The 72089-nt window shown below is 38.1% G+C and overlaps 3 protein-coding genes across 3 annotated transcripts; 1 reads left to right on the top strand and 2 right to left on the bottom strand.

Annotated features, from left to right (window-relative positions):
* Window positions 1–2151: 2151 nt before the first annotated feature.
* On the bottom strand, window positions 2152–5992 carry LOC143618730 (putative E3 ubiquitin-protein ligase XBAT31). Its single transcript, XM_077090826.1, has 8 exons — window positions 5705–5992; window positions 5549–5611; window positions 5018–5089; window positions 4816–4937; window positions 4604–4744; window positions 3744–3851; window positions 3411–3663; window positions 2152–2718 (listed from the first exon to the last, which is right to left on the bottom strand). The coding sequence occupies exons 1-8, from the start codon at window positions 5882–5884 to the stop codon at window positions 2275–2277; spliced, it is 1383 nt and encodes a 460-aa protein (XP_076946941.1). The 5' UTR covers window positions 5885–5992; the 3' UTR covers window positions 2152–2274.
* Window positions 5993–25236: 19244 nt separating this feature from the next.
* Window positions 25237–27365, bottom strand: LOC143618729 (dof zinc finger protein DOF3.6-like). The gene is made up of 2 exons (XM_077090825.1): window positions 26740–27365; window positions 25237–26544 (listed from the first exon to the last, which is right to left on the bottom strand). Exons 1-2 carry the CDS (start codon window positions 26791–26793, stop codon window positions 25615–25617), a joined length of 984 nt encoding a protein of 327 aa, XP_076946940.1. The 5' UTR covers window positions 26794–27365; the 3' UTR covers window positions 25237–25614.
* A 27656-nt stretch (window positions 27366–55021) lies between these two features.
* Window positions 55022–57949, top strand: LOC143618728 (heat shock cognate 70 kDa protein 2). The gene is made up of 2 exons (XM_077090824.1): window positions 55022–55325; window positions 56206–57949. Exons 1-2 carry the CDS (start codon window positions 55112–55114, stop codon window positions 57567–57569), a joined length of 1578 nt encoding a protein of 525 aa, XP_076946939.1. The 5' UTR covers window positions 55022–55111; the 3' UTR covers window positions 57570–57949.
* Window positions 57950–72089: the final 14140 nt, after the last annotated feature.

Raw genomic sequence — 72089 nt, 5'->3', positions numbered from 1 at the left:
AACATATCAGTGTCACAGTTAAAAATAACGAAAATTGAGGGGTGTTAAAAGGCAATCAAAGTAAACCCCACAATATGCCAATTCAGTCCCCAGAAGGCCAGAGCCCAGAAGTCATGAAAGTTACATATTGGTCCCCACAATATGTGATCCAAATATCCACTTTCACTTGTCTTCGATCGTAACAAGCAATGCATACATGATGGTATAACAAATTATTGAAACCAACCAACAGACAGTCATCACATGAACAGCCAGCAACCTCGCACTTGTACAATAAATAAACGATAAAGTTACAATAATAGCGTGTTTTACAAAAACCTTTTAACACGTGTATCAATTTCTATCACTAGATTTACATATTTTTACAGGAAAGAGGGGACAATAGATATATTGACCCTAACTATACAAATAAAAATTTTACTTCAACAACTTATAATAAACAAGCCTAACGTCTTGCAAGTTTGAACATTGAAACGACCTGTCTCATTGGTGGTTGTCTTGCAAACTTGAATACTAAAACAATTTTAACAAATTTCACGGGTATGAGACGGATATAATATTAGGTGATACCGACCTGATTACCCAAATTATACATACATGTTCTTGTGTAGTAAAGACCCTTTATTTATTTTTTTTTATGTATTATGTATTATTTTGTTATTAATATATTTTAGGTAAAGTTATATCACCTAGACACCTACTCGTCCCTAGACATAAAGAAGTAGACATTGGAGCCCATACAAAATAATGATGTGATAACAAACATGCCACGCGGACTCATAACTTTTTCACCCACAACTTTGTACATATTAGTTAAAGGTCATCTCTAAATTAAACACCATGCAATCAACTAATCAAGGCGTGAAATCACAAAAAAAAAAAAAAAAACAAGTAGTACATTATTTAATATAATAAACACCATGAAATGAAAGTTGTGTATTAAATATTTTGTCACCTCTAAAATAGTGAACCTAAAGTCATAAAACTAAAACTAAAGGCAAGATATTTCTTGGCTCGTTTGTAGAACACAATTTTAATACTATATCAACTTGACTATAGGATATATAAATGTGTGTTTTTAAAGATAATATCTCTTTACTTAATAATATTGATCGATAATAGATGACGTACTTGTTATTTGTTTAATATATCACTAAGTAAAAAATTATTGTTCCTACTATATATTTAAATGTTTTTTTTCCTTTGAATGGCATATTGTTAATTTATCAGTTTTTTAAGTTTGGAGAAGCATGAATCATCAAACTCACTAGAGATGTCACAAGATATTTTTCTCTCTTCACGTTGTTTCATTAAATACTATATTTTTGTTCACAAAAAAAAAAAATAAATACAAGTGAGGTCATATACAAGTTGAACTAAGTTCCATAAATATCATACATAGACTGTATTTAAATTGTACCAAAATTAAACAACTCCCGTTTAAAACTAGAATAGTCTATTAAACAAAATATACCAATTTATAAATGTGGGAAAGTTAACGTTCTAAACGTGATAATTACTATACTTGTATATATAATTACTATACTTGATTCTTACGTTTAGAACGTTAATTTCATTTGTATTTGATTCAAACCCTTATAAATTTAACCCAACATCCCGTGACGAGCTATTTAACATATTCCAAATCCATCAACATGCTTACGCCTTTTTGAATCCATTTTAACTCACGTGACGTGTTTAAATAACTCAGTTACACAGTTATAACTGTTTAAAACTAGAATAATCTATTTAATAAATATATAACTTGTGAATTTAACTACCAACCCATTTACGTTATTTTTAACATATTCTAAACTCGTCAATATGCTTACCACACCTTTAACCCATTTCTACTCGTTTGACATGTTTGAATAACTGAGTTGCACCGCTACAATTGCCTAGATTATAACTCATGTCTTTGATACAAATAAATATGTCACTCATGTTCGAGTTTATCATGTTTTAATTGCCGCCCTATAAACATCACATTTTTTTCATTTTCTTATATTCCATGAATACAAAATGTTAGTTAAAAAGTCCACAAAAACAAACTCACATTTATTTTATAAACCATGACAATCCATAACCATGAACATGTGGGATACAATCTACCACTCACCATTTTCTCATTAAATCATTACACAGATGAATATTAAATTTTCTAGCCTCTTGTACAAAAAAAATTAAAAGGATAAAACTAAACAAGTAACTAAGCAAAGACTCACATGGAAACCTTTACTTCAAGTTGAAGTAAACACAACAAACCCACCCAATTCAAGAACACATTTGAAGACATGTTTCTATACATACACATAACTTGATCTCACAGTCATGGTCAACATGGTCAAACGAGACCCGACCCGAGCTACGGCCCACCAATCTCCCAAACGAGGGTACGGCTGATAATGTCCTAAAGCTACTGCTTCCCTCGCTCAAATTTCTCGATTTTCTTGATTTGTGGTGTTTGGAAGAGGAATAAAGGTTGAGTTCTTGGTCAACAGGGTTGACTTTGGCTTTGATTTTGACCACTGTTAATCGTGCAATGTTGCTTCTGCAAAACGGGCAGATGGGTTCGGGTAATGTTGCGGTTGTTGGGTCAGGTTTGTTGTGGCAGCATAACGCGAGTGTGCATTGAGCACACATTTGGTGACCACAATCTTGAACCTCGATCGCGCATAGTTGGTCAAAACATATGCAACATAATTGTGAATCACTGGCCTGCAAATTGCACAAAAAAATCAACAATTAAAAAAATAAATAATAGTAATGATAATAATATTTAAAGTTAGTTGTGAATATTAAATGTCATTTGACTAGTTCAAACCAAATGTAATTTGTATGTTACTGTGAAGTGAACAAAAATATCTTCTTATCAAAGTGAAAAGTCAACTATGACCAATTCAAATTATAATAATCCAAAAAATTTGTGGATTAGTTAAAACTTGCCATCTTTTGAAGGACTATTCCAAATTATAATATTTAATTACAACATTTATACAACCTTTAAAGAAAAAAAAAAGTGAAAAAAAATGCAAATTAATATATATGAAATTTTCATTTCTTTCCATTTTATAGAGCATTATTTTAAAGATTATAACATTAAAAAATGATCGTAAATATTTAAGTTTAAACCATCTTTAAAGCAAAAAAAAAAAAATGAAAAAAAGATGCAAATTTTTAAATGATTTTTTTAAAACTATCCATTCTAGAGGAGCATTTCAGATAATAACATTAAAAAAATGATTATTACAACTTTTAAACAACCTTCAAAGCTAAAAATAGTACAAGCTAATATATGAATTTTTATAACTTTCCATTTTCTAAAGAGGATTATTTCAAATTATAACATTAAAAAATGGTTATTACAACATTTAAATAACCTTTAAAGCAAAACACGATATACGAATTACCTCTGAGACGTTATCATCGATATCGGTAACATCCGAACGGGCTGGAGATGAAACCGAACCCTCTAAAACGTGTCTCTCCCTTTCCTTATTAATCTCCATTAAAGCTTGCTCTAACAAAGTTTTAGCATCTTGATTAAGCTCACTAATGAACTTTAATGGAGATGGCCACACTAGTGGCTCTGCGGATGATGGGTTTAGTAGTGCGGCACATGCTCGGTTTTTATGTTTTAAAGCAACAGAGTATGGAATTCTCCTGTATTTATATGAAGATATTATTATAATTAACATTTGATTATTTGATGACGATGATAAAAAAACAAAAACAAAACTTACCCTGATGCGTCTCTATTGAGTCGGTCAGCGCCCCATGCTAATAATTCACGGATGCAATCCATTGAACCGCCTCTTGCAGCCAAATGAAGTGGAGTGCTACCAGGAAAGCTGCAAAAGGAGCTTAATTTAGAAATAAGGAAAGTAAAAAAGGATAATATATATGTGTGCATCAAGCTTGGTTTTAAAAAACACGAGCGCTCTGAGGAATTTAGCTCCCAAAAGCCAAGGTGAGAGGCGAACAAACGATCGAACACATGAACAATTAAACGAATGAGTTTTTCTTGTTCGTGTTCGTTTACTAAGAAAATGAAGATGTTCATGTTTGTTTATGTTTGTTAACTGTATAAACAAACGGTTCACGAATGTGAACGAACGAATACAACTGAACATAGATGAATGAACATAACTGACCTTAAACTAGTTAAAAGTATTGTGAAGAACAATGTGTTGACCTAAATTTTTTTTTTAAATGAATATAATAACAAGTGTAAACATACGAACGAACTTAAAACAAAAGTAAACTTAAAGGACATAAATGAACGTTCACGACCATAAATGAACAAACAAGACGTGTTTGTGTTTGTTCATTTATCTAAATAAACAATAAATATTGTTCATGCTCGTTTGTTTATTAAATAAATAGCATAAACAAACTTCTTGCCAAACGTTTCACGCACTGTTCACTGAACGTTGGGTTCGTTTACAGGCCTAGTTGCTCTAGTAAAACCAACTAAACAATATGTAAACTACTTGTATCTTCTACATCCATTTGGTTGTTTTTACAGACCCTAACTTTGACCAAGTTTGGCCCACACGCTCTTATTAAAACCAAGATATCAATATGTCGAAATGATACGTACCCGTATCCACCGGTGGAGGCACAAACAAGGGCCCCATTGTCAAGGAGTATATGAACACACTGGGGGCGTCTTTGATGGGCAGCCAAGTGCAAAGGTGTTGCCCCTTTACCGTCTCGAATGTTCACAAATCGGGAAAAACCCCTGAAATTTTAAAAAATCCCAATTCAATTTGGAGGGAAATGATCAAATTAAAAAGAATGAATAATACCCACCATGAAACCGACACGTGGGAGGTCCGGGCAGCTGAAAGAATAGTCTGAACACAATCAGAGTGGCCATAATAAGCAGCATAGTGCAAACACGTTCTTCCGTTTAACGAATCAAACATCAAAATCTGTCAATTTGGAACAATATCATCATCAATTTCTACTTTAAACAACAGTTAATATTTCAAAATGTAAGAAATTCACGTACATTAGCTCCAGCTTCAATCAGCTTTTCAACACAAGCGATCTTCCCGTGCATTGCAGCCAAAATCAATGGAGTCTGAAATTGTAATTTAAAAATGTATATTACGGTTAATTTTTGGCTTCTTCAATTGACCACCAAACTTTGCTATTTTTCATTTCACCACAGTTTCATAAGCCACAATTGTTTTATATCAACTAATATAATTAATTTTGGGTATATTTTTTAAAACTTTCAAGATATATACAATGTTTTATTAAATTTAGAGTGTGCCGTTGCGACATGTCTATTTTTATCCACTTCCCGATATAAATTCTTTTAGAAACTGAGTCGTGACTAGTAATGTACAATTAATCGAAGTATCTTTGCGACGTGCTTATTACTACCTACGTAACCCGTTTAAAAATTTAATTGATTAACATCAACAACAACAAACAAAAAAAAGAAACTCTTTTTACTGAAGCCCAAATTTTTTAACGATTCTTGGGACCGGCTAGACATCGAAAGGAATTGATGAGTTTTGAATAAGTAACAGACCTGTTTACGACGATTCAAACAATCAGGATTGACCGATCGACTATCCAAAAGCATAGAAACAATCTGGATACAATCACAGTTCAAATTAAGCCAAACCAAACAAATAATATTGAAAAAAATACTAATCACTTAAACACATAATAATCATGAATTAACCTCGATTTTTCCATTGGCAGCAGCTACGTGAAGAGCAGAATGACGATCAAAAGCAGTAGTTTGTCTTATTAGGTTTGGATCTTTGTCCAAAAGCGCGTTTACAGTTTCTAAATCCCCAAACTGAACGGCTGAGAACAAACCATGTTCGTCTTGTATTCTGCAGTTAAGACCTTGACCCATGTTGGTAGTGGTGGTGGTGGTGGTTGTTGCGGCGGAGGTTGGCCGGAAACAACCACACCAAGATAAAGATTGGTGGTGGTGGTGAAGGTGAAATGAGAAAGTGTGAATGGCGTTTTGTTTAAGTAGTGTTGAGATTCCACATGGTGTATCCACTTCACTTAGAATAATGTTTTTATGGTTTTTTAATTTATTAATTAATATCTCAATAAAATCATGAATATTTTTAACGGGACTGCTACGAAGGATGTTCGTGTTTGTTTAACTTTAACTGAAAAGGCGATTTAAAATGAATAAGATTTTCTTATTCTTGTATGTTCGTTAAGAAAATGACTGTGTTCATGTTTTACGTTCGTTCACGTTCATTAACAACATAAACTAACTGTGTGCACTAAACTGAAAAACCAAACCAAAAATAAGAAAAACCAAAGAAAAAAAAAACAAACCGAATTAGAATTGGGCGGTTCAATTTTGAACATTAGTAAAAACTGATAGATTTCGGTTTGGTTTGGTTTTTTGTGAAGAACCTGAAAAAACCTAACCAAATTACCAAAAAAAGTGAGGAAATTATAGGTATATTTTATTAGTTGTTAATATTTTAGCTCATATGTTCAATATATGTAACCATTAATTTAAAAAAAATCGACTCAATATCTATATCTTAGGTCAATTTTTTTGCTCGTTAGCGAACTGAAAAAATTGACGCATAACCGAATTGAACCCGAAACACCAATAAAACTGAAACCGAACAGTTTTGAAAAAAAAAACAAAAAACCATAAATTTTGTTGGTTCAATTTTAGCCTAAATTCGCACTGAACCGTATTGCACACCCCCCCTAAATTATCAAAGTATGTTTCACGGAAGTAATGAATGAACATAAGTGAATTAAGATGAACGCGCATGACTAAGTTAAAACTAATTTTTTTTAACGACCAACTAAGTAACGCCGGGTACTCCGTACGCGGCCCCCATTGGCTAAAGGTAGCCCAAGCCGGCCACTAGTCCGGACGGATGGAGCCCCTAGCGGTCCACCTATTGAGGGATTCACCGGATAAAACCCGACCCCCACGCCCGCCAAATGGCACGACAGCGATAAGCCGGTAAAATCGGGTGAGATCAAGACTCGAACCCTGGCAAGTCAGGGTCATCCCTCATATCTTCCATATAAATTGGTGATAGTGATGTATACAACAAGGTATTAGATCTAAAAATTATTAAAATTAAACTAAATTATAACGAGCCTACAAATTAAATGAATATTGTAACAAACATAAACAAATGAATATAAACAAACTAAACTAACAAACATAATTGAGCGTAAATGACCAACATTAACGAATTTAAATAAACGAACGGGAGTTGTGTTTATATTTGGCCGACATGAAGAATGGTCATTACTCCCGTCTCCAGCGTTGAAAGGTCTAAAGGTCTGGTATAAACTATCTTATTTTTATTTTTATTTAAATTAGTAAGAATAAAAAACAATTTAAAGATGGATGGTGGATAGACATGGATACATAATAAATTGTTATACAAAAAAGCTATAAATATTTAATTAAAGTAATGGGCGATGATGGTAGCATTATTCCTCTTGTGCTTTGATTTTTTTACGTTTCAATTGCATTTTTATGTTTTTCAAATAAACCAATTTGCTTAATTTGTCTTATAATATATTCAAAACAGGTTCCTTTTATTTTCCTTCCATATGATCGAACGGCCATACCCAAAACATTCCCTTTTATTTTCTTTTATTAATATAAGTATTTTATTTGAAATAAATATGCAATGAGTTTTTAGCCTTATCCAAGATTTATTATGCACAATCGGGCAGCACTTGGCGTATGATTGTGTTCTATGGTTAATATTTAATATCTAGCATGATCACCTAGCTCGGTAGTTTACTTGCCAATACTTTGGACACATCTGGCTCGCTTAACACCATCTTGTGACTTGTATTCACTGCTAGCTAAGTAGCTAGTATCGCTATGAGTAGCGACTCAACTTTTGTGTTGCGTCAGCGGACATTTTTTTGTCTTCAATTATGCTCTTCATGACCAAATCCACATATGCTTCTATGTTCCTTTTGATTTTAATTTTCAAAATGTTGTTGGTTAAATGTTGATGCATAGTACCCCGTGATTTAATCCAAATGGCATTTCTCGATTGCATATGCTTACATGTTAGAGGTCCATGGTTGAATACTCTTAATCCCATCTCTCCTACATATAGTTTTGTTTTTTTTATGAAAGTATAATTCGTACCAAAAGATCCCTTGGCCCCTTCTAAACTTGCTGGCCATTCTATAAATTGCAAGTGTCCCTTTCTCAAAATATAGCTCCCTCAATCCCATATGAAACTATCTTATTTTAATTTTTTACATATTTCTTCTATTTACGTCGAAAGTTATTTCTTTTACTTGTTATTTAATTTAAATTTATTCAGTTTATTGTTTTATTCTTTAATTTTGTTCGCTATGTTTAATTTAATTTGTTTGTTTAAATTAAACAGTTACTGAAATAAAGAAGTGTTTGAGATAATTCAACACTGTAAGAAATGTTAAGAATGAATATAGTGGTACAACAAATAATTTTTTTTTTTGATGGATGAAGAAACGTGGATCTACTCACTGGTAGCAGATCTACTTTCCTCGGGTGTGATTATACTATTTCACCGATGGTTCTTCTGGATCAGTGTTCTTCCACCTACAAAATGAACAGCGCCGTTACTTACCCCTCAGAAAGGGACAGAGAGGTCCTCTTTGGGGTAACCCTCCGACTTGAGAATAAGTATGGTGTAGGAGAAGATAATAATGTGAGAGTAAGGGAATTGGGAGAGTATTGCTTAATAGCTGAATACTGTATATTACTCTGTATGATTATGTGATTGTCTCTCTGTGTATGAGAAAATAACTGACTAGGGCTGCCTGTCAGTGAATGTAATTGAATATGCTTCAATGTGAATCAATGTGTCTGTAACTGTGTACGTTATGATGTATTTATAGTGCTAGGGTTCTCACTGATTGAGCTGAGATCAAATTAGGGTTTTGTTGGCCTCCTCCAATCGATTCGCGCCACGTGTCCCTGGAGACACCTGGTGCTTTTTCATTGGTTATGATCACGTGGTAACCCATGAGTCATGCTGAGCTGTCCACCTTTCATTTAGCAGCTGTCAACATCAGCATATCCTTATTCCTTAAAAAGATGCCTTCTGGAAAGTTGTCTGACGTGCACAATCAAGGTTGCCCTAATCCTGATTTGGATAAGGACGAGGTTGATTATGTGCACGTGTGATATGCGCCCATCCTGAGGATGCGCGAGGTCTTCTCTTTATTCTCACGCGCAGATATTTCATGCGCAGACGTGATACGCACAAGCATGTAATACGCGTCACGCGCGGTTGCCCCACGCGCATGGGTGGGCATGTATAATGCGCGAGCATGTGATATGCGCCGCGCGCGGATGCGCCACGCACGATGTGATATGCATAAGCATATATGATGCGTGAGCATGTGATACGCGCGAGCATATGTGATGCGTGAGCATATGTGATGCTTGAGCATATGTGATATGTGCAAGCATGTGATGCTTGAGCATAAGTTTTGGCTTTGTGCCTTGATAATATCTTTGACTTCTAATGTCTTGTATATATCTTGTGGGTTGACCCGCCCCGCTCGATGTTAAGGCGGGTACATACCTCTTCAAGCCCCCCTCAGTCTAATGTGTGTCTTATCTCGCGCGAGCGCGGTAAGATAGATATTAGACTTACTGATTTGGTCTTTTAAAGGGGTTTTGTCGTTTTTTTGGTTGTTTCCATCATTGCGCGAAGTTCTATCCATTTGGTTGAAAACGAATCGTCTGTGTACGTGACGGTTGCTGACGTGGGTCAGTGATGGAGACGTGTCAGACATTTCGTGTTCTCGAGGTGCTACAGTTGCCTTTCGTGTCCCCTCACATGCTGTCAGGGACACGTGTCGCGCTCGCATTGGTCCGTTCCTGCGAGTGGGGGCGCGTGAACTCTGGCAGCAGGCGTATAGTTTCCTTTCATGTCTCCTCACACAGTGTCAGGGACACGTGTGACGCTCGCATTGGCCAAGACCTGCGAGTGGGGGCGCGTGAAGTCCGTTCAGCATCAAAATTTCTCTCTCCTGGGCCTATAAAAGCCAGCCCTTAGAGTTTTTATCCTTCACCTTCTTGCTTATTCTTCTAAGCTTTTCTTTCTTTGTCTTCTGATTATCCTTTTTTCTGCTTCCCAAATATCTGTTCCTCAGAAGTTTCCGTTTGATTTTCAGTTGTATGTCTGATAGTTCGGACTCCTCAAACCCGTCGATCACCTCAATCGTTTCTCGAAAACGCCGCGTGAAATCCGTAGTGATGTCGACGTTGAAGAAGAAAGGCAAGGGGAAGAAGGTTGCTGAGGGCTCATCGGAGGAGGTAAGGAAGACCAAGGTGGTGAGGAGGTGGAATGAAATCCCCTGCAAATTGAGGCAGGCTGATCTTGACAGCCTTATCGCCTCTCAGGGCTTTCCCACCCTGTTTGGCTGCATGTTGCCTGGGGCCGGGCAAACGGCGGCGGACCCGCCTGCCGGCTATATATCCCTATATAGCCACTTTTTCACCCACTGCAACCTTCGTCTCCCGATAACAAGGTTTGTGGGTGCACTGCTGAAGTTCTATGGGATTCATATATCCCAAGTCCATCCGTTTGGACTCGTGCGCGTGACTCACTTTGAGTTCATGTGCAAATCCCAGCGCGAGGAGCCCACTCCTCGGCGCTTTCAGTATTTTTACAAGCCCAAGATCCAAGACAATTGGTTCTCTTTTATTCCTCGCAGTCAGAAGGTGAAGTGCTCCACTGTTTCATTCAAGAGCCTTCATGACTGGTCTGAGAGGTTCTTTTACATAAGGGCTGGTGTGATCCCCATCCGTATGACTATGCGCTCTATCTCTTCTGCGCCTGCGGATGAGGGTGTCCTCAAGAACCCAACTGGCGCCTGGGTTAATAAGCTGACCACTGAACCATCCCCTGCCAAGAGCATTCGCGAGGGGGCGCTGGTGGGGGTCGGCATGAGTAAGCTGTGGGCTGACAGCGCGCTTGAGCCCGTAATCCAAGTCGACGGGTTGTGTAAGTTTATTTTATTGCTTTATTTCTTTTTCTGCGCGAACATAATTCTTTTTGCTGATATCACTTGACTTCTTTTTGTGCAGTCACCAAAGATTATATCCACGCCGCTTATGATGATCAAGTGGAGGGTGGTTCCGTCGCGCTTGGCGCTGGGGAGGTTGGTTTCCCAGATCGCTTCGATGACATGTTCATCCCTGTGGATCTGGAATTTAATTTTGATAGCGACGCGCCTGGTAAGCCTTCGCACTTATGCTTATTCCTTTAGAATACCAAAATTTATTAACAGTTCTGTTGCTTGTATTTGCAGATGCGCTCGAAAACTATGAGCTGGAGCTCGCGGAAGAGGAGGAGGAGGAAGAGGAGGCGCCCCTACTAAAGCGCAAAGCTAAGGGGAAATCTGGCGCAGGGGGCAGTAAGAGACAAAAGAAAGATGACACCCCTGTCGCTCATCCCCATGCTCAAACGAAGGGACCTAAGGAAACCCAGGTGTTTACCACCAAGGGTTCTTTAGCTTCCCTGCCTGTGAAAGTGGGCAGACCTCCTGTCCACTTGAGGTATGGTGGCGTCACCTCCTCCGTTCGCGCGGCTGAAGAGAGAAGCAGTGCCGCGCCTGCGACAGGTATACTTTGCTTATCTTCATCTGATTGAATTATTATTAAACCTTTGCTCCTTTGAATGTTTGCAGGACCGGCGACGGTTGCAGATCAGTCGCAGGCGCCACAAGGTGCTGAGGCTGCGCCGGGGTCTGCTTCGAAGTCCCCCGTTCTACCCTCTGAGAAGGGTAGAATGAACTTTATGGCGATGTTCGCCGCGCGAACAGAATTGCGCCAAGGTATGTTTTGCACATTTGTCTTCTGAATTTTTTCTTTTGGATCCAGTCATAAACCAATTTTCCTTGTTGATTTGTTCATAGGAGTTGTAGCTGGCGTACAAGTTGCTGGTGACACTCCTGGCGCCGTTGGCGGCTCCGCTGGTTCTGGTCCTGCTCCTGCTAGTGCTGATTCTCCCCTTATTGGGATTACAAAGGAGCAGGAAGCCGTATTGCGCACCGAACTGGCGGCGTCGAGACCTCCCTCGCCTCCTCCTACGCGCAGCCCTCTCCGCGAGGCTGGTTTGGAGCCCTCCAGGTCGCAGGAGAAGAGGCCTATTGAAGAAGATGAGGAGGATGAGGGGGCTCAAGCTGAAGACTCCTTGGGAGACCGCGCCAGCCCTGCGATGCCACAAGAGTTCGCAGCGCAGACTTCTGGTGGGGCTGGCGCTGACTTTTCTGCTTCATCCCCGCAGGTATGTTTTAATTTGTTGCTCCGCTGCGCGTACCTCCATATAAGTATGTTTTATGACTTAGAACATTTCTTGTGTTTTGCAGGAAGGTGACCACGTTTACCGCCCGAGATGGAATATTAATGAAGACAGTTCCTTCCAATCCATGGGCGTATGCGAGGACTTCTGGGCTCATGCCGTGCCTCCTACTGAAAGGAGGTATCAGGAGGAGCGCACCCGCGCGGACTTGCTGAACGACCATATTTTCGCTGGGTCGGCTTTCTTTGCTGCTTCCCAAGAGCTTCGTCGTGATTATATTAAAGTACGCGATGCTCTTGTGGAAGCCCAGCGAGAGGCTAAGGTGGCTGCCTGGAACCTTTCTGATGCTCGCGCGCGAGCTGAGAAACTCCAGGCCGAGCTCAGCGAAAATCGAGCAAGTGCCAACACCGCCTTTATTAAGCGCGGGCATGAGCTCCAAGCTGCGCGGGAGAAGCAGCAGGTGGCGGAGGCCGAAGTTGCCAAGTACGCGCGGAGAGTGCGTGTCTTGGAACAGCAGGCTGAGGCGCGTGACCAAGCTATCGTCCAGAGTATCACTGAGAAATCATCACTGGAGAGCGAGGTTGCGCGCCTGAAGAAGGAGTTGGCGGCCGCGCAGGCCGATAGAGATGAGGCCTTGGCGACGGCAGCGTCCAGCCAGGAAGCACTTGATGCTGCGCAGGCGGAGAAAGAAAAAATTTTGGCGGCAGCAGCGTCTGATAAAGAGGAGCTAAAAAAGACCAAGGAAACTGTTGAGTTATTAAACTCCCAGGTTCCTGCCCTCGAGACGTCTGTTGCTGGCCTCGCGCAGGATCGCCAATGGCTGGTGTCACAGGGCATGACTCGTTGCGCTTTGGCGATGAAATATTCTGCCGAGTTTCAGGCCCTTGTGATGGACTGCAATGCTGCCGCGCGCTTGGTGGGTCGAGCTGAAGGGTTTACGGATGGGTATGAATATGGCATGTTGAAGAAGAACCCATCCGAGTACCCTTACAAGAGCGACGCGGCCTGCGCGGACATGGCCGCGGTGGGGGAGAAGTATATGAATACTCTCATCCCCATCCTTATGCAGGTACCTTGACCTTAATGAGTTTTACTTGATTAATTTTCCAAGTGTTTTGTACTCAATACTTTTCTATTGATTTGCAGATTGCTGCGCTTGCTGACCAGCCCGACCTCGGCGCGCTAAAGAAGTTGCTCGATGAATGCGAGGGGGCTGGTGGCGATGATGGTGGCGCGGGGGATGTTGCCCCTGCCAGCGGTTCTGGCGCGGCGAAAGAATCTGCTCCTGACACCGTCGTGATAGAAGACTCCAATGAGGAGGAAGAACTTGACTATGGTCAGTTTGGAGATGAAGAGGAGCAGGCTGCGCCAGATGCCGAGGGCGATGATTAGGATGATGAAGAGGCTAATGTCAACGTGGAGACTTGAGAAGCCCTTCATGTTTTTATTTTTATTTGTAATTTGTAACTCATCATACTTGTAAATTTCAACGCTATGGAATGAAATTTGTTTTCCCTTTTTCACATCTTGCGTATTTCCATTCATCTCTTCATGTTTGCTTGTATAGATATAAGATATGCTTGCACGTTAAAATAAGAACAAGGTTGTAAGGAAATTATTCACTTAACCATAGTCCTATTTTGTAAGTGGTTTCGCAGTATCTTGTTTATGCTGACACGCGCGATGACTTTTCACTTTTCCTTTTTTGCGCCTCGTTGTCGCGCGTTTTTTATATGGAATTATGAGTTTTAGCCATTACATTTCAGCATGTGTTACTCAGATATCCACTCTTATTCCGTGCGCGACCTCGACCTGAGACCTCAACAACTATGATTTGGCATGTACTTTGCCTTAGTTGTGTTTAGGGATTTTTATGATCAGGCTGCGCGGGATGTAAGATGGATGTTTGTGAGTGTTTTGAGCTAAGGCTCTTTGTTTTGGGCTAAGGCCCTGACGTTTTTAGAGTTAAGACTCGTTAACGTGTTTGAGCTAAGGCTCGCGCATGTATGTTTTACTTCGTTTTATTTTGGTTTGAAGTCAATATAGTGTTGTCATATTGCTCCAAATTAATAAAGGAAGTGTGAAACATGTATGCAAAGGTAATAGAACAAATATTGAAAGATAGCGCGAATCATCATTCATGATGGCTTAAAAGCCTTGATTACATATTTGAATTTTTACATGAAGCATTTTCTAAGCTGTGCTGCATTCCATGCGCGCGGTATCTTTTTTCCATTCAAATCTTTTAAAGCATACGCGCCTTTCCCAATTCTTCTGAGATTTGATAAGGTCCCTCCCAATTGGGGGACATTTTTCCTGGGGGTATAGCGCGGCTAGCTTCATTGTTTCGAAAGACAAAATCATTTTTCTTGAAGTGACATTCTTTAACGCGCTGATTATAATATTTTTCCAGCTTTTTCTTGTATTTGGCTTCATTGATGATAGCCGCTTCTCTGCGTCCTTCAAGCAAGTTGAGGTCCAATCTTCTTTCGCGCTTGTTATCAGTCTTGCTCATCATGAGTACCCTATGGGATGGGCATCCAATTTCTGCTGGAATCATAGCCTCTGTCCCATAGGTTAGGCTGAACGGGGATTCGCCATTGCTAGTTTTGCTTAATGTCCTGTGCGCCCACAGGACATTAGGTAACTCTTCGACCCAAGAATGGGATTCTCCCTCCAACCTTTTCTTCAGCCCATTTAACAAACTTTGATTCGCGCGCTCCACTTGGCCATTCCCTTGAGGGTGGTAGACCGAAGTGAAGATTTGGTTGATGTGCAATTCTTTGAGCCAGCTGGATATCTTCCTGTCAGTGAATTGTTTGCCATTGTCGCTCACAATTTCCATAGGAAGGCCAAAACGGCAAATGATGTGGCTCCAGATAAATTGCTTCATCGCCTCAGCTGTGATTTTTGCTAGTGGCTTGGCCTCAACCCATTTTGTGAAATAGTCTATCGCCACTACCAAAAATTTCACTCGCCCTTGCGCTTGCGGCAGGGGCCCCACAATATCAATGGCCCATTTGTGGAAAGGCCATGCAGAGGTTACCGGAATCAAGTTGTTCTTTGGCCGCATGGTGTTTGGCGCGTAGCTCTGACATGCCTTGCATTTTTGGATTTCTTTCAGCGCATCCAAGTACATGCCTGGCCAATAGTAGCCTGAGCTCATTGCCTTGGCAACCACCATGCGCGGGCCAGCGTGTATTCCGCAGATTCCTTCGTGAATCTCCATAATCACATAGCTTGCTTCTTCAGCATCCAGGCATTTCATGAGCGGTCCCAGGTAAGAGCGTCGATATAATGTACCATCAAGTAGTTCATAGTTCTGCGCCTTGTGTCTTATCTTTCTCGCCTGTGCGCGATCGTCCGGTAACTTCCCCTCCTTCAGGAATTCCATTATTGGAGTTATCCAGGATGAAGGGGTTGTATGAATTACAAGGACAGATTGCGTTCGCACTGACGGGTTGCTCATCACTTCCACCCTGACATCTTTGCCAAAGTGATCAAAATTAGTTGAAGCCATCTTACTCAACGCGTCAGCAGACTTATTTTCGCTGCGCGAGATGTGTATGATTCTGAAGAAGTCAAACTGTTCAACGAGCTTTTTTGCCTGCTCTAGATATAGAGGCATTGTGTTCTCCTTGGCGTCATAAAGGCTGTTGACCTGAGCAGCTACCAAGTAAGAATCAACATGGGCCTCTAGCCTTTTAACTCCAAACTTGCGCGCAATGCGCAGACCAGCCAGCAAGGCTTCATACTCAGCCTCATTGTTGGTACTCTTGAAGTCCAATCTAATAGCATAAGTATATTTATGATTATCAGGGTCCACCAGTTTGAGGCCTGCGCCGGACCCTTCGCTATTGGAGGCTCCATCAGTGAATAGCCTCCAAACATCTTCTTCATCATTTGCTCGCGGAGGGTCTACCTCGCGCTGAGCTTCTTCAATCTTTCCCTCTGGGATTTCCGTGATGAAATCCGCTAAAACTTGACCCTTTATTGCTGGACGGGGCTTATAGGTGATCGTGTGTTCACCTAATTCCAGCGCCCACTTTGTCAGCCTTCCGGAGAGCGCGGGGCGTCGCAAGACTTGCTGGATGTTGTAACCAGTCAGAACTTCAATAGGATGACCATTGAAGTATCTATGGAGCTTGCGCGACGCGTGTGTTAGTGACAAAACTAACTTTTCCATGATGGAATAGCGCGTCTCAGGGTCTGTCAGCACCCGACTCACATAGTATATTGGCGTTTGGATCCCCTTGCGATCCACCAATAATACTGCGCCGATGGCGCGGTCTCCAGCTGACAGGTACAATGTAAGGGTTTCGCCAGGAAGTGGAGCTGTTAGCGCGGGCAGCTTTATGAGACATTCTTTTATCTCACTGAAAGCTTGCTCAGCCTCAGGCGTCCACTTGAATTGGCTCTTCTTCAAGCAGTTCCTCAAAGTGTTAACGAATGGAGTAGATTTGCTGGCGTGGTTCGCTAGGAACCTGTTGATTGACACCAATCTACCATTCAGCTTCTGAACCTCTTTCATGGTGGATGGTGAAGGCATGTCAAGGATGGCTTCCACCTTTTCAGGGTTCACCTTGAAACCATCCTTAGTGACCAATACACCAAGAAATTTCCCCTCTTCCGCGCCGAAAGTACATTTGCTCGGGTTGAGCTTCATGTTAACTTCCGTTAGGCGCTGAAGAGTTTCCTCGATGTCTTTGAGCATTTGTCTCTCCTCCCTGCTCTTGATCACCAAATCATCAACGTAGACTTCTAGATTTCTTCCGATTTGTTCACTGAAAACCGAATCCATAAGTCTCTGATAGGTGGCGCCCGCATTCTTTAAACCAAAGGGCATTTTTGTGTAACAAAAAACACCCTTGTCGGTTCTGAAGGCAGTCTTGTCTTCGTCCTGTGGTGCCATTTGAATCTGGTGATAGCCTTTGTAGGCATCCAGGAAACATTTGAGCTTGAATGGCGCCACGGAGTCCACCTTTGCGTCGATGTTTGGGAGAGGGTAACAGTCTTTCGGACATGCTTTGTTGAGGTCCTTGAAGTCAATACACATCCTCCATGACCCGTTGCTTTTCTTTACCATCACAGGATTGGCTACCCACGTCTGGTATCGGATCGGGCGGATGATGTTTGCGCGCAACAGGTCCTCCACTTGCTCATTCATGGCCTTCGCCTTTTCATCCCCCATGATTCTCTTTTTCTGAGCAATTGGCTCCACCGACTTGAACGTGTTAAGAGAATGTTGCGCCAAGTCTCGCGGGACCCCCGTCATATCGGAGTGTTGCCACGCGAAAACCGACGTGTATTTTGTGAGCAACCTTTTCATTCTCAATCTCGTTTCGTCTGAAATGGTAGCGCCAATTGTGACCGTTTGCTCTGGGAATTTTGGGTTTAAAATCCACTTCTCTGGCGCATTGTCCGCCATTGGAAGTTTCATTCTCCCTTCCCGCGGCGTACTTGTCACTGCGCACAAATGATCGCGGTAAACAAATGTTACGCCTGTTGGTGTAGGGAACCCCAATGCGCCATGCGCTGGCGACGGTACAGCATTAAATTGGGCAATCGTTCCCCTACCCAGGATCATATTGTGGCATGACGTGGTGGGCAAGACCAAGAAGTTGACAACTTCGGCTCGCTTGTGCTCATCATCCCCCATAGTTAGTTCAAACTGAATCTGGCCTAGGGGATGGATGATTTCATTTGAAACACCACAGATTGGTGCGTTCACAATTTCGAGCCGCGCTTGGTCTGCCGGGTCTAACTTTCTGAAACATTGCTCATACATAATGTCAGATCTCTAGGTTTCCCGTGTTGTAAAAACCTTGCAAGAAATCGTCTGGATCTGTCGTGCCGTCATATTTACCCAAACCACTTGGCATCTTGGTCTTGTGTTGGATGGGAGCCTGCGCGATGCGCGCAGTGAACTTTGAGTGTTTCACCAAGATGGCTGGTCTGTAGGGTGTGGTTACGTCCACTTGCCCTCTGACTGGTGGGCTGTACGGCATGTGCAGATCCAGATCGGCTCTGGCTCCAGGCGCCATGTTCACAGGCGCGCGGAGCTGTGAGCCTCCTGCATGAGTATCCCGCGTCTTCCTCATGCTATGCACTTCTTCATCACTGAACTCAGTGTGTGCAGTGTGAACAGAATGTCCTTCTTCCGGCGCGCGCGGCCTTTTTGTAGTCTGCTTATCAAACGCTTGCCTTTGTGTTTGGTCGGCTAGCTTTTTCTGTTTGACCATTTCATTGTACTTTTCCAGTAGACGCCGCTGCTCGTTTATGAGCCATTCATTCGGATCATTTGTTTCTTCTTCTGGACCCATTGGTCCTTTCAGTTTCGCGCCGGCAAGATTTTGTAACGTGAGATCGTCTGGAGGAGTTTCAGTCTGGCCGTGAGGGGTTGTGATGAAGGGACGGTTACTGGTGGTGCGCGTAGAATCACGCGGCACCCTCAGAATTTGCTGTCCCTCATTGACACCCTCACGTTCAATATCCTCCAGAGCTTGATCAGCGTTACGAATGCCAGAAACCATGGTGATTGATTTTTTTTTATGTAGATCTGATGAGATCTGATTGCCGTTTGTAACAGTGGATGGCGCCAATGAAGAAACGTGGATCTACTCACTGGTAGCAGATCTACTTTCCTCGGGTGTGATTATACTATTTCACCGATGGTTCTTCTGGATCAGTGTTCTTCCACCTACAAAATGAACAGCGCCGTTACTTACCCCTCAGAAAGGGACAGAGGGGTCCTCTTTGGGGTAACCCTCTGGCGTGAGAATAAGTATGGTGTAGGAGAAGATAATAATGTGAGAGTAAGGGAATTGGGAGAGTATTGCTTAATAGCTGAATACTGTATGTTACTCTGTATGATTATGTGATTGTCTCTCTGTGTATGAGAAAATAACTGACTAGGGCTGCCTGTCAGTGAATGTAATTGAATATGCTTCAATATGAATCAATGTGTCTGTAACTGTGTACGTTATGATGTATTTATAGTGCTAGGGTTCTCACTGATTGAGCTGAGATCAAATTAGGGTTTTGTTGGCCTCCTCCAATCGATTCGCGCCACGTGTCCCTGGAGACACCTGGTGCTTTTTCATTGGTTATGATCACGTGGTAACCCATGAGTCATGCTGAGCTGTCCACCTTTCATTTAGCAGCTGTCAACATCAGCATATCCTTATTCCTTAAAAAGATGCCTTCTGGAAAGTTGTCTGACGTGCACAATCAAGGTTGCCCTAATCCTGATTTGGATAAGGACGAGGTTGATTCTGTGCACGTGTGATATGCGCCCATCCTGAGGATGCGCGAGGTCTTCTCTTTATTCTCACGCGCAGATATTTCATGCGCAGACGTGATACGCACAAGCATGTAATACGCGTCACGCGCGGTTGCCCCACGCGCATGGGTGGGCATGTATAATGCGCGAGCATGTGATATGCGCCGCGCGCGGATGCGCCACGCACGATGTGATATGCATAAGCATATATGATGCGTGAGCATGTGATACGCGCGAGCATATGTGATGCGTGAGCATATGTGATGCTTGAGCATATGTGATATGTGCAAGCATGTGATGCTTGAGCATAAGTTTTGGCTTTTTGGCTTGATAATATCTTTGACTTCTAATGTCTTATATATATCTTGTGGGTTGACCCGCCCCGCTCGATGTTAAGGCGGGTACATACCTCTTCAATGGATATGCCATGTTACACATAAATTACTTATTTATTTGATTGGAAAATATATATAGATTAAAAAGCGTATACCATAATCAAAATAATAAAAACTATACAGTGTTGCTACCGATAAAGCTAGTTAATGCCAAAGATGAAGATGCTAAAACTTAAAAGTACAATTTAAGATTTTAATCTTGATCTTATGTTAGGCTATTTGGATCTGCACCAAGTCTTCTCCAGCCCATTAGGGCATTAGGCTGCTTCTTCCTCACACCGTGGACTTTTCCTTCTTACCTTTCACGCGGGTTTCCTGTCTTTCGGCACCAACATATTCCCGAGTTTCATTTAACGAGAGAAAAAATGAAAGAGGAATTAAGAGAGAAAAGAGATGGTGTAATTTTATTCCGTGCTCCCTAATTTAATAGAAATTAATGGAAAAGAAAGTAAATCAAACATTTTATATATTTTCAAGTTGAAAGGGAAAAAGAAAAGAAAATTATAGTTTTACCATTATTCCCTTTAAGTTATATTAGAATAAAATAAAAGCACATGCTAACATTCTATGCATACCAATTTTCAATCACGGTCCATGTACTAAAAAATGTTCCTAACCAATATTTTAACTCAAGTTTAACTATCAAAAAGTCATCATATCTCTTATGGTCACAAAATTGATCATCTTCACCAAATGTTCAAGACATACTTTTTGATTAATCGGTTCTTGTCTCTTATTCATCTCTATGTATTTGATCACCAGGTTAGTTCTATATAAAAGATTAAGGTTTTGTTTATCTTCATCTATGTATTATCCATGAATGCATCATTTATTTGAATATATAGTTAAGAAATTATAATGATTCGTTCGTTAAATAACATAGGAAATTCTAAATATAACTCAGAATTTCTGACTTTTTGAGAAACCTTATATAAGAGTGATGTAGAACTTTGTAGCAACTTTAAATAGATTCCGCATGTCTTAATTCACTTAGAAAATAAGCATTACCTGTTACAAGCTAAGCAGAAGAACTCAACCCAAAAGATCGACTAATCCAATGGATAAGAGAACCCATTTGGCTTATAAACTCCACATCAAATGCCTATACAATCATTGTAGGACAAGCATCATATTTTGCAATTGTTTCGGTCTTTAACACAACCCATTGAAAAACTAATCAACCTCAATTAACTTTGTTCAGTAGATGATATTTGAACTGAAAATAGCTTAAATTTTGAAAATTTCATTGGGCGTCACTGTCATAATATACCGAAATAGTCAAATAGAGCACCAATTTCCTACTCAATACATAACGTTATAAGCTTTTGAAAATTTGCTAGCCGTCATTTTCAGTTAATACCACTTGCTTACTATAAGTTCAAGTTGTCAACCTGTTCGATAATCATTTAACACATGTATAACGTTACTACTCATATTAAAAAAAAAGGTTGTATCACCTCTTACATTGTATCTTTTAGTTGTATGTCTTTCAGTCTTTGTTCTAATTCTTTGGGCTTTTGTTTTAATGAGAGTTGGTCTAGTAGCTGATGGGCTTGGATGACAACTAATGGATTTGGACAAGTGATGAGCTTGGAGTTGGTTTAGAAGTTAGGCTTAAAGTTAGAGGTTATTTGTTGTTGTACTTGCTATTGCGCGTTTTATATGACTTGACGATGTTGCTCTAACAATCCAATCTATCGAGTTTTTTCATCTCGTTAATTCTTATTCTCATACTTGTTGAGTCTAGGGTTCGTTGTGTTGATGATCCCATAGAGTTTCTTTGCATGTGTGTATCGATTCATCATGTTGATGATCTGATTTATTATTCATATTTTTTTTCCTTGACATGCTTAGATGATCAGCACTTTGGTTTGAGATAAAGATTACAATTTAACATTCTTAACATCATCATTTAGTGTATGACAGAAAGGAAAGAATCCTGTTTTTTGCTTGAAGGACAAAAGAACCCTAACACTACTTATCCAAGGTGTGTCTTGAATACTTAAATATAAGAGGCTAACCAAATACCAAGTTAGCGGACAAAATATATATTTTTTATTACTTTTTTCAACGGCCAACAAATCCTTCAAATAATCAAGCTACCGGGTAAATTCACAATATTCGCATTTCAAACCACGGAAAACCTTCGCCTAAGGCTAATGCTTGTGAACACTCTCCCGAAGACATGACAGTGTGGTGAGATAAAACCCGTTCAGTTCAAGAATCCAACTAGTCAACGCTACTTACTCGTCTAGTTTCCCATTATCACCAGGTACTGCCGAAACTAAATGATGAGGAATGAACTGAACCTGGGTCACATGGAACCAAGTCTCTTCCTTACCACTCTGTTACCAACTCATTGTCCAAAAGAAACTTAACAAGCTAATTGGTAATATAATCAGGTTAGTTATGCCTATAAATTAAACTTTGATTAGTTTAGTGTTAAAAGTGTTGTCGTTGAGTCCATTTACATCTAAAATTGCTTAAACCAAGATTGATTACTTGAAGTCCTTTACTGATGAAAAGCTTGCAGGACCACTCACACAATTAACATAATTTAAGTATTTAATTACAATGTGTAGCATAAAGAAGGGGAAATGATAAAGCGATTTGAATCTTTGTCGCTAATAAACAAAAGCAAGAGATCGAGTTATATATAGAACAATAAGGATCAAGCTTTCACGTGAGTCGATAAATGCTTACCTGATCTAAACGTACTTAATAACATGCTGAACCATTCACAGTTATACCAAATAAACCAAACCACTTCATAGTTTTCCGAGCCACACCCAACCAGCTCAACTTCAAATCAGCCACCTTTTCTTTTCATCTCTCTCCACTTTCCCTTTCTCTCTCTAGGTTGTCAAGATAAATCTTAGGTTTTATTTAGTAATAGATTAATGTCTAACAATTGTTATTTTTTTTCAAGAACCAATCTGGAAAGCTTCAGGGGGGTTTGATGTTGTTAGGCCTAATCCACATAATGTCATTTCACTCAGGTTTAACCCGGGAATATGACATATGAGTGGGATTTGAACCCGTGACGTCAAACAGAAGAAACCCTTAGTCGAACTCAAGGTAAAACTCATGACCACCCCCACCAAAGTGGGAATATATGGCACGCTTTAGGCTTTCTTGAGTAGACAGTTGTGTAGACTAATTTATGACAATTGATAATATTATTTGTATTATAAGTAGTCTAATGAATGAAACCAAGCCAACTCTCATGACCGTTAATGCTCGAGAACCAACAAGATTAAGTAAATTGTAGGATGTGCTAGGTAGGTGTCTTTAAAGAGGTTATATAGAAAATTAAAGTGGAAGCTTAATTCGAACATGAGAACTCTGCTAGAGGATATCAGATGATTACGATAATACGATTACATCACCTTTGGGGCCAACGATCATTTTAGTTTCTCCCTCGACGGGTTAAAGGGTGGTAGAGTTGTTAGTTGGGTGCATAACACTTTATTGGGGAAGGGTAAGTGTTGTGTGGCTTGCTGGTCCTTTCTATAAAGCAAAAATCTATGTTTGCCAGATTCCTTTCTTTTTAGACTGCAAAAATCACTCTTTCATAATACATGTTCTTTTCTTTTCCCTGTCTATTTTGAAACATGACCCTTCATTTTACTTTTGGTAATTATGAGTGTAGAAGATTTGCTATCAAATTACACACTCTTTTACTTTTTCAACACACGGATGAGATGAGAAAGAAGGCACTCAAGATGCAACAAAACCATGTGTGTTGTTTTAACCTAATTATCATTCATCATCAATAATCTCTTTATCTCCATTTTTGCTGTGGAAATAGGTTGTTTTTATCATTCATCATTAATTTCTTTATATCCCTTTTTTAGGACTTGACTGACTTTAGTTGTTTTTGCGAGCTTCTGGTTCTTCTTGACAGTTAACTACGTTCCCAGGGAAGTGAACTCCACAAGTTCGCTCGTATGTCGAGCGAACTGAATATATACCCTATGCCACCCAAAAGAACTTGCTAGTTAAGTTAGGATAACGAACATACTAAGAAAGACAAGGAAAAGAAAGTTTTCTCTTCTTATATTTTCTTTTGGTATCTCCTCTTTCTCTTCAACTTATTTTCCTTTCAAATCTTTTCAATTTGGAAAGATACAAATTCTTTTATTTTACTCATCATTTTCTCTTCTCTCCCCTCCTTTCCTTTCTTTTAATGAAGCTCGGGAACACCTCTTTTAACTTTTCCTTCCTTTTCCTTTCTTAAATGAAACTCGTGAACACAACATATTTTTTCCATCCCACATTTTTCTCCCTTTCCTCAGTTAAATGAAACTCGAGAACACAGTGTAAGAGTCACATCCCAAACACCTACAAATTAATTAATATACAAAATTTACCTGTAAACATATCCAGACCGACTTCATAAAGATTGAAATATTTGAATCTTTTGGGGCTTTAATTGTTTTCTACAATAATTATTACTAAAATCAACACTAGACATAGCCTATTATTTATCAGTCTTATTATTGCAAAATTATTACCAACTTACACATTTCTTGACGATGACAAATCCTCATAAAAATGGATTTAAAGGACCAGTCCTATTATCAATGATGTTCTTCAACTTTGTAAGTGTTTTTGGGATAAACCCTTATGTATGCATGTTGTTTTTCGATTGCATATTCAAAGTGACATTCGTTTGAACTCAAACCAATATTTTAATTTCAATGTTTTTCCGATGATCGTCGGTGAAAGAGGAATAAGCCACACAAACCATAATAATAAGTTATATGAAAAGGAAAAGTATTGAAGATATTAGACAAATAATATACTGAAATTATTGAGCTGATTAAAAACAGCTTAATTAAGCCTACTTCTTTCTTGTTGTATATAGAAAGCTAGAAGATGCACTTCCTTTAACACCAAATTAGTCCTTGGAGAATTATAATCAAAATCACATATTCGCAGAGCATTCACATCTGATTCCCGATATTAACCTGATCCCTATATAACTTGAGAAACAATTTATCGCTTTCATAAAAATTGACAATTCAACTCATTTAATTTACTTACAAATTTAGATTAAATGTAGTAACTCACTTCTCGTTCTTCATATTTAGGGATTCATTGTCATAACTGTGAGCGTTTAAATGAAAAAAAGAGACCGATAGAGGAGTGAGATGTATGAGGTTTTAGTAGAATGATTTTTAATAAAATTATACATATTAAGATGAAGACCTCAATGTAAATGCTCTAGGTGTACAAATAGTGCCTGTTTATAACCAACTTAGCATTCACCTACATTGACTAAACATGAATCAAGCAAACTAGTACAAATGAATAATCAGTTTCTAATCGTCAGTAATTAATATAGCATAATCAACATACTAGCACACAGTTACACACACAATGGTAGAACACTTCCAAAGTATAAGGAAACTCTCATACACATTAATAAAATAAACCAACACCATTTAATTCTATGACACTAAAAAGTACATAAGGTATACCTACCATTGATTCTCCTGAAATTCTTCAGCACATGATCAAAAGTTGAACCATCAACGATACGACATTCAAGCTAGGAATCAGCTAGGGATTGAAGATCCAAGTTAAATCACCTTTGATAACAAGCATCATTCAACTGAATCATGCTTAATTATAGGAAATGTGTAATTGAAGTTGAAGTGCTGACACCAGGAAATTCTGCCCATGAATTTCCAGCCCATGGTTGTGGGTTAGTATTTTCCATCATACCCAAAAACTGCCTTGATAAGTTTAAGCCTCTATTGTCTTCAGCCTTCACTTGGGGATCAATCGGAGGGTTTTCGATACCGGAATTGTTGTTTAAACTTATGATATTTTGTGATTCAACGCCTTCAGTTGGGTAGCTAAACTGCAGGTTATTATTGTTGTTTGGTACTTCAAATCCTGGCAAGAAAGGGAGTCTCCAATTCTCTTGACCTCCAATTGATAAAATGTTGTTGAAATTGCTACTATTTCCTATTTGAGGCTGAAATCCAGAAATGTTTGAGCTAAGATTGCCACCAACATGACCACCATAATGGCTAAGAGAACTCAAGAGGGGTAAGTGAAGTGAAGATGGATGTGGGATTTGAGTACTTGTCATGTTCTCCGAGCTACTTCTTGGTGGACTAGCACTAAACGATTTCGGACCCGACTGGCTCGGAGATTTTGAGCTTCTAGTTTTGCTACTTCTTTTGTTTCTCCTACAACCTCCACCAACCGGAACACTTCTTAAAGCTCCTCCTCTTGTCCAGTAACGCCTACACGTCTTGCAAAAGTGTCTAGGCTGTGTGAGGCTATAGTTGTTGAAATAGCAAAACTTTGTGTTGGTTGAATCACACCGTGGACAGTTTAGACCAGGCTCGGGTAAGGGTAGCTTGGCTAACCTTGCTTGATCCACCATAGATCCTGGTTTGATGGATCCTTCTCCATCTCCTACCCCGCCTCCTCCAGCACCAGCACCAGCACCTGCTGGAGGAGGCGGGATAGGAGGTGGAAGATTAGGGTTTTCTCCATCTCTGGCACCGACACCTCCAACTCCTTGATGGTTTGATTGAGAGAGCTGAAAACAACATAAGATAGAAAGAAGCAAAACAAAGAAAGGAGATGAGTTTAAAAGATCATGGTATATTCAAGAAGAGATTTGTAGAGGAATATGAATTAGCATATATCATCTTTTTTGAATAAAGCTTTTTCTTTTACTTTGATTGGATGAAGAAACAACTAATATCAAAGAAAGATGTGTTAAAGATCAAACCTGATGATGCCAATTGTGGTGATCAAGATAGGGTGGAACAGATGAGAAAACCATGATTTAAATTTGAGGCTTCTTTTTCTCTTTTAGAAAGGTTTCAAAGTTTTTTTGGAAATATATGGGAGTGGGGAATCAAAAACAAGAGAATAAAACACAGAGAAAAGAGAAACTAATAGGAAGGAGGGGAAGTGAGTGATAAATGGAAGAAAACTTTAAGGGTTGTATAGTTTAGTGCTAAGCATCAGATTCTTCTTTGGTAGTGGTTTCGGGTTCAAATTATACCGGTTTCTTATCATAACCTTTTTGGTTGAAATTATACGGGTCGGGTTCAAATTACATGATTTTGTTGGTTTGCAGGGTATTGACAGATCTCATAAATTTTCCAATAATAGTTTTTTTTCAGATAAATATATAAAGAAAAAGAAGTGGCTTAATTTTGTTTTGCTTAATTTTACAGTACATGTTTTTATTCTCATTTTTGAATCTTCCTTTTTGTATTTATTATTAAAATTAGGGTTTTCTGGAGTGAGTGGAAGAAGTTTCTTAGCCTTTAAGCTTTCTCAGAGTGACACTCTGTGACACACACCACCTTAGTGCTCGGGTAAAAAAGAGACCTCTGACCCCTCCATGCATATACACACATAATATGTATCTATATGTGCATGCATGAAAAAGAGAAAATTATATAAATATAAAGAAAGTGACTGTGAGATAGATGCATATATATATATATGCATATGCATGTAAAAGTGATGCATATATGCATATGCATGTAAAACTGTAAAAGTGATGTAATGTTGGTGGTGGAATCAAATCTGTTAAGTAATTATTCGTAAACTGCAAAATCTAAAGAATGCCACTGCAATATTTCGTCAATGCCACGTAGATTACAACTTCTTCACAAATAAATATATAGCAATTGATATTTAAATTATTTGCTAATTTCGTAAAATAAGTTAATTTTCATATCTTCCCGGTTACTAGTAGTAGTTGCAATCTTTGATTCTCTCTTTGGGTAAAAAAAATGAGTTTACTGCAAGTCAAAGTACATGTTTTACTCATTGGAGTTGCAATAACATATAAAAGTTACAAGGGTTGTAGCAACTAATAATCCGAAAATGTTCAATTAAAGTACTTTATTATTTTATTTTTCTTTTTGAGATATTAGATTTTAATAATTCAAACTTGGTTTCATTTGCCTACACTAATCCAAACTTAAAAAATGTATCATAATAGTCTCAAATTTTGATCTATTGACCATCAACAAGTTTCTCACTAACAATGTTAGATTGCGTTAGTTGTTGATAACATGGATGATGATGTGTATGATGATGTAGCAAATTAGTGACGTGCATTGTTTATGTGGTTAAAAAAATTAAAATTAAAATTAAAGTTATAACCAAAATAAACGAACCTTGCCGCTCTTCTAAACAAAAATAAGCGATCTGAACTACTGTACTTTCTAACCAAAATAAACAAAACAAATCACGTTTGTTAGCAAAAATAAACAAACTACTTTTCTAAAAAGAAATAAATGAATTGAACCACTTTTTTATAACAAAATAAACGAACTGCTTTTTTAACGAAAATAAATGAACGAACCGTTTTTTTAAACAAAAAACAACGAAACGAAACACTTTTTTTTAACAAAATAACACGAACCGAACTACTTTTTTGAACAAAAATAAACGACCCAAACTACTTAGTTTAACAAAAATAAACTAACTAAACCACTTTTTTAAACAAAAATAAACGAACCGAACATCACCATCGCCACCGTTCTGACACCTAGATAGTGTGACATTTTCCATTCAGGTGTGTAGTGCTAAGGCCTGTAAACAAACCGAACGTTCAGTGAACTGTTCGTTAATCGTTCGGCGAAAAGTTCGTTTATGTTCGTTTATTTAGTAAATGAACAAATATGAACAACATAGTTGTGTTCGTTTAATTAAACGAACGAACATGAACACATGTTCAATTCGTTCATTTATGTTCATGAACGTTCGTTTATTTATGTTCGTTTATGTATTGACATAATTTTAAAATATTTGAATAGGTCATCTGTTTAAAGGTTTTATATTTGTTAATTTGTGTTCATTTAAATGTTTTCATTTAAGTTCGTTTATGTTTGTTTGTGTTCATTTACATTTGTTCATATATGTTCATTTATCTTTATTCAATTTTGTTCGTTTAACTTTTAAACAAACGAACATAAATGAACACAAATGTCCATTTTTAAATAAACGAATTGAACATAAATATTTGTTCAATTAAGTGTATGTGTTTAATGAACGAACACAAACATGCCCTTGTTTGTATTCATTCAATTCGTTTACAGGTTTCATCATTCACGATTAATCTCAACTTAAGAAATTCTTTAGGTTAATCCCAACTTTCACCTTACTGGCCTTCACCAGCCTTTTTCCTAACGGAGAGTAACCCGATTAGTTTTAAGGGGGAAATGGCATTTCTCTAAGTTTGGGGACAAATGAAAACGGCAATTAAACTTCAAAACCATTCGCAGTCTCTGCCGCCGACACCGCCATCGCCGCCACCACTATGTAGATTATAGGTTTAAGAAGGGAGAGTTTGAAAATTTATATTATTATTAATTAATACTCTCTCCGTCCCATAACAAGTGTCATGATTTGAAAAACACAAATTTTAAGAAACTTTGAATTATTACACTTTTTGCTTAACAAATAACTATAATGCCCCTTACATATATAAAAAGACAAAATTTAAAAAGTTTCAATGATTGTATTTGTATAAGGGTAAACTAGGAAATTAGTTAATAAATTTTAAAAGTGGACATTTGCAATGATATAAACTAAAATGGAAATATAGACACTTTCAAATGGACGGAGGGAGTATATAATAATGGTGGTGGCGACGGTGGCTGGACGATGGTGGCGGCGATGGCGGTGGTGACGGCGGTGGCGGTGGCGACAATGAGTTTTGAAGTTTAATTGCGTTTTTATACGTCTTCCAAACTTGGAGAAATGACGTTTTTTGCCCTAAAACTAACCGGGTTAGTTTCCGTTAGGTAAATGCTCGATGAAGACCAATAGAGTGAAAGTTAGGATTAACTTAGAGAATTTCTTAAGTTGAGATTAATATCGGCTAATAGGTCAAAGTTCGGATTATTAAAATCCAAAAAACGTCCATAAAATTGTGATCGGTGTCTTTTGGTAGAGAAATTGGAACACCGCCATCACAAAAACGTCCATAAGGCAAAAAGGAGAAAACACCCCATGCCATAGCGGTGTCGTAGCAATTTTGGTGAGAACCTAGTTGGGCGACACCCATTTAACTAATTATAGGTAACCTTATAAAAATGTAAAGCTAATTAATTAGCTTAACTAGAATCTTAGCTATGTATAACTTATTATCTTGGCCTTTGCATATAGTTTTGTTTAGCATATTTTGGAGCATTTACATATATCTCTTTATTAAAAGGGTTTATTACATATTTACCAAGCATCTTAAAGTCAATGACATATTTCCCCTTCTTAAACCATATATATTACATATTTATCATTTTCCTTAAAAATTACTAACTTAATTACCGTTTTACCCATAAAGAACTAATTAAAGGTCTATTTGTATATATCCCCTTTTTAAACATATTAATTTACATAACTCTCAATTTCAACCCAAGCCGGGTAGGCGTTAAGATTAACACATCGAACGCTAATAAATCCAATTTGAGACGAACTTTTAAGTCGTTAACATATATAGAAAAGTATACATCAGTTAACATATACTAAGATAACATATATATATAAATCTGATATTTCATTTATCAAAGTTACAAAATATATGTTAATTCAGTCAGACATTTCATCAAACACCTTGACATTCCATGTTAATATTGTTTGTTTGGAGTTTTGTTATGGATTCTGAACGTGGAGCATGAAAGATTGTTCATACGTTTGACTTTCTTGACTCCTTGTATTTAATTTTAGTGGATATTGGTTTTTAATAATTCAAACTTTCACTCGTTGGTAGATAACACTCCCAACTAACGATTTGTCTCCCATCACTCCCAAGTTGTAACTTCTTTTCTTTTGTCACTTCCGAACTTAACAGACCCTAACCCCGTTAGTTTTTTTTGTTGACGTGGCATTTTTTGCTTATGTGGCATGCCATGTAGAAAATAACTTATTAAAATAAAGAAAAACCTAACAAAACAATAAATAATATATATATATATAATATACAAACACACACACATACGTACAGACACGACACCACCACCACCACCCCTTTCTATTCCACCGCCACTTCCGGCCTCTACACTAGATTCACTTCCTTCACCACCACCAGTAGCCTCCACTGCCTCCTTCACTGCCGCCACACCGCGTTTTTCCGGCGAGCCCGCCGTTAATGATAAAACAGCGATTCGAGGTAATAAACATTACACTCTACTCAATTCTTTATTCAGATCAAAAGCCCTGTGATAATGTATTCAGATTGTATACAAGAAAATTGAATTTTAGCAAAGTATATTGGGTTGGTCTAGGGTTTGGTTGTTGATGTGGCTGCTTACGATAGTGGTGGTGGTGAAGGCTGATGGTGAGGGTGAAGGCACTAGAGGCTAGCAATTGTGATGAAGGTTTTGGCAGAACCCGACGGTTGTGGAGGACGACGTGAATGTTGGTGGTTTTTGTAGCGGGATGTGTGTATGTATTATTTGTTGTTTTGTTAGTTTTTTTAATAAGTTATTTTCCACATGGCATGCCACATAAGCAAAAAAATGCCACGTCAGCAAAAAAACTAACGAGGTTAGGGTCCGTTAAGTTACATAACTCTCAATTTCAACCCAAGCCGGGTAGGCGTTAAGATTAACACATCGAACGCTAATAAATCCAATTTGAGACGAACTTTTAAGTCGTTAACATATATAGAAAAGTATACATCAGTTAACATATACTAAGATAACATATATATATATAAATCTGATATTTCATTTATCAAAGTTACAAAATATATGTTAATTCAGTCAGACATTTCATCAAACACCTTGACATTCCATGTTAATATTGTTTGTTTGGAGTTTTGTTATGGATTCTGAACGTGGAGCATGAAAGATTGTTCATACGTTTGACTTTCTTGACTCCTTGTATTTAATTTTAGTGGATATTGGTTTTTAATAATTCAAACTTTCACTCGTTGGTAGATAACACTCCCAACTAACGATTTGTCTCCCATCACTCCCAAGTTGTAACTTCTTTTCTTTTGTCACTTCCGAACTTAACAGACCCTAACCCCGTTAGTTTTTTTTGTTGACGTGGCATTTTTTGCTTATGTGGCATGCCATGTAGAAAATAACTTATTAAAATAAAGAAAAACCTAACAAAACAATAAATAATATATATATATATATATATAATATACAAACACACACACATACGTACAGACACGACACCACCACCACCACTTTCTATTCCACCGCCACTTCCGGCCTCTACACTAGATTCACTTCCTTCACCACCACCAGTAGCCTCCACTGCCTCCTTCACTGCCGCCACCGCGTTTTTCCGGCGAGCCCGCCGTTAATGATAAAACAGCGATTCGAGGTAATAAACATTACACTCTACTCAATTCTTTATTCAGATCAAAAGCCCTGTGATAATGTATTCAGATTGTATACAAGAAAATTGAATTTTAGCAAAGTATATTGGGTTGGTCTAGGGTTTGGTTGTTGATGTGGCTGCTTACGATAGTGGTGGTGGTGAAGGCTGATGGTGAGGGTGAAGGTACTAGAGGCTAGCAATTGTGATGAAGGTTTTGGCAGAACCCGACGGTTGTGGAGGACGACGTGAATGTTGGTGGTTTTTGTAGCGGGATGTGTGTATGTATTATTTGTTGTTTTGTTAGTTTTTTTAATAAGTTATTTTCCACATGGCATGCCACATAAGCAAAAAAAATGCCACGTCAGCAAAAAAACTAACGAGGTTAGGGTCCGTTAAGTTACATAACTCTCAATTTCAACCCAAGCCGGGTAGGTGTTAAGATTAACACATCGAACGCTAATAAATCCAATTTGAGACGAACTTTTAAGTCGTTAACATATATAGAAAAGTATACATCAGTTAACATATACTAAGATAACATATATATATATAAATCTGATATTTCATTTATCAAAGTTACAAAATATATGTTAATTCAGTCAGACATTTCATCAAACACCTTGACATTCCATGTTAATATTGTTTGTTTGGAGTTTTGTTATGGATTCTGAACGTGGAGCATGAAAGATTGTTCATACGTTTGACTTTCTTGACTCCTTGTATTTAATTTTAGTGGATATTGGTTTTTAATAATTCAAACTTTCACTCGTTGGTAGATAACACTCCCAACTAACGATTTGTCTCCCATCACTCCCAAGTTGTAACTTCTTTTCTTTTGTCACTTCCGAACTTAACAGACCCTAACCCCGTTAGTTTTTTTTGTTGACGTGGCATTTTTTGCTTATGTGGCATGCCATGTAGAAAATAACTTATTAAAATAAAGAAAAACCTAACAAAACAATAAATAATATATATATATATATAATATACAAACACACACACATACGTACAGACACGACACCACCACCACCACCCCTTTCTATTCCACCGCCACTTCCGGCCTCTACACTAGATTCACTTCCTTCACCACCACCAGTAGCCTCCACTGCCTCCTTCACTGCCGCCACCCGCGTTTTTCCGGCGAGCCCGCCGTTAATGATAAAACAGCGATTCGAGGTAATAAACATTACACTCTACTCAATTCTTTATTCAGATCAAAAGCCCTGTGATAATGTATTCAGATTGTATACAAGAAAATTGAATTTTAGCAAAGTATATTGGGTTGGTCTAGGGTTTGGTTGTTGATGTGGCTGCTTACGATAGTGGTGGTGGTGAAGGCTGATGGTGAGGGTGAAGGCACTAGAGGCTAGCAATTGTGATGAAGGTTTTGGCAGAACCCGACGGTTGTGGAGGACGACGTGAATGTTGGTGGTTTTTGTAGCGGGATGTGTGTATGTATTATTTGTTGTTTTGTTAGTTTTTTTAATAAGTTATTTTCCACATGGCATGCCACATAAGCAAAAAAATGCCACGTCAGCAAAAAAACTAACGAGGTTAGGGTCCGTTAAGTTCGGGAGTGACAAAAGAAAAAAAGTTACAAGTTGGGAGTGGTGGGAGACAAATCGTTAGTTGAGAGTGTTATCTATCAATGAGTGAAAGTTAGGAGTATTAAAAACCAATATCCCTAATTTTAATCAAGAAAATCAAGCAAAATCCAATATATATTAACACTGACACCACCGTCAATCCAAAGAAAAAACAAAGAAACCAATCAGATATGAAAATCTATTCGTTCTCATGAGTGAAAGGAGAGCAGCGCGCAGATGATGAATGGAAGCTGACCTTTGATTTTTTACATGGGTATTGTACAATGAAAAGGGTAAAAAAGTAATTGACCACTAAACGAGGAAATATGTAATTAAACTTTTGATCATTAGGGAAATATATAATTTAAAGGTTTAAGAAGGGGATATATATAAAAATCATGTATATTTAATACTACAACCTCTAATGAATCATAATCCTTTATTTATTTTAGAAAAATCGGCAAATTACATTTTGAAAGACAACATATGTGTAACAAAATTGGGCTAACTTATAAAATTTTCATGAATCAATCATAATCATAACTCATAAGTTGACACATTTAGACTACTCTCATTGGCAATCTCACCATCTCAATCTTACATTATAAAATTAATTTCTCTTTCTATAATCTACATAATTTAACTCATCTCAATCTTTTATACACATTCACAACTCATCCCAACTTAAAAAAAAATGTTTTTTTAACGAAGTCCGTTTTAATAAAATTTATATCGGAATGTTCATAATTTTTTTTTAAGAAATATATCGTGTATTTAATTATTTTTTTTAGTTAGAATATTAAAAGTTAATTAAATAATTAAGTTATCGGGAGTTAGTTTGAATTACAATCTAGGTTTGCTCCACCAACCTAGATTGCCAATCTAGATTGCATTATTTTCTTTTTTCAATTTCTTTTTTAACTTTGGACACACCAATCTCATTATGAAATTGCCAATGGGATAGCGATTCATGATTTTGTACAAGGCCCACCAATCACAAAATTATAATCTCAAGCTAAAATCGCCATCTCTAAGAGAATATGGCGCAAGAACGTTTCGGTGCAAAATTATGTCATATGAATATGAAAGCTTTTGGTTGACTTAAAAGAATTTCTTAATAAAAAAAAGTCAAATGATTTTTGTAAAACAAAATAAAGAACTGTCTTTTTGTGAAACTTATTGCAAGCACGCCATTTTGTTTTTTCATTAGAAAAATAATTAATGAGTATTTATTAATTAGAAGAACGTTTCTTTAAGAAACATAAAGGGTGTAGTGGTTCTATAAAACAAAAAAATGAAAAATGTTCCGTCATACCACGTAAATTATCAAAAACGTATGACTAGAAAGACGCGTATTGGTTTCACCTAACTTATATAGATAAAATAATATTTAATTATTTAAATCTAAACACTAAATAAAAAAGTGAAAGTGATTGGTTGAAAAGGATTGAGGTCCACCCACTTTGTTAGAAAAAGGGTACTAGCTCCCAGCGACGGCATTTTCCCTCTTGGCGTAGTGGTATGTAGGCGTGTGCGTCACATAGATGAGCAATGCCCTGCTACAGACGCCCTTATATTTGGTAATTACAAAATCCCCTCTGACCCAGTACTTGGTGATCCTATGGGTTGGTGTGCTACCAAATCTTTACGAGGTTTGCCACCAAACTCCACTTAAGTAGGTAACTGAGTCGACTGGTAACGAACTTATAAGCTGAGTCGAGTTGCTAATTAGCTTTCCAGTTTGTGGGTTGAAGTTGCATTAAATTAGGGAAACTTCTTATTTGTCATATTATAGTTTCAGATGAGATATATTTACAATGAAAAAATCGTGTGTAATTGGAGTTTGAAATACTTCGTTATGAAGAATATATGGCACAAACCTCATTATAAAGAAATGAGAAAATGCAAAATATATTCAAATACTAAATTAAGTAAAGAATTTGCAAATCTATTATTCTTCGGTGCTCTCATATAGAAGTTTTAATACAATTAGAGTGTTTATGTGACCACACTTCAACATGGAAAATTTTTCATAAATAGTGCTTTTGCAAAAGTTGTTTAAAAAATGGTATGTTTTAGAGATATATTACAAAAATGGTGTAACCGTGGTTTGAAACCACGGTTTGGGTATTTTCTAATGAATGTGTCAGATAAAAGTTTCATAAAATAATAATTTTGATTAAAATAAGGCAAGCCGTGGTTTCAAACCACGGATTGTACAAAAGTGGTAATCTAATACCGCTTATCTAGTTAGTGTGGTGGTTTTGTAAGTCAAGCCGTGGTTTGAAACCACGGTTTGATCTTTTAAATTATTCTTTTAAATGCCGAGTAATATAAGCAACATTCAAAGTTTTTTTTATAGTATGAGGTGCATGACGTTCTTTTATATAGGTTTACGTCTAATGTATTCCTAGAATCTCTAATCGCCACACCGAACTATTAGGGGTTCTTGACTAAAATTGTTATTATGGAACAAATGACAGGCTCTATAATTTTCACCTAAAAATAACAAATCAAAATTACTTGACCAGGAAATACTCATTTTCTAATTCACAACACTGGTATATACGAAGCTCCTAAGAATTACTTTAGCAAATGATAGGTTGGTAATTATTATGAAGGGTTTAATGAATATACCAAACTTAACATTCACAAACACACACACATGACTATATTGGATGTATAGTATGCAAAATATGAGTATATAATATAAGTGACTGAAACGGTTTGAAAAAAATACAAGTGACTAATAGTAATTGCCATCTTAAAGAAGAAAAACAAAATAAGCTTGAACATTCAAAATAAATTGAAGAAGAAAAAAACAAAGAAAAGAAAGCAAAACCTAGGTTGAAATCACTGGTTGACTAAAAAACCAAAACTATATATACATATCAAAATTAAAAAAAAAAGTAAAAGATCAAACCATGGTTTCAAACCACGGCTTGATAGCAAAACCACCACAAAACTGGAAGTGGTACTAGGCTTTATTTCTTTATGCAATCCGTGGTTTGAAACCACAACTTGCCTTATTTTAATCAAAATTATTACTTTTTTAAACTCTCATCTGACACATTCATATAAAATTACACAAACCGTGGTTTCAAACCACGGTTACACCATTTTTGTAACTATCTATTAAAGTTATACCATTTTCGAAACAACTATTACAAAAGAAGCCATTTTTGAAAAAATTTCCTTCAACATGTGGTTAATATAATCCAGGTAAAAATAGATAGCATGTACCCAAATAGTTAGGAGTTCGTCTCTCTTTAAAATTATGAAGGCTAGTTACTTGCTAGTCTTCATTGAATTTTAATAATATTGGTGTTCATAAAAAAAGTTTGGGTCTGACTTGAACATATAATATGATCGTGTTGAGCAATAGGGTTTCTATCAAACAATCGGATACCACTATAAAAATAAATAAGTATAACTGATAATTATATTCGGGAGTAAATGACCTTCGAAATTTGGGCGCCAACCCCTGGCCAAAGGCGGAGACGCCAGGGCACTTCAAGATTGAAATCATGGCACAAGGTATAAATGCAAGATTACTTTCATTCACAAAACTTGTTCAAACAAAACATAACATTGCATTCGAATAAACATAACATCGAAATTTATTTATTGATCTTCTAACTAGGCCATATTTTTCTCTATGTGATCATGTAAGCTTCATCATTTAGTTTCCATTTCATAAAAAACATGCGAGAGTTTTAACTATAAAAATAGTTGATAAGAAAATAGGTCTTACTATAAATATTAGAATGGTGACTTAATTAGTAAAATTTATATCATGCAAGTAATTCAAATTGTATACATGTTTATGACTTTCAGAACCAACACTATTAACTTGAATAATGAGGCGTCTTATAATGTCTAATCCCTTGACACATGAAACAGCCCGACAGGGTGTAATAAAAATTGGTGATAAATATGCATTAGTTCTTAAATATTGAATTGGCATAACGCAACGGAAAATAAAACTTACAAACTTGTTTTCAATTATCAATAACAAATTAAGAATACTCAAAATCATATCAAAATGTACAATGGGTGCCATTTGCTTCTCGGATAATCTATAAGTGCCCTTACAATCCTTATTCCATACTTCCTGATCATGCTGACCTGATGTGCATAAGTCAGCTACACGTTGAGTGATATCTAGCTTTACACTACATGGCATCTATTATATAAATACAATATCTGACGTACCAAAGCACAAAACCTAACTTTACTTTACCGTCTCTAAATCAAATCAATTCATTGTAGTCAATATATCAAACATTCCTGACATGAACATGACCGAAGTCATCTACACATGTAATTGCAATTACCGACACACGTCACAAATGTGCTCCCTAAGATACACTCATATAAAGGCTTGGACTCTTCCCGTAAATATGACATGAACTCTTCCCATAAATAGGGCTAAGAGTGACTCTTAGAACAATTGCTTTAACACATAACTTTCTACCTTTAACTTACATAACACATTCACGTATGCACACCAACCCCAAAACATTTAAGGGGTGTAGAACTCACCTTAACTGCTTGACACTATTCTAACTGACTGAACTAGGTAAACTTCTCATGGGTAGAACAATTGAACGGGTGTACAAGGTTCATATAACAAAACTACCATAATAACTTTTCTTAGCATTTCGCAAAACCATATTATTCCACATAACAATACATCTCGCAAAACCCTAATCTCTCTTAGAATGAAAACATACTTGTAGAAAACTAGAAGGGTGAATAGTTTTTCTTTATTGTGATATGATTTTAATGGGCTAATGACTTTGTTAAACTCTTTCCACAACTTATAAAAATAAACACAAATAAGTAAAGAGTTTAAGGGTTAGAAATGACTCAACCGGATTTATAGAGTTTCAAATGAATGTTAACTAATTCACTCTACCACTTCTCCCTAATCCACCGATCCAGGGTTTTTTTCACTGGTTTTCTCCCTAAAATGGTGGGGGATCACTAATACAATCATCTCACTCTTCAAAGGAAGTGATTACCTTCTTCACCAAGCACACGAAATACTTAACTTTATAATTCTTTTAATCTTATTATGTCAAAATAATAAGTCTTCACCTAACAACTAAATAACTCTATATCAAAATAAAGTTCACAACCCTTTTAAGACTCATTAAAAGGGCAATGGGTATATATCCAAATGACCCCCCCCCCCCCCCCCCCCCCCCCACACACACACACACATTATTGCTAAGCCCATAATTGCCCTTTTAAGACTTAATTAAATTTAAAACTTTTATAAGATGACCAAATGTTAGAACAAAGGAGATCAAACACTTCTTCTTTTTTCTTTATAATAAGGTTAAAATAAGAAGTATAGGAAACAAGAAGGTTAAAATACATCACATCTTAAAACACACTATTTTCTTTAATTTTTAGCATGCCACATCTTATAACACGATATGTGTTTTCAACGAGATTTAATCTCAACCATTAACATGCTAGATTTAGGTGGTGTTCGTTTTTTGAAAAAAATTCGCGGATGCTCTTTTGTATACACCACAGACCACGAGCAGACATGAGTTTTTGCAGAGTGCTTGTTTTCTTGAAGACGTTTAATTGAAAAACATCTGTGCGGGCTCTTCTTGTTGCAAACTTGGTCCAACATGTTTTTACTCCTTTTAACCTCTTCTAACCTCATAAAATAAATCATCGTTCTTTTTCCTTCACAAGACTCTCAATCGTAGCCATCACTCATCCTCCTCAACCGTCGCCGCAGCTCTCCGCCACTGTCGTCGCTTTTCTCCTCCACCTTTGCCGCCAACATTATTTAATCTTTCATCCGATATATAATCTTTCATCTACATATGAATTATGGGTATTTGGATGTGGCTTTTCAAATTAATTATTTCTAATTGAAAATCATAATCTCCAATTAGAAGAGACTCCACAAACAATTCGCCAATATTAAAGCTAGTAGATTCAGGCTCGACAATAAATCCACAAAAATCCTGAACACATAAAATTGGTATTAGTTAATGAATTTTATTTCAGTGTTGTAAAACTTATTTAAATTTCAATGTTGGAAATTCTTTTAAGTTTAAAAAACCAATTTGTTTAAATTTCAGTTTATTTTAACAGTCTGCATAGGTTAAAAAACAATATTCTTATTACAAACTGCAAACCTGTGGTTCACCTTTTCTTAGGGATGACAAAAATGCTCGAGCCTAACGGGTATACCCGACCCTGAAACAAATGGGACAGGTATACCCGAAACCCGATGGGTATGGGCCGCGTATGTGATTAGGATTTAAAATTTCCCGCGGGTACGGGCCGGTATTAGATGACACCCGACCCAATTACCTGAAAACACATACCTGTTTACCCGAACCATATACCCAAAAAATTCTTTGTATTTCATAAGTTGTGAAACATATATATATATATATATATATATATATATATATATATATATATATATATATATATATATATATATAAAAGGGTTCAAATAAGAATAAAAAGTTTCCTAAGAATGGTAAAAACCAACAAAATTTTGACATTTGGCATTACAAATGATGGTGAAAGAACAATATAGGAAACTATGTCGGTTATTGGTAATTTTAAATCTCGACAATTGATTAACATGATTCAATGGCTTAGATTTATTCTTACTCTTCCTAGAAAACTATTTCTTTTTATTATAACCCACCCCTATATATATATATATATATATAATTATAATGATATTATTTATTATTGTCACACTTATATATATATGAAGTGTATTATATTTAAATTTGTAATAACTGTTGTATGAATAAAAGGTATAAAATAATTATAATGATAAAAAAATATACTTGAAAGTCCCAACGGGTATACCCGATATCCGCGAGTATGCCAGATACCCGACAAGTAATTACCTGACAAATACCCGACGGGTAATGGGCCGGGTATGGGATACGATTTTACAGTCAAGTATGGGCATTAAATTACCAAAACCCGACCCGAACTCGGCCCATTGTCATCCCTACATCTTATTCTACAGGGGGGTTGTTCCACATCAAAATCACCTTAAAAAAACCTCTTTTTGTCGCCAACTACACACAACTTTAACAAACAAATTTTACCTTAATGGCTCCCGTCTTTAAAAAATAATCTCTTTTTATTCTAGCTCCAAGTCTCCAACCTAGGGGTGTACACGGACCGGACCGAACTGGACGAGAGCATGTCCGTGTCCGTCCGTTAAGCTTTTGACGGACAAACGAACGGTTCACGAACACTCTACCGAACGAAAATTCATGTCCGTGTCCGTCCATTAAGAAATTGAGTTTGTCCGTGTCCGTCCATGTCCGTCCGTTAATATTTTAAACGGACGTTAACGGACAATAATGGGCAAACGGACACTAATGGACATTAATTGACAAACAAACATGTGAACATTAATGGACAACGAACACTAATGGACAAATATAAACGGTTACATATTAACACCAAGGATATAACTAAACAACTTCACATACAAATTAGGAGTTACACCATATAACATTCAAATATACTTAACACTTGATATATTAACATAAAGTGTATCACTATAATATAAGAGACATCAAATATGTGTAGTAATATAAAGGTGTTATTAATAACACTAGAAATTCCGCAGTTAAATTACAATGCTGGATAGATATAAACACTAACGATACCTGTCGGATATTACCAGACGTAATCGGACGAACGTTACCGGACGTTCACGAACACTATCGAACGGACTTGGCCCTTGTCCGTGTTCGTCCGTTAAGCTTACCGAACAAAATTTTTGTGTCCATGTCCGATTCGTTTATTAAACGGACAAACATAAACGAACTTCTTGCCGAACGGACGCCCGACGTCCGATTCGCTTACAGCCCTACTCCAACCTCTATATAGGTATCTTTTTCTTTAATACAATAATTATCATCATTGATTGTATCAATGTTATTTCGATTGATGTAATAGATACTAAAAATAACAAAACAAAAAAAAGGATAAAGAACATTATAATTGATACAAGTATATCTTAAAATATATGTACTTATAAAACATATTGAAAAACCATCAAAATCAAAATAGAAGCAAGGGGTCCATCGTAAAGCTAAATGGAGGTAGTGCATGTAAATTAATTATTAGTACATTATTGTTTTCCGTAGTGCATGCAAGCCATCATGACATCGACTATGTTTATTTTTAAGGCTACACGACACTCAAAAAACACCAAATTATATTAACACTTATCTTCCTCGTGGTCCATTATAATGCATTGTCGTTTGTGACAGATTCTTTATACAAATTGACCACGTTAAGTTCAACATAAGTCCATAACCAACGAATTTTCAAATCATCTAAACCATGCATTTTTATTGGTGCGTATATGTGATTGTTAGTTACAAGCAAAATAAAAAAGAAATTGAATTTTAATGTTACACACGTGTCTTACACGTAAAGCAAATATTAAATATTCTTGTAATGTGTATTTCTTTTTTGTCCTTTTTAACGCATAAGTACTCAGTCACCTCTTATTCTATATACATAAGAAAGCATTATCCAATTATAGCAACAAATGCAACGAAAGTCTTGAAAGAAAAACAAAACTAAATGAACAAAATGTCTTAAGGAAACATAGCCAGTCCATTTCAAAGCTCATAAATCATCATATGCCAAACGTTAAAGCTGATCAAATGTCAATCGTCACGTATGACCCTTGCCCTTGCTAGTTGAGGCCTCATACGTCCTTGAAATATAAGCTTAAACAAGTCGCCTACCTACACTAGTGAGTTGTAAGCTACTAACTCAAATCATGCATTCAAACCCAACTTTCAAGACGCATGTTGTAGGGGTATGGTACTAAAACCCGGTTCTACGACCCTAAATCTATTATGTTTGGCTTATTTCATTACATGGACTAATACAATGTTATTGGGCTGAGGGGGTTTTGTGGAGGTAACCCTAACTGGGCTAGGCCCATTAGGGTACCATGATGGTGGCCATGAGACTCTATATAAGGAGGTCTCCACCTCCTTATCAAGGGGTCATGCTCAATAAGAGCCACCACCACCTTTTTGTGTCTGTGAACAAGAAATCCTCAGGATATCTTAGCAGTCACCTCCACACCCCCGAAACCATTGCAGGTCTCAACATTGCAGGTCACAGGCGCAGCCGCGGAAGAAGAAGATCAAGACGTGGTTCGTTCATCTCGAAAATCCGTGGAAACATCGTCATGGATCAGGTAAGATTCATTTCGTGCTTCGACATTGGCGCCATCCGTGGGACGGCAACGAACTGCCCTTCGATCTTCATCTCGGCCGTCAGATCTCTCCCAAGAAAAACACAGATCTGGAAGTTTACAGAAAATGGCTTCAAAGCTTGTTCTATTAAAGCTCAAAAAGATCCATAAGATCTAAAAAGAGGCTTCCAGATCTGGGCAAGAAGAAACGGCCTGATTCGAATGATCAGATCTCCGAATCTGTGATGGTTTTAAATCTGCTCCGGGCTTCAGATCTGTCCAGATCTGATTCACAGATCTAGGTCTAGATTACAGACCTGGATTTTAGGTCTAAAGTTGCAGATCTGACTCTAAAATTGCAGATCCAGAAATTACCAGACTTCCGCCGCCATGTACGCACGCCCGTGGGTTCTCACTCCGCAGCCGTGCATGTGCCGCCGCGGAAACCACCATCTGGGTTTTGCGCAAGAGACCTCCGCCATGCACGCGCACTCACGAGTCACCACTCTATCGCCGTGTATGCGCGCATCAGGCTACGCGCCAAACTTCAATGTTGGGAATCCTCCTAATATCCCATATGGCTACGCGCCAAGGTTGGGAATCCTCCTAATATCCCATATGGCTACGCGCCAAACTTCAAGGTTGGGAATCCTCATAATATCCCATATGGCTACGCGCCAAGGTTGGGAATCCTCATAATATCCCAAATGGCTACGCGCCAAACTTCAAGGTTGGGAATCCTCATAATATCCCATATGGCTACGCGCCAAACTTAAAGGTTTTGAATCCTCATAATATCCCATATGGCTACGCGCCAAACTTAAGGGTTGGGAATCATCATATCATATGCTCACGCATGACATATGCTCACGCCTATTACACATGCTTACGCATCACATGCTCACACATGTCACAGTCTACACGCACGCGCACGCAACATCTGCGCGTGGCGCATAATACAAAACAAAAGTCTACGCGCACGCGCATGCAACATCTGCACGTGGCGCGGGACATAAAGTAGCTCGTAAGTCGCCTCACGCGCAGGCTTTTATATTCACACAGCTCATAAGACGCCTCGCACGCAAGCTGTTGTTATTCTTACAGCCCGTAAGTCGCCTCACGCGCAGGCTTTTATTATTCACACAGCTCATAAGACGCCTCGCGCGCAAGCTGTTATTATTCTTACAGCCCGTAAGTCGCCTCATGCGCAGGCTTTATTATTCACACAGCTCATAAGACGCCTCGCGCGCAAGCTGTTATTATTCTTACAGCCCGTAAGTCGCCTCACGCGCAGGCTTTTATTATTCACACAGCTCATAAGACGCCTCGCGCGCAAGCTGTTATTATTCTTACAGCCCGTAAGACGCCTCACGCGCAGCCTTTATTGTGCTACAGCTCGTAAGACGCCTCTCGCGCGCAGGCTTTATTATTCTTAGCTCGTAAGACGCCTCACGCGCAGGCTTTATTATGCTACAGCTCGTAAGACGCCTCTCGCGCGCAGGCTTTATTATTCTCAGCTCGTAAGCCGCCCCGCGCGCCAGCTTAATTATTATTCTTAAAGCTCAATTATTATTCTCAAAGCTCATAAGACGCCTCTCGCGCGCAAGCTTTATTACTTTCACAGCTCGTAAGTCGCTTCACGCGCCAGCTCAATTATTATTCTCAAAACTCATAAGACGCCTCTCGCGCGCAAGCTTTATTACTTTCACAGCTCGTAAGTCGCCTCACGCGCCAGCTCAATTATTATTCTCAAAGCTCATAAGACGCCTCTCGCGCGCAAGCTTTATTACTTTCACAGCTCGTAAGTCGCCTCACGCGCCAGCTCAATTATTATTCTCAAAGCTCATAAGACGCCTCTCGCGCGCAAGCTTTATTACTTTCACAGCTCGTAAGTCGCCTCACGCGCCAGCTCAATTATTATTCTCAAAGCTCATAAGACGCCTCTCGCGCGCAAGCTTTATTACTTTCACAGCTCATAAGTCGCCTCACGCGCCAGCTCAATTATTATTCTCAAAGCTCATAAGACGCCTCTCGCGCGCAAGCTTTATTACTTTCACAGCTCGTAAGTCGCCTCACGCGCCAGCTCAATTATTATTCTCAAAGCTCATAAGACGCCTCTCGCGCGCAAGCTTTATTACTTTCACAGCTCGTAAGTCGCCTCACGCGCCAGCTCAATTATTATTCTCAAAGCTCATAAGACGCCTCTCGCGCGCAAGCTTTATTACTTTCACAGCTCGTAAGTCGCCTCACGCGCCAGCTCAATTATTATTCTCAAAGCTCATAAGACGCCTCTCGCGCGCAAGCTTTATTACTTTCACAGCTCATAAGTCGCCTCACGCGCCAGCTCAATTATTATTCTCAAAGCTCATAAGACGCCTCTCGCGCGCAGGCTTTATTATTCTTAGCTCGTAAGACGCCTCACGCGCAGGCTTTATTGTGCTACAGCTCGTAAGACGCCTCTCGCGCGCAGGCTTTATTATTCTTAGCTCGTAAGACGCCTCACGCGTAGGCTTTATTGTGCTACAGCTCGTAAGACGCCTCTCGCGCGCAGGCTTTATTATTCTTAGCTCGTAAGACGCCTCACGCGCAGGCTTTATTATGCTACAGCTCGTAAGACGCCCCTCGCGCGCAGGCTTTATTATTCTCAGCTCGTAAGTCGCCCCGCGCGCCAGCTTAATTATTATTCTCAAAGCTCATAAGACGCCTCTCGCGCGCGGGCTTTACTATTCTCATAGCTCGTAAGGCGCCTCACGCGCAGGCTATATCATTCTCAGCTCGTAAGACGCCTCTCGCGCGCAGGCTTTATTATTCTTAGCTCGTAAGTCGCCTCTCGCGCGCATGCATTATTATTCTCATAGCTCGCAAGTCGCCTCTCGCGCAGGCTCTATTATTATAGCTCGTAAGCCGCCCCACGCGCAGGCTTCATTATTTTTACAGCTTGTCACCATCATGGGGAAAACCTCCCAAAAACTCAGACAATAAAGACAAGGCCAAAGAAAAGGGAAAAAACCGCCTCACACCTTATAAAGTCCAGCGCTCCACCTAGACGCTTGCGCGCCCAGGAGCAACACTGGACTTGGGGGCTTGTAGGGGTATGGTACTAAAACCCGGTTCTACGACCCTAAATCTATTATGTTTGGCTTATTTCATTACATGGACTAATACAATGTTATTGGGCTGAGGGGGTTTTGTGGAGGTAACCCTAACTGGGCTAGGCCCATTAGGGTACCATGATGGTGGCCATGAGACTCTATATAAGGAGGTCTCCACCTCCTTATCAAGGGGTCATGCTCAATAAGAGCCACCACCTTTTTGTGTCTGTGAACAAGAAATCCTCAGGATATCTTAGCAGTCACCTCCACACCCCCGAAACCATTGCAGGTCTCAACATTGCAGGTCACAGGCGCAGCCGCGGAAGAAGAAGATCAAGACGTGGTTCGTTCATCTCGAAAATCCGTGGAAACATCGTCATGGATTAGGTAAGATTCATTTCGTGCTTCGACAATTCCCTAACTAACAATTCAAGATATAGAAAGCTAAAGAAGTTGTGGAGAGAAAGAATCGAATGGGAATGAATGTAGTCACGCCCAAAAACAATTAGGGGACTATTAAATATGGGTGCCTCAAGCTTCAAGTTTTTTGTGTATAGTTGAGTTGCCCCCTCGTTAGAGGTGGTTCGGAAAGTTAATCTAAGGGTATCTTGAGACCGTTAGAGATGGCCCATGTTGATAACTTGTTGACTAGGGGCTAGTGATAGAATAAAGGATGCGGAGACTTACTCACTAATATAGTGGCATTACTAACAACGACAAGATGCAATCATCGATACAAATAGTGATGTAACCATGACCTCCCAAAACTCACAAGAACAGAAAAGTGATGCCAATAAATTGTTAAGCAACTACAATATAATTGCGTCATTCATGGCTTTCCTAAACATAGACGTAAATAAAGACACAAGTAGTGATGTAGACACGTAGTGATAAAACTGTAATGTATTGTAAAAATGTGTGTATAAACTTGGCTTATATATTTTCTGACCTTGCAATATTAAATATATGTTATTATTGGCGTCCTTGTGTTTGCATACAGGGGCGGACCTACCCATATGGTGCGGGGGTCGGCCGTCCCCGGTGAAAAAACTAAAATTAGTGTTAGTATAGTGTCAAAATCTTAACCGACCCCTGTGAGATTTTGACACCGACCCCTGTGAAATTTTGAAATCCAAAGAGCAATGAAAAAAAAATTAGAAAGAAAGAATGTAACATGATCAGAAAATCTCAATATGGTGTGGCAGTGATTGTTTAAAGAAGGAGATGAAGAAAGAGAACCCTGCTAAGTGTTTATGCCCTAGTTTTTTCTAACTTTCATGGGCTTTTTAAAATTTACTTTATGGCCCAGGTAAAAAAACTAAGATTCAATTTGTGGCCTAGTTAAAAAAAACTAACAACAGAACTATAAAAAATTCACAGTAGCAATAGATGGTTTATTTGGGTCTTCATCTTCCTTTCTTTTCCTTTGTGCAAACTTAACAATATATATATATATATATATATATATATATATATATATAAAAGAACTCTTTAACTATAACTTATTTACTTATTTTGTTGTTTGATCTAGTATTAAAACTTATAAATTCCATTGGTTCTTTGTTGTTTACATTTTATTTAACTTTCATTTATCATCTTTTCTATTTGTTAGATGATATATCTTTTATATACCTTACTTCCATTAAAAGAACCTTATAATAAATATTGATCGGTATAAATATCTAGCTTAGAGTTAGCAGGTTAAAATCGGTCAAATGGTTGCATATCAACGGAAAAAATAAATGTTATATATACATTTATCAAAGTAGGAATTATATTTTACATATATATTTTGTAGCGTCGAGGGCTCAGTCTTGGAAGCTACATAATCACATCTTAAGGAATCGCGGGGTTGTCGACCAGGACTCAGACTACGTGCAGGCCCTGGAACGCCTAAATGACGCTCTCCCAGACTTTAACATTGGCGGTTTCTCTAATAAGGACACCGCCCCACCAAAGCCTCAAAAAACTTTGGCGAATGTCCTTTCTGGCAAAATCGCTCAGAGCCTGGGAGAAGTTTTTGGATTGTCCCCCCGACAAAAGGCGGTTATTGAATGCTTACAAGGTCCTCATGCCCAAGATTTTCTGACTGTTATCCCGATTGATGGTTTGGGCCAAAGCATGTCTGCGGTCGAGTATAGGGCCATTCTTAAGTACCGTTTGATGGTCCCAATGTACCCAGAAGACGAAACATGTCCGATCTGCCGTAAGGCTTGCCTGGATAAATTCGGAGAGCATGCGGTTCATTGAAAGGAGATGCATGGGTTCAAATACCGACATGATTGGGTGCGGGACGTTCTTTGGGACATCTTAAGGCGAGCTGAGATATCAGCTAAAAATGAAGCCCCCGTAAACTTCCTTACAGACCCCACGGAAGGGAGATCCACTCTACGACCGGCAGATTTGCTCGTCTTTGGTTGGGCCGGGGGAAAACACGCTTGCGTTGACCTCACAGGGGTATCTCCCTTAGCTGGTTTGAGGGATAATGGGTTTGTAGCTGGGCAAGCAATGAAAAGGGCTTAAACGAAGAAGGTGGAGAAACATGCTAAAGCCTGCGAAGAGAACCAACATGTTTTTGTCCCTCTGGCTTTTGATGTCTTTGGCTCCTTGGCACCGGAAGCTATCCGTTTCCTAACCAGGGTCCAACGGGTTGTGCATAGCAATGTGTCGACTCCAAAGGGGCAGGGGTATGTCTTTAGCAGGTTAGGGTTTGCAATTCAGAAAGGGGTAGCGGCGCAGCTTGTTGCCCGCCCACCTGCTATGTTGATGTAATATCTATGTTTCTATTTAATGAAAGAAGATCCTGCAATAAAAAATATATATATTTGTATACCGAGTCAAACGAAACGGCTGAAACGGACAAAAAAAATTGTATATCGATTTGACCCGACCCGAATGGTCGAGCCAAAATATATAACTTAGTACTGACCCAAAAATTTCCGACCCTTGTGAAAAAAATTTCTGAATCCACCACTATTTGCATATATATACGTCATGCTAACATAAAATGTGTCTAAAATCAATAATAAAAGCTATTTATTTGTAACGTATACATCATGCTTCTGAGACCTGTAAAACCACACTCATAAAGAATTAGAAATGGACATTGTAGATCCTAAATGATTTATCAACAAAATAAATGGAGCCTTTGACATTGATAAGGACTAAATATGTTAAATCCAAAAGAAGAAGGGAGTAAATGAAGTATTTATAGATCTGTAATCATGTAGATGCATGCTGAACATTTTAAAATTTGGGAGAAGGTTCGTGCGCTGTTAGAATCTAATTCTCACTTCTCATCTGACATTTTACATATGACTACCTTTTGCTTTTCACTTTTCTTAACAACTTTTTTTCACTTTTCTTAATCATGATATGTAAGAGTATTACTATATATGATTTAGTTTTGGAAGAAAAAATCAAGTCACTGAATTGTCATAAAACTATTTGGTTAAAATATGCAGCGGATCAACAAGTTACGTCGTAGTTTTGCCCCTTTTTGAATACCGAAGCTAAGCCGTTTGAAAATAACATTAATAGATCGTGGAGTCATAACATTACAATTCATGACCCGGTGGGCACAATAAGTAGATCTATAGCCTCGGACACTAGGAAACCAAAAGTATTAGAGCTGAAGGGCATAAACACGTGGTGGTTGTCAAGACACGATTTCTCATGCCTTGTACCTTACATGAAACAGTTTTTAATGCAGCCTGACCACCAAAAAAACACTACTACCCCGGCCCACAACGTATCAAGAAAAGTTTTACCGGTATCACCATGTTTTAGTTTTAAGATGTCTAATGATCACTTTTCTTTTATCTTGCCAAGCAATTAAATTTGAACAAAAAAATGATCAAAGTTCATGTGCACATAGATTTCAATATTTCTATCAATTTTGAGCTAAAAATGGCATTTGTGGTGCAATTAATTAAAAGTTGGAAGAGAAAATATGTTATAAATAGGTGAAGGAGGAAGGGAGGGAGAGAGGGGAGGGTCGAAGTCAAGATTAGTGGCGGATTCAGGAACTTTCACTAGTGGGGGGTGGGGGGGATATGTTCGATAAACACTGGTTATAACATGTCAAAACAGGTCGAGTATAATGGGTCAAAACATGTTGCTTGTGCAAGTTTTGGTTTTAAAAGCTACATTGCATAAATTAATTCAACTTAAAGAAAAAAACATGTACAATGAATACCACTATGCCCGGACTCAGGAGCCTTGTAGTTGTATAGACTTGTGTACTCCATCGTCAGTTACCTACTTACTCGTGCATCTAAAATATATATGCAGAAAAGTAATAATTAGTGCATACTATTGCTTTAAGGGTTGATATTATAGCTAGTTCATTAAAAAAACAAGAAATTGGTTTGATGTTTTCCGTTTCCAGTTTGTTAGACTAAACTAAACACACGAGCTAGATAAATTAGAGCTTCTCATTTGGGCTTTCTAAATGCCAATGTGCATTCTTAATTTTATCTTTAGGGGCATGTGGATTTTTTTTTCTTGGATTTCACTAGCATATTAAGCTTGATGGGCGAATTTCAGTGGGGGTATATCCTCCCCTGAAACATGAATGAATCCGCCTATAGTCAAGACCCACTAAAACTATTTAACTATCACAAGATGGGCTAACTATGAAATCACCCGAGATGATGTCAAGTCTATGTTTGAAAGATCTATAAGGCGTCATTACATGAAATTATACAGTGTCATTCAACTCTCAAATACAAAAGCACCGACATTTTACTTGAGTCACGTAACACTGGTAGTCAGAGCATAAACCCCCCTAGTTAAACATAAACTAAACAACTTATTCTTTACTCAAAATTTCACCACCATAAAAGAATAAAATATATCAATTTTGTTTTTATTCTATTTAGGATGAGCCAAATTATTAATAGTCGGTGACACATAACATCATTAAAAAAACTATGCATTATTTACTATTCGACATTCATTTTCTTGTGTTATTTATCAAGTACTTTTAAAGTGACTCAATTCACAAACGGTTTAAACACCTTTAGCCGAACTCTGATCCCCATATATGGGTTCTTGAAACCATGGTGAAACAAGTTAATGCAATCTGGTTTCAAGTAGAGGTGCACAACCAAACCTGATCCAAATCTGAAACAAGATCTGAACCAAAAACCGGTTCAGGTCTGATGCATTCGTTGGTTTAAAATCGGTTTGAATATATATACTTTCAACCCACTTTTGAAACCATATTGGGAGAAATACTAGTTATATAGAGGTTGTTGAATATGGTTCTAATCATATCCGATCTCGCATTTTTTTCATAAACCAATTTTTAAAAAGATCTAGTTAATTTAGGCTAAACCGATTTTGTCTTTGTTTGACTTGATCTAACTTCATGGTGTTAATCAAGTTTGGATTAGTGGACAAAAACTGCCAACAAGTATTGTAATAATAAGGCAATGGGGGCCCGATGGACCAAACTGTTTGAACTTTGAAGAAGCAAAAATTTGGGCCAATTAACGACATGTCACCCAATTTAGGGACATTGCTTTACAGGGGTGGAAAGGGCTAGTGGTGACACTGTCGCTAGTATAACCCGCCCGGGGGGGGGGGGTTTGTAACGTGGGCGTTTGAGGACTACACACAGTCTAACTGAAACTTAAATGATAACACAAAACATTGACAAAGCTTCATTGAGGCCCGGGGTGGCCCCGATCCCCCTGTTTTTGTGCGTATTAGTACAAATTTACCCGTTTTCGATCGAAATTTTTTTTATACGTAGTGTAAGTTTAACCTTTTTCGGCCGAAAGTTTGAGCCCCCCCTCGTTTGTGATTTTTTGTATACATTTTGAGCCCCCCCCCCCCCCCCCCATAAATGCCTCAGTCAAAGCTTCGCCACTGACATAAAACATATTATATTATCTACTGAAAGTACGATTTAAAATCCGTGCTAGTGCCTATTTACGTATGGTATTCCATAACTTTCATTTGGTTACACAAATACTGGCACAACTTTTTAATATGGTAACCCTCAAGTTTCTCTAGTTACACAATAAACCCCAACTATTTAATGTAGTAACCATCATGCCAATTAAGTTATACAAACAACCCGACTAATTTTTAAAGGGGCAACCCAAGTTTTTAATATGGTACCGAAGCCATATCGACCGAATTCCCGCCGCTAAGCGCGTGTTTTCTTTCACTCTATATGTATAGCTTCCCCTGCTACAACACAAGTGAAGTAGAAACTGCTTAACTATGAAAGCATTTTTAGAAAAAAAAAATCTAAAACTTTAGAACAACACATTTTCACAAATTAGCACATCTAACATCACATCAGATTCTAATTTATAAACATTATAAACACTAATTTTCTTTTTAAAACAACAAACCTTCAAAAACTTCAGCATGCATGATTAGGGTGAAGAAGGGCACAATAAACAACAAAATGCCTCGAAGACTTGAAAATAAGCGCCGTGCATTCAACATATAAGAAGTATCTTAACAAAAAGTCCATTTATATAAAATAACTTGATTATTAATATTTAGATAAAAGTGGATTACAACATATTTATATTTAGTTTTTTTTTTAACGGCCGAAAAAACAGAATTGTCTAGTTACTCTGTACGGGGTGACCCACTGGCAAAAGACTACCACTAGCTGTCCCAACCCAGTCGCACAGAGCCCTTAAGCGCCTCAAAGTTACCTTCAGTTTCAGGGAAAATCCACTGGTGTTAAAACCCGGACGACTTTAAGATCAAACTGGAGATCACAAATATTTAACTAAATATATATTTATATTTAGCTATTAATAAAACAAATAAAAGAAAATATTTTAAAGGAAAAAACCATGAAGGCGGGGGAAGCATCCTAGACTCCCACAAATTTGGTCGTTTGACCATAAGGCTGAGGGGTGTGGGGGGCTCTAACGGGGGCGCGAGTGGGGGCTCCAGCCAATAATATTGTGACGTGTGGCAGAGAGAGAAACTGGATAAGGTGGGTGTTGGAGCCCCCGCTGGAGCCCCTGGCCCTGGTGTGGAGGGGCTCCAGCAGGGGCTCCAGCGGATTTTTTTTTTATTTTTTTATAAATATATTCAAAAAACGTATTATTAAAAAAACTCATAAATTATTAAAAAAAACACACATTAAAAAAAACACATTAATATCTAAAAATAAAATAAAAATTAAAGTACTAAAAAAAACATTATTCTTATTCTTCGGCTTGGTCTTCTTCGATCAACCTCTTTCGGATACGTTCCTTTTGCTTTTCCATCAGCATTTGATCGACCGGATTTAGGTTACTGAAGTCTCTTGTAAGGAAGTCCAAATCTCTCATTCGACTTTTTTCCTTTTTGTCATTAGAGACCACCTCCATGGTTTTGTTGAATTTATTGAGGGATTCAACAAGATCGACGATGTTTACGGCTCCCCCCTCAGCCGGTTTTTTCCCCTTGGCGTCCCGTCCCAATGGCCGCCTCCTCGGCGGTGAAGACGTTTCCTCCCCCGCAATGTTTAGGTCGAATCCAACGCGGCAATCCGACCCGGCGGAAGTGCTATACGCTCCAGACGAACTAGTTTTAGTCCGTTTCGGCCCTACTTCCGCATCATGGTCCGGTGCCACAAGCTCAACCCACTTGGAACACCTTTTCAACCTCTCCCACAACTTTAAATCGTCCCACGTCTTCACCGTCCCATACCTCCGCAAACACTCCTGCCTCCACTCTTCGACAGTGAAATTGTAAACCGCCAAATCATCACTGCCACTTGGTCTCATACGACCGGCGTTCCTGTTGAAAAGATTAGTAAACAAGCCGACAAATTTTCTGATTTCGGACCACCGACCCGAAATCATATCGGCGTTTCGCTCTGTACTCCCAACGAGCGTATAGAACGTCTCCCTAACCCTTGTCCAAAAAACCTTGCTTTTTTGGTAGTCGGCTGCAAAATGAATAATTAAATTAGATTTCCAGTTAACTTTTTTATTTAACTTTTTTATTAAAAATCATTTTTAAAAACGTTAAAACAATTACCGCAACGCCGATCCTCAGAAATGACTATCCAAGCCCGACACAAGGCTTCCTTCTCATCCGATGACCACGGAGTGGTTTTCCGTTTCGTCCTCGGAGTCGAAGCCGGTCCCGGCCCGTCCGTTGCAAGTTGTTTTTTCCGGTGGACGCGTCTTCTTGCTCCCGAAGCATCACCGTGTGATTCTTGTGTCTCTGGAACAACAAAGTTAGGAGACGGTTGTATGTTGGATGGTTGAAAGCCGGATGTTTCTTGCGACCCCGAATAAAACATCGATTGGTCTGGTGACGACCATAAATCGTCGTAACTATAACCTGAATCTAGGTTTGGGTACCAATTTCCAGACATTTTTGGGTATTATATAGGAGTTTGGGATATTATATATGAGTTTGGAGATTGAAGTTGTGTTTTGATATGGTTGAAATGGGTTGATTTTGGGGTATTATATAGGAGTTTTTAAAGGTTTTTTTAAAAAAAAAACGGAGCTCAACGGCTCTTTTGGGCGGGCCCACCAGCTTTTCCTCTCTCTTCTCCCGCGACCACACTCACGCCTGCCTGGGGGCTCCCGCTCGCGCCCCGTTCGCGCCCAGGTCCGCGCCCCGGTGGTGTGGGGTTAGCGCCTGGGGGCGCGAGCGGAGGGGCTCACGCGCCCAGGTTAGCGCCCCCCACCCCTCAGCCTAACATAGACGACTTCCATCATTATAATGCAGCCGTCCAATCAAGCAAGTTTGAAATCAATCTGAACGGTCGAAGAACATTCTAGAACCCAACTTACAACCTCATATATACCAACCCCTTTTCTCAGTTTCTTATACTCATTCTTTCCTTCCGATCAAACCCTAATTTCATATTCTTTTCTTTTATCGATAATGGCTGGTAAAGGTGAAGGTCCCGCTATCGGTATAGATCTCGGAACTACGTACTCATGTGTCGGTGTATGGCAACACGACCGTGTTGAAATCATCGCTAATGATCAAGGGAACCGGACTACACCGTCCTACGTTGCGTTTACCGATTCCGAGAGGTTGATCGGTGATGCTGCCAAGAATCAGGTCGCCATGAACCCTACCAACACTGTTTTTGGTGAGTCTTAGATCTTATATATGTATTTGTTTTATTTTATTTAGCATATGCATACATGGTTAATAATAATATTATGTGATTTTTGCCTTGGTACTGCTACTGATCTATACTAGTTTTAGATAAAAAAAATTGTGAAGGAAAACTTATGTACCCTTTTAAATTTAGTTGTAATTGAAGTCTAAAAGTTTATAAAGTCTAATTTAGCAAAGTTAATAAGGTATACAACTCATATATATATTTGAAGTATAATTTAACAAAATTTGTGAAGGAATGTTATTGAAGTTTAGTTTAACAAAATTTGTGTTAAAAATAGAAAGTTCTTGGCCTATCTTTGGATTACAAATAGTATAGATCGTCTTTAAGTCTTTGTCTTGGAATGATTGGTTTTGTTTCTCCTTTCAATTTGTATATTTGTTGTTTTAGTCTATAATGTCTTTATAGTTGTGCCGATTTTGAACGCTGCCGGTTCGAAAAAAAGAAAAAGAAAAAAAGTTTGTTGATGAAAACTTATGTAGCGTTTTAAATTTAGATTTAATTGGAGTCTATTTAACATAATTTGTGTAGTAACACTCTATTTTAACCAAGTTTGTTAACGAAAATATATTTATCTTGAGTGAACTAAAACTTGGTTAACTTATGTATTTGAAGTCTTATTTAGCAAATTTGTGAAAGAAAATTGGAAACTAATGTAACCTTTCAAATTTTATTATAATTGACGTCTAATTTAACAAAATTTGTGAATGAAAACTAACTCATGTAAATAAAGTCTTATTTAAAAAAATTTATGAACGGAAACTCAAGTAACTCGTACTTATAGTGTACTGTTACTCGGTTTAACAGCATATTTCTTCTTAACATTAACCGTTTTTTCCATTAACAGATGCAAAACGTCTAATCGGCAGAAGGTTCTCCGACGCATCCGTACAAAGCGACATCAAATTATGGCCATTCAAGGTCGTCTCGGGACCTGCAGAGAAGCCATTAATCACGGTTAACTACAAAGGCGAAGAGAAAACATTCGCAGCCGAAGAAATCTCATCCATGGTCTTGATTAAAATGAAGGAAATCGCCGAAGCATTTTTGGGGACTACTGTCAAAAATGCTGTTGTCACAGTTCCAGCTTACTTCAACGACTCACAACGCCAAGCCACAAAAGATTCGGGCGTCATCTCGGGCCTCAATGTGTTGCGTATCATTAACGAGCCAACCGCAGCAGCTATTGCATACGGTCTTGATAAGAAAGCCGCTAGTGTTGGTGAAAAGAATGTTCTTATATTCGATCTCGGTGGTGGTACCTTTGATGTCTCGTTGTTGACCATCGAAGAAGGGATATTCGAAGTCAAAGCAACCGCTGGAGACACCCATCTCGGTGGCGAAGACTTTGACAACCGAATGGTCAACCATTTTGTTCAAGAGTTTAAAAGAAAGCACAAGAAGGATATTACTGGGAACCCGAGGGCGCTTAGGCGATTGAGGACGTCTTGTGAGCGATCCAAACGAACCCTCTCGTCAACCGCTCAAACCACCATCGAGATTGACTCGTTATACGAAGGCGTTGACTTTTACTCGACCATCACACGAGCCCGATTCGAAGAGCTTAACATGGACTTGTTTAGAAAGTGTATGGAGCCGGTTGAGAAGTGTTTACGCGATGCCAAGATGGATAAAAGCTCGATCCACGATGTCGTTTTAGTGGGCGGGTCGACGCGTATCCCGAAAGTTCAACAATTGCTTCAAGACTTTTTCAATGGGAAGGAGCTTTGTAAAAGCATCAATCCCGATGAGGCGGTTGCGTATGGGGCTGCGGTCCAGGCCGCTATCCTAAGTGGCGAGGGTAACGAAAAGGTTCAAGATTTGCTTCTATTGGATGTGACCCCGCTGTCACAGGGTTTGGAAACTGCTGGCGGGGTCATGACGGTTCTCATCCCGAGAAACACCACCATCCCGACGAAAAAGGAGCAAGTATTCTCCACGTATTCCGATAACCAGCCAGGTGTCTTAATCCAAGTGTACGAAGGTGAACGAACACGAACACGTGACAACAACTTGTTAGGAAAGTTTGAGCTCTCGGGAATCCCGCCGGCCCCACGTGGGGTCCCGCAAATCACGGTCTGCTTCGACATTGATGCGAATGGGATCCTAAACGTGTCAGCCGAGGACAAGACAACGGGTCAAAAGAACAAGATCACGATCACAAACGACAAGGGTCGGTTATCGAAAGAAGATATTGAAAAGATGGTATAAGAGGCGGAAAAGTACAAGTCGGAAGATGAGGAGCATAAGAAGAAGGTGGAGGCGAAGAATGCGTTGGAGAACTACGCGTATAACATGAGGAATACTGTGAAAGACGAGAAAATCTGTGAGAAACTGAGCCCTGAGGATAAGAAGAAGATCGAGGAGGCGATTGATGAGGCGATCGCGTGGTTGGATAGCAACCAGCTTGGCGAGGCGGATGAGTTCGAGGATAAGATGAAGGAGTTGGAGGGTGTTTGTAATCCGATTATTGCGAAGATGTATCAAGGTGGTGGTGGTGATGGTGGAGTGGATGATGAGCCTACTCATTCGGGAAGTGGTGCTGGTCCTAAGATTGAGGAAGTGGACTAATTAAGTGTTGTTTGGTGTTATGACAATGTTATGTTCTGGTGTTACCCCTGATTAAAGGGGTTTAATTTTTGTTATGCCTTTTATTTACTTTTATCGTTACAAGAAAACAATGTGTTTTAGATTTTAATGAAAGTTGCTTTTGTATCTCTATGGGGCAAGTAGAATGATAATTCAACAATATTTTGAGGAAGTTTAAATCTGAAAAACTAGTAAATAGAAGTGATGTTTTTTTAGCTCTAGAAGTTGATAGAAAACTAAAAAACAAAATAACCACTAGTAATGAAAGACGCTATTTCATTAATGAAGAGAAAGCCCCCAACAAACAACAGACAAGACCCGAGAAGGAACCGACCAAAGAGTCAACAACACAACCAAAGCGAGCCACTACATATAGATCTATTCTTTAATTGAATCTACGGCCTTATGTGGTTTAAATGATTCACATTCACACCCATTTTGTTTATGTAAATCCAGATACTCCGTCTAGTCAAAATTAGGACAAGTAAAATATCAGTTTCCTCTTTCGATCCTCAAATACGTTCTCTAAACATCAACATCTACTTGATCTAACTGAAACTACAAGTTGGATTTTTATATAAACCGGTTTGTTTGGTTTGGGTTTAAAACCATCTTTGTACTTTTGTGCACCTCTGGCTCTATCTATTAGTGTGCTCTCGGGCCTAGTCCTTGACTCATTAACTGGGCCTATCCATTTCTCAATATTCAATAACACAATATTGATGTCCAGGCGTCCAACTATGGTGTATGGATTTTATTTTATCTTTCTCTTGAAGAAACGCTTAAAACTTCCTTCACATTAAAGTGTGCTTTAAGCATTAAATTATATCATTTAATAAAAGGTGAATTCTTTTTATATAATTAGAAATTTATAGTTTGTTGTAACTTTTGATTTTATAATGTGTGAAGTTATGTATAGTCGTATAGATGGGATACCTACGTCCAATAAATATCAAACTTTTAAGTAAAAAAAAACTTTAAATCCGTATAGCATAACAACGTACGTGCAACGAGCTTCAAAACATGACTTGTACTGCCATTTTTACGAATTATTCCCTTGGGGTTATAATTCGTAAGATATCTCATTTTTGTAACATCTAAATTGAATTTGCAACATGATTCAATTAAATTATTCTTGTTCTAGTGTCGAAAAATCAATCAATTCAAAGTTTCCAATCACACCTAAATATCAAACCTATATAAGTGGAGTTTAGGAGTGTTGATTTCTCTTTCCAAATTAATTTCATTATTAGGCTCCAGTTTTAAGTTAGGGGCCTCCAAATCCATGCTTAGAGCATCTACAACAATGAACATTTTCCAATGTTCGAATGATGTGGCATCAAACAAACTAAATGATTAAGAACTTCATCCATTGTGGAACAAAGTTTGTGAGTTAAAGTTTGCATAAGAAAACTTAATTCAAACTTCTAGGGTGGGTCATAATGACAATTTCTCTCACATACTCATATACATATTATATATACATACATAATTTTAATATTTTTAATAAGGTTTGTGGAGGTTTGTTGTTGTGAAAGAAAGTTGGGTTTTTGTGAAAAGTTTGAAATCTGATGTGGAGCTGATATGGCCGTTTGTAAAGGTTTGTTGTTGTGGATGCTCTTATTATCGTTTCAATTCAATATAGTGTTTAAATATGCATTATCAAATTGATCCTGTTTTTTAACAATCTAATTATAGATGATTAAAGTTAAGAGTTACTTGCATAATTAATTAAGCTTGATGCTTAAATACTAATGTAATTACTTCCAGTCTTCTATACTTATGTAATTTCTTCTTGATTCAAGTTTTCATTTATTTTATTTTAGTTTTATTTACTTTCTCTCTTACAACCTTGAAAATATAATGTTTGTAAAACTTCCGGGAGTTTTTGTTTCGTCGTGCTTTGTTTGTTTTTTTATTCCGTTTTTTTTTTCTTGTATTTTTGTGTTACGTTTTGACATGTGTTTCTTTCATGAGATGAATGCCAGTGTAAAGGTCTTCGGAACCGAGCCTTCCAACATTTAACACCCCGTAACAGAAGTTTCGCTGACTATTTATACTAAGATTTAAAACTATAAAAACAACATATATTCCCTTCATTAAAGATATATGTTTCCTTAGCTCTGAAGAAATTTATCTACGTAAAAAAGATTCATATGTTTACTTTCCTTTTATCTTAATTTTTGCACTTTATCAATTTCCAACGTTTTAATAAATACTAATATTCCTATTCATGGTGTCAGTGGCTAAAATTTTTATCACAATAGCACCGTCACTATGTCTATGTGGTGTGAAGAGTGAGGAGGCGTTATTCGCCATCTGATACTGTCGAACCAGAACGTTCTAATCTAGTTAATCCAAAACGCTTAAATTAATGAGTGATCAGTTATTTTATTCCGACAATGACACAACATGATAACTAGCTCTTGCTAGTGTTATATATATATATATATATATATATATATATATATATCCCATAACACACGATAATTGTAAAAGACTTGACTTCTCCATTCCATTCAGTTAATGTTGATATCATACCATCTACGTGGTAGTGACATGACACGAACACGGCAAAAAACGGACACGAAACATGTATACATGTACACGACAAGAAAACTTATCGTGTGTTATTTCCCAAACATGGACACGAAGCTGTTAATACTATATATACACAAAAAGACATGATCATAGTTGTTTAGAAACACAGGGTAAAGTTAAAATGTAAAGGAAGACAAAACTGAGAAGTGTAAGAAGAATTTACGGCCACACAAAAAACATCAAAAAAATTCAAAAAAAAAATCATAACTCAAAATATAAATAAAAAATAAAAATTTAAAAACCCAAAATGTTTCCCCTTTCATTTCCGTCCCAAAAAAAAATCTGACGAAAAGGCATAATGCTGAAAATGAACAAACAAAACAATGATAAATAAAAAAAGACACAATATGTCGCAAAATATCACAATGCCAAAACAAAATATATAACAGAATGTTGAGTAATACTCCCCCCGTCCTTCTATAAGTGTCATGGTTTGAATAACACAAAATTTAAAAAAGTTTTAATGAATGTACTTTTTTCTTAACAAATTACTATAATGTCCTAGAAATGTATAAAATGACAAAATTTGATAAAGTTTGAAAGATTGCATGTTTAAGGGTAAATTTGGAAATTAAATAATAAAGTTTGAAAGTATACATTTGTAGTGGGACAAACTAAAAAGGAAATGTTGACACTTTCAAATGAACGGAGGGAGTATAACACAATATAAAAAAAGACACAATAAATGACAAAAATAAATAAATAAAAAGACACATTGATCATTTTTCCTAAACATTGTGTCTTTTTCGAGGGGTTTTTCTTTTAGAATGAGGAAGACGGTGAAAACATTTTTTGTGATTTTATATTTTTCATTTTTTATTAAACCTTAAGTTATGATTTTTTTTATTAATTTTTTATTATTTTTTTGAGAGGTTTTTTTATGACTACAAATCATTTTCATTTTTGTCTTCATTTATAGAATAACCTAACCCACACATATTTAAGAACCTGTTTTGTAAAACAAAAGTCGTTGAAAGTTCACAAAAGTCTTAAATAAAGGATAAACACATATTCCTTAACAAATGCATTTTATGACCAGAGATATGGGCTGTGAGGAGGGAGATCGTAGATGTGCGAACATGTAGTTGTTGATCGCAACAGTATGGTGTAGGTGTAAAATAATTAGGGTTAAGTAATTAGGGTATTATATTATTATATTTTTAGTTATAAAAAAATCTACTTAGGTACTAATAAGTACTTGGCAGGTTCATGGGTGTTTTACATGTTTATACACGAAAATTAACATGTCGATTCGTGCCTACATGTTTAGTGTTAAGGCCAGATACGATATTTGTTAAAGTCGAGTAGGTTCATGTCATATATTTTGTGTATGTGTCTAAATTGCTGGCCCTACATTCAATAGTGATTATAATGTATATGGATAAATTGGACTCGTGGGCGCGATACATATAAACCCTAAATAATAATACTATATATCGTGCCAAATTATCCGGCATCCCTTACAGTCAGAGCGACAAAGAATCGAGCGCTTAGACTGGAAAAAAAAACTATAAATGACGAAACAATAATAAGAAAAACTAGTCCTGAGCTCGATTCTTGACGTGTAGATTCGAAATGCATATCCTCCATTTAAAATTAGTAAAAAGAAATCACTTAACACCTACTGTGTAATATAGTGCAGTTATATTTGTAGATATAGCGGGGATCGATAAACACATGTGGATATAATGAATATAACTAAAACCGGGCATAAATAAATACATGTAAGTTAAATAAAATCTGGTTGATAATTATTTAACCCGATTTCTCTTGTCTTGTGTGGCTTGTTCTTTCTCTTTATCTGTAAAGTTGGACTTGAATATAACCTAATATAACTCATGTCTATCCTGTGTTTTGATTCGAAGACGAAATCATTTAAAATAACATGCATCCACAAACACTAATTTTTAAACACAATAGATATGGATGCGGAGTAAAATAAAGCTTAGGATATATAATTTCGAAGATGGAAATTAAAAGGCATGCTTTGTATGGTATAAGTAGCTTTTATTTTCATATTAATCTTTTCACAATTTTACAAAGTATTCTATTAGTTAAGAAATAAGAGATCGAACATATAACTCGTCTGTAATGTGACATAGATGAGGAACTGATAGGTTGTGTCCATACACGAGAATATTCAATTTTGTTACATTCATATAAGAGTATTCATGTTAGAAATTAAGATTTATATATCAAGAGTTACGAAATATGTGAACGTACACTTGTATTTTTTCTTTCTTCTTTTATGTATGTGAAACATATAGGCTCCATTTACCCTACATATAAACCTATACCAGACTTATAAAGGATGTCAAAATCTTAAAATAGTGTGAACATCCAAAATATAATTATAATTTTTATGGTTACAGACAGTTGGCTGAATGTATTTGGTGAATAAAAAACTAAATCGGTTTCTTATGCTTTACCAGACTTGAGCATTACATCGACTTATCATGCGACATCATCCACCAATAACATTATTATAATCATTGCATTACCCATTAACCATGCAAAAAAAAAAACATTTTTCCTTAGACGTGGAAAACCGTTGGCGACCTTTCAAATTCACAATAGATGTACACCCGAGTACAATTTCCGCAGTTAATTAGTACATATGACATTAACCAACTTTTAGTTTCTATTTACTTTACAAAATATTCTGATAAACTTTATATAATAGAGGGGTAATTGTCAATCTTTAAATAATACGTTGAGTATATTTTATTTTTAACAAATTGATAAAATTGTTAAAAATATTTTTAAAAAGTGTAGCTAAAAGTCATTTAAAATACTTAGAAATATCTCCCCGCGTGATGCACACAATTTGGCCGGTAGTTTAATTTGTTAAATAGTATCATTCTCTCTAGCAAGCAAACGGAAAAACCTAAAAAAATAAAGTCATGACATATTGACATGCCTAAAATGATTTTGGGGATCCATTTTTTCTGTTTCATGTACAAACAAGCCAAATGGCTCTCAAGTCCTATAGCTCGGAACCAAGTAAAGTCGGAGTTTTTGGATGTCACAACTCAGAATACACAAACCATTGAGCATTAGTTATTCCGAAAGTAATATGAGTTACCTTGATCATGGCAATGATCGACTTGCGACTAGTATACGGTTCCGCTGGATATTAACTTGAATCCATACCACGCATATGACAATGCCATGTTCATGAGTTCATCATGTGATGATTGGAGGTGTTGTAGGCCGGTAACATTAATGGTGTAATGTTGTAAAAGAGATCTTACCTACAAATACCTTTGTCTTATATACATGAGAGAGTACTAAGTCCTATATAATTTTCATGTAAGATAATATATTTTTTACATGTCCTAATTTTGAATTATTTTCTGCCTTACTAGTTATTACTAACTTGACTTTTGATCACAACTTTATAATTCTTGTTTGGTGACGTCTTATAAATATTTAATTGATATCTTACTTGGGTGTCATAAAAGTTTAGTATAAGTCACGCATATAATAAATTCTATATTGGGAGAAATAGGACGTGACTCACATCATGTGAGTGATACATGCGTAAGCACCACTTGGAAACATCACATTCATATCATACATCACATTGAATAGACCCATTTCAATTTTGATTGTCCATAAAGTTATTTTGTATATGGGTCGCGATATTATTAGGACACTCTTCTATCTATTATGAAACAACCCCCCTCTCCCTCCTCCCTCCCGATATGCTACATATTGTCTAATATGGAGCATATTAGGATATCATTGTTTACCAATGACAAAGAAAAGTCTCTTACCTTGTACGTAACTGAGAATCAAATGCATAGTGGGTGGGTCCCACAAGTTAAGTCGGTATTTTCCCTCTATATGCTTCTTATTGGGCACAATGGTGTATATTAAAACTTTATATATACGATCTATTACCAGTTGAAACATTCATTCTCAAAATTTGTGTAACATCTCCAAAATTTCGATCCAAATTTGACAACTTAGAAAAGTTGAAGGATCAAAAATAATCTCAAGATATGTAATTGGAAAATATTAAATAAGAAAATATAAGAAAAATAAGGAAACAAAAATATTTCCTAAGTTAAGTATTCTTATATGAAGAAAAAAAATAAAACTTCATCCCACATTGGAAGATGTAAGAAGGTGGAAGCATTCCACTAAGATATAAATAAGAAAGATGGGATCCATCCCACATGGAAAGTGGTAAATAAATGGAAGCTCTTTATAAGAGATAGAATTTCCATAGTTATATTCATTTATGAATATCATGCACCAAGTGGTCATAGCGGAGGGTGCGTAGCACCCGACGCGCACGCGCACGGGCTCGAGCGAGGCCGATGGCGACGGGCGTTGGGCGCAATGTGGTGCTTTGATGGCGCACTTCGCACGCTCGCATCGCCGCGAGCCGCTTTGAGAGCCGTCTTAGTATTTTTGGACAACGAGAACTAGACCAGAAGTGACAAGCTACAAAAGATAAAGAACTGAAAACGAAAAATAATATCTAAGAACCCATTGCGGTACGCGATGAGTCCAAGAAGATGGATCGCGGTACGCGATGGACCATGATGACTCAGAGACACGTGTCACACTCTGGTGACACGTGGCAGCATACCAGGACACGTGGCAGAATGTGTCAGGCCACGTGGCGACACGCGTCAGAATGGTACCCGTCGCGGTATGCGACGGAGTTGAAAACGGTACCCATCGCGGTATGCGATGGGACACAAATTTGGCTATAAATAGAAGGGGGTCGGCTCATTTGCATGCACACCACACCCACTCTCTATAGATTTTTACTCTCTCTACCTCGGTTTGCGTGTCGAACATCGTTTTGCGTGCCACCGACCCGACAAATAACACATCGTAATCCGTACCATAAACCCGGCGTTTTCCTCGAAGTTCGTGCCACTCGAAAGTAACCCGACATTCCGTCTCGAAGTACGTGCACGACCCTGCGACCAAACATTGCCTCGATTTGCGTGCCAAGGAAGGTGGATCAAGAACGCCTCGAGAAACGTGCAGATAGAGTAGAAGTGCTGCCCGTATAAACTTAGGAAATCTAACTCCGAATACCCGTGCGAGGTAAGGGGTTCTGCCTAAGTTATTATTTTATTATAAATGGCTTAGACCATAGTCGAAGTTATAGCCGAACCTTGATTACGATTAAGAATAAAATAACTTTTCTTAAGCAAAATTTTCGTCCCTGTGGTTTGCTACTTTCGCCACTTCAGTCCAAAATTTTTAATTTTGTCAATTTAGTCCTCATAGTTTTAAATATTAGCCAATTACGTCACATCCGTCTAACGGCATCCAGCTATGCCGTTAGTTTAAGGGTATTTTTGTCTTTCTCCTTTTAATTCTGAGTTAATGGTCATTTTAGTCCCTGTGGTTTTATATATTTGCCAATTCAGTCCAAAGTTTGAAAATTTGTCAATTTAATGTTCAGTTTAATTCAGTTTTTTTTTTATTTTTTATGTTTTTTGTTTATAACCCTGAAGAGCATAATTCAAGCCCAAAACCATCGAGCAACCTCAAATAATGGTACGCATTTACTCTGTTGACAACAGTAATCATACCCCCCTATATTTAGTTTCTAGACATTTCCTAAAATCTTCTCCATGGTGGAATTCAATGGTAAAATGGTTAAGGTAATTCCCTAAAACCGAATTATACAGAAAAAACTAAAAATTGTTTTGTTGATTAATGTATAATAATTGATTACGACCCAGATTTTCGTTATGATATGTTAATCTCTAAACCCTAAATATTATGCATTCATCAAAGAAACGATTTTTAGTTTTTTCCGTACAATTCGGTTTCACATAATTGCTTTGACCACTTTACCATTGAATTCCACCATGGGGGAGAGTTTAGGAACCGTCTAGAAACTAAATACGAGATGAGGGGGTATGATTACTGTTGTCGACAGAGTAAATGCAGACTTGTTTTGGGCTTGGATAATGCTCTCTAGGGTTATAGAAAAAAAACTGACTTAAATTGACAAAATTTCAAACTTTGGACTGAATTGGCAAAAGTATCAAACCACGGGGACGAAAATGACCAATAACTCAAAATAAAAAAAAGAAAGACAAAAATACCCTTGAACTAACGGCATAGTTGGATGCCGTTAGACGGAAATGGCCATTAACTCCAAAATAGTATTTCTTTATGACTAAGAAATATAATACAAGAGATTATAATTATGAAATTAATGTTTCTTCTTGAAGAAGGAACTCAGTATAGACGTTTCTTCCTGAAGAAGAAACGTAGCATATAAATGGTAAATAAAGAAAAGGACTAAAGGTCCAAATGTTTTCATCAAGGTTAAAGCTATACGAAATAGACTAAAGGTCTAAAGCTAGATCGTTGATCTAGATATTTATACAAAAATGTTATTCTCGTACTATAGGTCCGAGGTAACAAAACAAGAAGCAGAAATCAGAAAACAGGAATCGGTATCAGAAACTGATTATAAACAGACAAGGTGAATACGCCCCAAACCTTTTATACTGAGTCAGAATGTTTGCATAGGATTTACGAATCCTTAAAAACTTTGTGTACAATAATAAGAAACGTGCACTCTGATTAAGAGTATACATGTGTCTAGATCCGAACATACATGGTGACCCGGCATTTCCCCGAGGCCATGCATATCATCAACATGCCTCTGAAGGTCTACGGGACTGTTCAGAGAAATGATATTGTGTATATAATTAATTGTACATGGTACTTAGGGTAATTTAATCCCAATTTAGTTGGGTGCCTAATGAGTAGTCACAAAGGTATTATTGTTGGTTTCACAAAGGTATTGAAAAGATATTTTAGAGTCAGCGTTATTCACCAGCTTTGTGCTGACGTATTTTCCCACCCATGTTACAGGGAAACAATAAAGGTTAGAACATACAAGCAAGAAGGAATAGAAGATTGGAGTTATAGTCATTAGATGTTATCTGATGGCTCAGATATTTTATTTCAAAATATTACAAAGAATTATGTTTTCTAAAGAAATGTATTGTAAACGATGAACGGGTATTTAAACCCGACTTTTTAATAAGTTTTCAAAGTAATAATATTTTATTAAAGACTTCCGCTGAAATAAAACCCGTAACTCTAATTTATTTACAAAACAGGTACCGACTTGTGGTCACACGCCTAGGCCCTAAGTGAGGGTGTGACAATTTGTCATAGTTAAAAGCATTCATTACCAAATTTTGTCACAATGTTGCGGTGGAACGCCAACTATATTATCGGCAAAAATTTTAACAGTCGGTTGTTCCAGATTTTTATGATCGGTCCGCCATTCCTGATTCCTACGAGAAACCGTTGCAGCCATCTCTAAACGAGGAGGAGCTTGTGGCTGGTATTCGTTCGCAAGACAAGACACTCGCGTTGCCCTACTTAAACCATAAAAAACGTTTATTTCTTAATTTACATATGTCTTTAACATTACGTTAACTTTTTCACCACAAACATGTTTATGGAGCCTGTAACACCCCGACCAAAGGCGGATTATACATCGGGGCGCCACATATTGCTTCATTACTCGCGACACTATTGGGTGTCAATATTTAATAAATACATTCATTCGCGCACGCGCAGGGTAAACACAAGATAACATAAATCATCATAAATCAATATATTATAAATCATAATATTCGAACAGCAATAACTTGTCTTGATACATTTTAATCTAGGTCAAAAATAAAGAAAACTTCCTACGTGTCCACAAGCTCCAAAACAGCTACTGCAAACCTGAACATGTGTTAAAATAAAATGTCAAACACTTGCGTGTTGGTGAGAAATCAAGTTTAATACAATACATAGATAACAATAAATCTGCGCGCAACATGTGTATGTCTGGTTTTCAACAAGGGTGTAATCTGATCGGGACCAACTCTAAGAGACAAGACTGCCAGTGCTCACAATTGAGCTCACAAACAAGACTAACTGTGCAAGTGTAACAAAAGAGAAAATCATAAACGAATGTTCTCCCGTGTTCATCTAATGGTACCATGAAAACTGCGGAATAGACCGACAAGACGGTTAATGATCCACACATACAAATAAACAGCCAAGTCTACGTCCTCAACACATGGGATACTGCGCGACTAAAGTTCATAAACAGTTTAAGACTCAAGTTTTGTATGAACACATGAACATCCCAAAGCATTTAAAATAAAAAGGGATTAGATACGAGATAACTCACTTGATAAACGATGCGGTGAAAGATATGCAAGAATCAACTCTTAAACAAGCAAAGTTAACCTATAATTAAGATTATTGTTTTAACGATCTGTTTTAAGTCTTGATAATAAGTTAGCATAATTAATAAGTAAATTATTATATATAATATATATATTACCGAAAAAGCAGGGCAGAACAGGGAGGAAGACGGAGGCAGAGAGGAAGACGGCAGAGAGAGCAAGGAGCAAGAGAACAGGAGAGATTAAGTGTTTGTGTGTGATGTGTTATGAAAATATTATTATTATTTATAGGAAAACCCTAGGAGACATAAATCCAGAAAAAGGGGAAAAGATCTCAAAAAGTAAAAGATTCCAAAAGCAAAAGATATGGAAAGATATGGCAGCTGCAGAGGCAAGATAAAGCTGTCAGGGAACAGTAAAAAAGGCATGGGCGGTTCAGAAAAAGGTACTGGTCAAGCATGGCAAAAGCAGATTCTCAAAAGATTATGTCAGTCACTTTATCTGTCAACCAATGGGGTTGGTGCGCATGCTGCGCCGAAAGTAACTTTTCAGACATAAAGCAGATTAGGTCAACAGCTCAAAAGATAAGACAACACAAAAGCAACGGCTAGATTCAACAGAAGAAAACTCAAAGGGTTTAGCGCGAGAAGGCTAAGGCGCGAAGGCAGACACAGAAGGTCAAGAGAGCGCGAGCGCGAAGGCAGACAGAACCAACTTTAACGCGTCGCGGGAAGAATCACATTTCTTAGCGCGCCGCGGGAGGAACTAAAATTCCTAGCGCGCCGCGGGAAGAACTATAATTCTTCGCGCGTCGAGGGATGAACTACGATTCTTAGCGCGCTGCGAGAAGAACTACAAATCCTTAGCGCGTCGCGGGAAGAACTACCGTTCTTAGCGCGCTGCGAGAAGAATTACAATTCTTAGCGCGCTGCGAGAAGAGTTCGTCTCGCGAATCGCTGTACAGGTGGTCTTCACGCAGGATTCCTTGTAAGGGAGTCTGGCGCGTGGAGCTGCGCAGACAACCTTAGGCGGGAAGGAACAAAGGACAAGCAAAGAGTTAGAAGAAAAAGAGGGAAACAAGGCGTAAGGGCGGGACGGCGACAAGAGGGAAAAGAAGGCGGAAAGAGAGGAGAGGGACGGGACGGCGGAAAGAAAGAGAGAGAGAGGCGGGAAGGTAAATATATATTATTATTATTAAAAGTAAAATATAAGTATAAATAAATATTAAATCATAAAAGAAAGAGATCGGATAAGGGAAACGGGTACCTGGGTCGGGTCGGATCGGGGCAGATGTCACAGTCTCCCCTACTTTAAGAAATTTCGTCCCGAAATTTATCTCGAAGTAGGTTGCGCAGAGAACAGGTGCGGGTACTTGATCTTCATTTGATCTTCCCTTTCCCATGTAAACTCGGCTCCGCGCTTGGACTCCCAGCGAACTTTCACGATAGGGATACGACTGCGCTTGGTTTGCTTAACCTCGCGATCCATAATCTCAACAGGCTTCTCAACGAAATGCATAGATTCATCAACTTGAACTTCATCGAGTGAAATGTGAAGGTTCTCGTCAGCTAAACACTTCTTGAGATTGGATACATGGAACGTTGGATGCACATTACTGAGCGCGGGCGGCAGGTCAAGTCTGTAGGCAACTTTTCCCACACGCGCGAGAATCTTGAATGGTCCAACATATCGAGGAGCAAGCTTACCCTTCTTCCCAAAGCGGACAACACCTTTCCAAGGCGACACTTTGAGGAGAACAAGATCACCAACTTGAAATTCGAGAGGCTTTCGCCGGCGATCTGCGTAACTCTTCTGTCGGCTTCTGGCAGTCAGCAGATGATCACGGATCTTGGCGATTTTATCAGTTGTCTCTTGAACAAGTTCGGGTCCTGTGATTTGAGTTTCACCCACTTCGCTCCAACAAATCGGGGAGCGGCATTTACGACCGTAAAGTGCTTCAAATGGGGCCATACCAATACTGGAATGATAGCTGTTATTATAAGAAAACTCGATCAAAGGCAGGTGTGAATCCCAATTACCTCCAAAATCAAGAACACAAGATCGGAGCATATCCTCAAGAGTTTGAATAGTTCGCTCAGACTGACCGTCAGTCTGAGGATGATATGCCGTACTCATATCCAAGCGAGTTCCTAGCGCAGATTGGAGAGATTTCCAAAAGCGAGATATAAAACGGCCATCGCGATCGGATATGATGCTCAAAGGAGTACCATGGCGGCAGACAATTTCCTTGACATAAAGCTGCGCGAGTTGCTCAACACGGTAGTTTTCACGAATGGGCAGGAAGTGAGCAGACTTAGTCAATCGATCCACTATTACCCAAATGCTATCATGCTTGCTTGCTGTCAAAGGTAACTTGGTAATAAAGTCCATCGCTATACCTTCCCATTTCCACGTAGGAATTTCTGGTTGTTCGAGCAAACCAGATGGGCGTTGGTGTTCAGCTGTAACTTTAGAACAAGTCAGGCATTTAGCTACGAACACAGCAATATCCTTTTTCATACCGGGCCACCAATAAGTTATGCGCAAATCCTTGTACATCTTATCAGCGCCAGGATGAATAGAATACCGAGATTTGTGCGCTTCACTCAGGATATCAGCGCGAAGATTCTCATCAAAAGGAATCCAGATGCGATTGAGATAGCAGAGAATTCCACTCAGATTAGGGACAAAGAGTGCTTCCGCGCCACACGCTAACTCGGCGCGAAGGTTACCATTACTGATGGATGCGCGCTGCGCGTCACGAATACGCGATTCAAGGTTGCTTTGAATCGGCGCAAAGTGAAGATGCGTGCGCGGCAAAATACAGTTAAGCTGGCAGGGTTTTCGGCTGAGCGCATCGGCTACCACATTAGCCTTACCAGGATGATACCGGATCTCACAATCGTAATCGCTGATGAGTTCGTTCCATCGGCGTTGCCTCATGTTAAGTTCCTTCTGATCAAAGATATGCTGAAGGCTTTTATGGTCAGTGTAGAGGATACACTTAGTACCATAAAGGTAGTGTCTCCAGATCTTCAAGGCAAAAACAACTGCACCTAGTTCGAGGTCGTGCGTTGTATAATTCTTTTCATGAACCTTAAGTTGCCTTGATGCGTAAGCGATAACCTTGCCTCGTTGCATAAGAACACAACCGAGACCTTGGTTGGATGCATCGCAATACACGACAAAATCATCATTACCCTCAGGTAGCGCAAGAACAGGAGCTTCACACAACAAACGCTTGAGCGTTAGAAAGGCTTTTTCTTGCTTCGAGCCCCAAATATACGGTTTACCTTTGTGCGTTAGAGCTGTTAAAGGCAAAGCGATCTTCGAGAAGTTCGAAATG

The sequence above is a fragment of the Bidens hawaiensis genome, unplaced genomic scaffold (genome assembly GCF_021521415.1).
Source record: "Bidens hawaiensis isolate Kalapana, Puna unplaced genomic scaffold, B.hawaiensis_p1.1 tig00002338_1, whole genome shotgun sequence".
Classification (NCBI taxonomy): domain Eukaryota; kingdom Viridiplantae; phylum Streptophyta; class Magnoliopsida; order Asterales; family Asteraceae; genus Bidens; species Bidens hawaiensis.
The sequence above is the reverse complement of the archived record's forward strand: the minus strand, read 5'-3'. Positions and strand labels throughout refer to the sequence as shown.

Coding starts and splice junctions, on each gene's coding strand:
- LOC143618730 (XM_077090826.1), bottom strand. CDS start 5,884: ATGGGTCAAGGTCTTAACTGCAGAATACAAGACGAACATGGTTTGTTC. Junction 5,612..5,704: donor CTGCCAATGGAAAAATCGAG/GTTAATTCATGA, acceptor GATTGTATCCAG/ATTGTTTCTATGCTTTTGGA. Junction 4,938..5,017: donor TGATTGAAGCTGGAGCTAAT/GTACGTGAATTT, acceptor CCAAATTGACAG/ATTTTGATGTTTGATTCGTT.
- LOC143618729 (XM_077090825.1), bottom strand. CDS start 26,793: ATGGTTTTCTCATCTGTTCCACCCTATCTTGATCACCACAATTGGCAT. Junction 26,545..26,739: donor ACCACAATTGGCATCATCAG/GTTTGATCTTTA, acceptor TGTTGTTTTCAG/CTCTCTCAATCAAACCATCA.
- LOC143618728 (XM_077090824.1), top strand. CDS start 55,112: ATGGCTGGTAAAGGTGAAGGTCCCGCTATCGGTATAGATCTCGGAACT. Junction 55,326..56,205: donor CCCTACCAACACTGTTTTTG/GTGAGTCTTAGA, acceptor TTCCATTAACAG/ATGCAAAACGTCTAATCGGC.